The sequence below is a fragment of the Hemiscyllium ocellatum genome, chromosome 37, assembly GCF_020745735.1.
Source record: "Hemiscyllium ocellatum isolate sHemOce1 chromosome 37, sHemOce1.pat.X.cur, whole genome shotgun sequence".
Taxonomy (NCBI): domain Eukaryota; kingdom Metazoa; phylum Chordata; class Chondrichthyes; order Orectolobiformes; family Hemiscylliidae; genus Hemiscyllium; species Hemiscyllium ocellatum.
Genome location: NC_083437.1, coordinates 15,838,348 through 15,910,436, shown reverse-complemented (window position 1 = coordinate 15,910,436; position 72,089 = coordinate 15,838,348).

The window sequence follows — 72,089 nt, the reverse complement described above, 5'->3', positions numbered from 1 at the left end:
CAGTCTCTGGATTCATTTAAGAAAGAGTTGGATAGAGCTCTCAAAGATAGTGGAATCAAGGGTTATGGTGATAAGGCAGGAAGCGGATACTGATTAGGAATGATCAGCCATGATCATATTGAATGGTGGTGCAGGCTCGAAGGGCTGAATGGCCTACTCCTGCACCTATTGTCTATTGTCTATTGTCCATTGCCCCTCGATTAAGTTAGCTCCTTGCAAGCTATCAATTCTTTCAATCAGGCCAAAAAACTTAATGAGATTATGCTTAAATTTTCTAGATTCAATGCAAGCCTTTTGTCTGAAGCACATCCTTTTAATAGAACTCTTCTTATCCTGCCATTATTTTGGAATAATCTCTTTTTAATAGAAGGGATTTTCACTCAGGGAACCTCGATGGGAAATTGACTGCTTTTATAGCCTCTCCCTTCTACAAATGCTGCACATCACACATTCGTACCTGTCAGCATCCAAATCTTTTTGAGTGTATACAAGTCACTAATGATAGGGTTGGGGGGGCGGGGTGCGGGGGTGCTGCTTGCCATAGAGAGGGGCAGTGCTGGCTCATATCCAAAAGCAGAAAGCAGCACCAGGAAGAATTGACGCAAATTTAATGGGAGCAGGGTTGGTCGTTTTACCACCCAATGCTCAGGCTTCTAACCCCAACGAGAGGGTGCGAGGGGCACAGTTGTAGTTTGTTTGTTGTTGTCTGAGATTGAATGAATTCTTCAAGTATGCTGTTCTCATCTTCCTGAAGAGGGAAAAGCATGTCCACTTCAAATTCAGACAGGTAGCAATGAGCAGATGGATGTCAGCCTCAGGCAAAATGAACAAACAATGTTTAGGACTCCATGAGTACAACACATTATCCATTTAAAATAGGACTCAATGGCTCAGAGTGATGTTATGCCACCTCACACCTAGTCAAAAGGACTGAGCTTTAATTCCTGGTCTTTGCTGTGACAGCAGCAGAGATGGTTCAGGACATACAGTCATAGAGTCGTAGACTCATAAAGCATGGAAACAGACCCTTCGGTCCAACCAATCCATGCTGAATATAATCCCAAACTAAACTAATCCTGCCTGCCTGCTCCTGGCCCATATCTGTCCAAACCTTTCCTATTCACATATCCAGGATCCAAGGAGCAAGAGAATCGACGTTTCAGATATGAAGGGCTTATGCCCGAAACTTCAATTCTCCTGCTCCTTGGATGCTGCCTGACCTGCTGCGCTTTTCCAGCAACACATTTTTCAGCTCTGATCTCCAGCATCTGCAGTCCTCACTTTCTCCTATTCACATATCCATCCAAATAGTTTCAAACATTGTAATTTTACCTGCATCCACAACTTTCTCAGGAAGTTCATTCCACACACGAACCACTCTCTGTGTAAAAGATTTACCGCTCATGTCTTTTTCAAATCTCTCTCCTCTCACCTTAAAAACGTATTCCCCATCCGAGGGAAAAGACAATGACTATCAATTCTATCTATATCCTTCGCTATTTTATAAACTTCTATCAGGTCGCCTCTCAACCTCCTACGGTCCAGTGGAAAAAGTCCCAGCCTACCCCGTGTTTCTTTATAACTCAAACCTGGCAGCATCCTGGCAACGTCCTGGTAAACCTCTTCGGAATCCCCTCCATCTTTGTAATATCCTTCTTGTAACTGGGTGACCAGAACTGGAGAACACCAGAAGAGCCCTCAGCAATGTCCTGTACAACCTCAACATAACGTCCCAACTCCAATACTCAAAGGACTGAGCAATGAAGGTAAGTGTGCCAAACACCTTCTTAACCACCCTGTCTATATGTAACGCAAACTTTATGATGTGAAAGGGCTTTGTGTTCACATATATAGCACAAACAACGGCAGTGTAGGTTACAGCAAGATGACAAATCAATTGGTATACTTTACTATTGTGCCGGCACCACTGCTATTTTCTATTTCCCATTCCTGCACTATCCTTACTCAGCTCAAGACAATATTAAAAAGAACAGGCCAGCTAATGCATTACATCGTCTGGCTGCTGCCAAATAGTGTGACACTTGAGAGGGTGTGAAAAAGATTTTGGTATCATTTGCAAACTTACTAACTGTACCTCTTATGCTCGCATCCAAATCATTTTTGTAAATGACAAAACGTTGAGGGGCCAACACCGATCCTTGTGGCACTCCACTGGTCACTGGCTGGTACTGGAGGGCTTGCACTATTGGGAGAGGCTGAATAGGCTGGGGCTTTTTTTTTTATCTCTGGAGCCCAGGAGGCTGAAGGGTCACCTTATAGAGGTATGTAAAATCATGGCAGGCATAGATAAGGTAAATAAGAGAAAGTGAGGACTGCAGAGCTGAAAAATGTGTTGCTGGAAAAGCTCAGCAGTCAGGCCGCATCCAAGGAGCAGGAGAATCGACGTTTCGGGCATAAGCCCTTCTTCAGGAATGAGCTCATTCCTGAAGAAGGGCTTATGCCCGATACGCCGATTGTCCTGCTCCTTGGATGGATAGGGTGAATAGCCAAGATCATTTTCCCAGGGCAGGGGAGTCCAAAACTAGAGGCCATAGGTTTAACTTGAGAGAGGAAATAGTTAAAAGGGATCTAAGGGGTAATTTTTTCATTCAGGGAATGATGCATGCATGGAACAAGCTTCCAGAGGAAGTGATGGAGGCTGATACAATTACAATGTTTAAAAGACATCTGGATGAGTACATGAGTAGGAAAGGTTTAGAGTGATATGGGCCAAATGCTGGCAAATGGGCCAATGTCAGATTGAGATGTCTGGTCAACATGAAAGCGTTGGACTGTAAGCTCGGTTTCCCTGTTGTATGACTCTATGACTCTTTCCTACTCTAGACTAGCACTTGAACTCTGTACAGTGTGCAGTCTGCCTGGTGCTGTGAGATCAGTTGTTGCGCTGGAATAAGTTCCTTCCAGATTTGAGTGGCCTAATGGCATCCTTTCCAGCAATTGAATGAATGAGGAGAGGCTACAGTAGAGTGGAACAACCTGCTAGAAGGAGGAGGCCATGGATGGGCACAGAATCAAATGGGAGGTCATTTTCATCAAGGTTCTTCAGGGTAACTCTCTCACCTCATCTTCAGTGAAAACCAATGCTTAACATTCTTTTGCATCACCAAGAAAGATGATGACTGAATTATGGTGAGCACTACAATTACAGTTACAAAACAACACAAGGACTGCATTGACTGTGGCTCTCAAAAGTTGGCCATGGCTCTGAATACTTCTAACTCTGACATTTTCCAGCCTGCTGCTGGACATATAAGCAACATCGCACAGTTGTACTTCGGGAAACAGCTTCATTCCATTCCTTCTTACTGAAGACTTAATTAAACAAAACAAACGTAAGTGTTTATACAAGTGGCAGAAAACCCTATGCTATTAAAAGCACACAACTCCTTGCTATATGGATATCCAGGCAGTTGGTGGCTGGGGAGTTTGCTGTCACCAGTCCTTCTTTCAAGATATTTTCTAATCAATCTCTTCAGAGATGTTATTACCCACTTCTGGAGTAGGCAAGATTTTAAGGTGGGCCTTCCAGCTCAAAGGTAGGGACACTACCACTGTGCCACAACAGTCCCTCGGTCTTCTGTAAATACTGAGTTCAAGGGACTGTACAATTGTCAGTTGTAAACTAGATTAAATTAGATTAGATTTTATTGTTCTGTGTACCTGAGTGCAAGAATAGGGGAGTACAGTGGAGAGTGTACAGAGGGAAAAATGGTGGGAGCTGGGAGACGTGGGTTTGAGTCCCACCTGGTGTGTCATAACAGCCCTGGACAGGTTAATTAACAAATTCGTTAGGCAGAATTACAAGTAACAGGAACCTTCACCATCTCATGTAACCATCAGAACCTCATTCCTGAGTGTTTCTCTAACCAAAGACTATATGACATCAGCTGGCTGGAGCGAATGCAACTTTAACATTAACTCTTTTAGAATGACTGACTTTTACAACTTCCACACAAACTCAGCTGCTTATATAGACCGAATGGTCTTCCACACCTTCATAAAGAAGAGTGCCTTGGCAGCCGATGTGACTCATTTATTCTGTGCTAGTCCCCTCATGAGCCACAACAACAAGTAAACACTCAGCTTAGCGGCAAGAGAGCTACTGCCTCGGTCCAGGGTGTATATGTGTCTCTCCAGTTAGAAAGCACTGTACATCTGTACTGCAAGCCCCCCGTGAGAGTGATGCTTCCTCAATGAAACACACCCCTCTCTGTGTTCCTCCCCGCTGCCGGTTACACCACTCTAGCAGGTTCCTGTGGGTCTCAGATGGGCAGTTGTCAAGTTTGGTCATTTTACACTCCATTTTGTACAATGTAATCATTCTGAAGGAAAATTCCCCTGTCACAAAATTGCTGCTGAGAAGCTGAGGGGCAGAAGAATGAGGAAGGGGGCAGAGATAAAGGAGTGGGAAAAGGAAGGAAGGAGACATTCGAAGCCTGCCTTTCAGTCCCAGCTCTAAGTGTCAGGTGGCTTATGCAGATGCCATTAAATTCACTCACCTCTCCCCTTTCACCTCAGTCTCACGCTCCTTGCCTTATCCCCATCGCTGAACACCTTGAAGTATCTTCTTTGCAACAGCACAGACCTAAAAAACCCAATTGAAAATACAACCTACTTTGATCAATTTATTCAGTAAGTCATACTCAGTGGGGTTTTTGCCTGCCCCAATTCTCTTCTTCACTGGATGCTGGAAATTTGCTGGCCTCTAAATCAGGAGACTGAAGGTAGCCCTGGAGGGGAAACTCAAGAAGCTTAAAGCATTTAGGGTTCACCATTCCCCATTCGGCGGTCTGACTGGCTGACAGGCATCAGCTAGGCCTCTAGCCAAGTGGCAAGGCAGGCAGCAGGAATGTACTCACCCTGAGGGACAGCAGCAGCTTTGTGTTCCATGAAGCTGCTGATTTCTTGTTGGGACTCCCTGCAAGCCTCTTTTGACTGTATGTTATTCAGGGTCTAAGCTAATGACGTCAGTCTGACCTGTGGGCGGCACGGTGGCACAGTGGTTAGCACTGCTGTCTCACAGCACCTGAGACCCGGGTTCAATTCCCGACTCAGGCGACTGACTGTGTGGAGTTTGCACGTTCTCCCCGTGTCTTCGTGGGTTTCCTCCGGGTGTTCCGGTTTCCTCCCACAGTCCAAAGATGTGCGGGCCAGGTGAATTGGCCATGTTAAATTGCTCGTAGTGTTAGGTAAGGGGTAAATGTACGGGTATGGGTGGGTTGCGCTTTGGCGGATCGGTGTGGATTTGTTGGGCCGAAGGGCCTGTTTCCACACTATAAGTAATCTAATCTCACGCTGATGCACTCAGATCGATGGAAGCAGTGACTAAAGGGCATCATGGTGGCTTCTAATGGTGTGCTGATGGTGGTCATCACCATCTTGGAAAGGATGGACATGTGCAAGATTGATTCTGTCAGGCTATGCTGCCTGATGGTGTGAGTAGACTTTCTGGCAAACATTTGCAGTGATTTGGCCATTTGGATACCTGAAGCCATCAATCTCCTTCTGTAACCAGCATTGTTGAAGTCCTGATGTGGCCCCTCTAGAGCATAATCAGTGGGTCATCTCATCCTTCAGTGCACTAGAACCCTTTCCACCCTTTTCTCTGGCCTTGGGTCCTGCACATTTGTTCCCAGTGTCTCACTGGTTGCAGATCTTCCTTTCCCTGAAATACACCCAGTGACTGTCTCTGAGGGGGTTGCTACGAGGTTCAAATCAAGAGATAGTCTTCTCCCTCTTCCTCCACTGAATGGTACTCTTCCAGTTCCTGGGTCCCTTAAATGTAAAGGGGAGAGTGTTGGGTTGTGGGAGAGGTAGGAGAAAGGAGGAAGCGATGTTTGTATCATCATGTTGGAAACTCCCCCCCTTAAAACTGTGTGCCTTTAATATTCATATTCAGTTTTTCCTGAGTGGCATGAGATCCCAATTGACTGTGTGGCTGTCGTAACTCGCCTTCCACAAGCAGATATGTAATGCTTCTCAGGTGCCACAGTCCTATTACGAGTGAGTGTTTTTTTTTAAAAAGGCTTTGGTCTTAGAAGGAATGAAAATAATCTTCAAATGGAGGTGGTCAAAGGGACAACAATCATCTGGCATCATGAGTCGTTTGTCCAATAGCCATCAGCCAAAAGGATTCAGACAATTGATTAACACAGTATAAGTTGCCTGCCCTAGAAGTAAGGTACCATTAACAAGTGCTCAGCACAGAGTGTGATCCTTAGGCTGGTACAATTTCACCATTTAGAAGGCATCTGGGTGGGTACATGAATAGGAAGGATTTAGAGGGATATGGACCAAGTGCTAGCAAATGGGACTAGATTAATTTAGGATATCTGGTTGGCATGGCCAGACTTAAGGGTCTGTTTCCATGCTGTACATCTCTCTGACTCTATAAAACCCAGGGTTCCCCAACACACTCCGCACTGAGAGCCTGTTTGGCCTCTGCTGTCATCTCCAATTGTCATACTTGTATACTTTATCAAACTAACTAGGGTACCACACCTAAACTGCTGCTTCTTAACACACTGAGAAAACTATCTGAAACTTGCTGCAAATCTGTGATCACAAACTTCCATATACGGCACTTGTCACCTCGTGTGTTAGGAGATGTTCTGGGATATGGAAGAAGTGGAAAGTGAGGAGGAGAATTAGGTATATAGACAACCTCATCCTCACCCACTCCAGTGGCAACAATGGCCACTGTTTTAGCAACATCCTCTCTCACAATGGCCCTAATCTATCTCCTTCAAGGGTATTAAAATGCACAGGCATGTTGTTCTTCCTTTAGTTCTGCTTGTGGTTAAATCTCACTTTCGAAATATCAGACAGGGGAAGATGCCAGTGAATGTCCTACAAAATGGCTGGACGATGTGACTGCCATGGTTGAGTAGTTGCCAGTGTGTACAAGCTTTAGATGCAAAACTGGCAAGCACCATTAAATGTGTGTGAGAGGGAGTAAATTGGAGGATTGAGCACTGATTGGTAGAGATTGCTGGGGACTGGGTGATGGGGCTGTGGTGAATTGAGCAGAGCATGGGGCTATTTATCATGGGATGAACCATTTGAAACTGAGCTCAGCCATCTGATCATGTCAGATCATTAAGATCCTTCCTGCACTGAATCAATCTTCCTGGCCTCTGGTACTTGGCCTCCCTCTGCTGTGACTTTTTGCTGCTGTCATGTGTATCAGGGAGGCCTCCTACCCCCTGGGAATGATTCTACTTCTCTCTTCATCTTGTTCCAGAGTTTTGAGAGCATTTGGAGGAAACCCTGGTGCTCATCCCTTCTACTTTCTGGCCAGTCCTTAAAGTATCAGACTCTCTTTGAGACAGCGCTTCCTGCAAGCAGAGCACTCTCCCTCTAAAGGGGTGACACAGTGATTGTAATGGGGTCAGCCAGCTAGATCTCATAGAATATGAGTTCCCTGATTGGGGCTGTTAATCTGGTCCATCAGGAAGTCCTGGCTCACTCTAGGAGCCAGCTCTGAGTTAGCTGCACCAGTGTCATGTACTGGGCATGTGTGAATACAGGGCGACTTGGTGACGGGATACCGGCCTCAGTGGAGTTATTTCAGGTGCAGGCTCCACTTCAGAAACACAAGCATCCCTGCCAATGTGTGCAGCCAATTAGAAGCATGGGTAGGAATAGGCTGAACACAGCGGATGAGCAGACAGTACAACTGGAAGCTACATAACTGTGATATAAAGGGTTGCTGTCTGAAATGAATTGCTTACCTTGGGCTCAGCACTCATTTTCTGGCCTTATCCATATTACCTTTACCCTCAGGAGATGAAGGAAATTCATAGAAACATAGAAACACAGAAAATAGGTGCAGGGGTAGGCGTTCAAGACTGCACCATCACTCAATATGGTCATGGCTGACCACACAATCTCGGTAACCCATTCCCACCCTCTCCCCATATCCCTTGATCCCTTTAGCCAGAAAAGCCACATCCAGCTCCCTCTTGAACATATCTAACGAAATGGCCCCAACAGCTTTCTGTGGGAGAGAATCCCCCAGGTTCACAACTCTCTGAGTGAAGAAAATCTTCCTCACCTCAGTCCTGAATGGCTTACCCCTTAATCTTCGACCATGATCCCCTTATTCTGGATTTTCCCAACATCAGGAGCTTCCTTCCCACATCTCGCCTGTCCAATCCCACCAGGATTTTATATTCTATGAGATACCCCCCTCATACTTCTAAAACCCAGCCAATCTATTCTTTCTTCGTAAGCTGTTCCTGTCGTCCCTGGAGTCAGTCTGCTGAAGCTCCACTGGACTCCCTCAATAGTAAGAATGCCTTTCCTCAGACTAGGAGACCAAAACTATACACAATTCAGATCACCAGTTTAGATCAAGTAAAACTAAATCTCCTGAAAAGAGGCATCTCTTCAATCAGCCCGCCCCCACTCAACCATCCTCAGCTGCAAGCCAATCTTGGCCTCAGCACATTAAATTTTAAGTCCCCTGTGATTGGAGTTATTTATCTGTGACAATCCAGAGCAGGGTTTGCTGTAACACAATATATGTTCTGCACTTAACTGCTTGTGCTTGCTTGGAATGATTTCCCTTCCCATTAAACTCTATTGAGTATCAGGTCATTTAAATGACTGTACTTGAGTAAAACTCCTGCCTCAGTCTTTTTGATGCTCTGTCATTAGTTTTTGGTCAGTTTCGGTGCCTAGACATCAGAAACTAATCTTGTTTCTGAATTTCTTCAGAATGACTTTTTATTAATTGTTGAATCCACATCTAGTATGTCAGTGTTGCAACATTTGGATACAGTTAAGCCTCACAGTGTGTATCTGAAGGAGTAAACAGAGCCATAAAATAAATACATACTTGGATAGCACATGGCTATTCTAAATAGACAGAGGATTCCATAAACAAACATACACGTGTTTAGATTATTGCGATAATATTTAATATATTTGGTGTGGACCAGTGAGCCCCAAGTATGGGCAAAAGTGCATTTATTATTTTATTCTCAGTTTTCTCTGCATTCCTGCAAGTGTTGGCCCAAGTTGCAAAGGTGCCAAATGCAGACTGAGATCTCTCCTGAGTCACCACTTTCTCATGCTGATCAACATCAGCTAGCGTCACAATTGACACAGTAACTCTCCTGTTGGCACTTTACAGCAGGAGGCACTGATTAATACCCAGGAGAAGGATTTCACCCTCACTGGGTGGCATAGTGGCTCAGTGGTTAGCACTGCTGCCTCACAACACCATGGTCCCAAGTTCGATTCCAGTCTCGGGCAACTGTCTGTGTGGAGTTTGCACATTCTCCCCATGTCTGCATAGGTTTCCTCCGGGTGCTCCGGTTTCTTCCCACATTCCAAAGATGTGCAGGTCAGGTGAATTGGCTATGCTAAATTGCCCTGACGGAGGTGGGGGTGGAGTGGGTTACTCTTCGGAGGGTTGGTATGGACTTGTTGGGCTGAAGCCCCTAATTCCTGTCTGGCCTTCCTATCCACAATGGGCAGAGTGGTTAATCGTACCTATCTGAACTTCCATGCAAGTTATGGTTACCTGAATAAGAACAAAATACTGTGGATGCTGGAAAGCTGAAACAAATTCAGAGAATGCTGGACAAACTCAGCAGGTCTGGCAGCATCTGTTGGAGAAATAATCTTCTGGAAAGGAGTAATACTGGACCTGAACCGTTAACACTGTATCTCTCTCCACACAGATGCTGTCAGGCTTGCTGAGTTTCTCCAGCATTCTCAGGTTTTGTTTCGGGTTGTAGGTTGGATCCTCAGCTCATGTTCTGACATCAGTCAGGCTGTGATATGATCAGCACAATCAGCCTTAGATCAGTGAAACGTAAACAGGCCCGGATTCAGGGCTGCTGATCATCATCTGATGACCTTTGTTCTGAAAGGGCAGAACTATGAATGTGACAATGCAGTATAGCGCTGTTCTGTGATACACTACACAGTTGAATAGCTTGCTAACATCTGTGCCCAGGCAAGCTGAGAGGGCAACAATTTACCCATTAGCCCACACCCCTGCAGAGAAAGAGGGTGAGATTGGGCAGGTTATAAAATGCAAGGTTACAGTCAATGTTGCTGCACATGTAGCATTGGAGGTCCAAAGCAGAATGGGGGCTGCTTACACACCAGTCATCTGACCTGTGTCCCCATCAGGCGAGGCTACCTAGAGTGAGTGCAGGAGCTCTGGTTAAACAAGGCATCAAAAAAAGCATCAACTTACGCCGAGCAATCATCACTCAGTTGCCACGAAGGAGTCTGCACACATTATCTAATTTATCGATATGGCACATGGGCCTTCCTGAGCTGTACTTGAGCAGTTTCTTGATTTTTCAACGTGTTTGTCTTCTCATACATGCAACTGGAAATCATTTTTTGGGCCAACTTCCAGTGTCTGGGGCCAGCCTGGCTTCCCTGGCCAAGTTTAATTTCTTTCTAATTATAAGGGTCATTTAGCGTAATCGTAGGTGCCCTGGAGACTCATATTCCCAGACTCACTTGTTCAAACTGCTCGCTAACTTCGGCCAGTTCTGAGTCTTCCAGCTCGTGTTATTTCAGCTAAAGTCTTCACACTGGAGTAAAAGGCAGCCACTTAAGGTTTGGCATCGAATGGGGCTCTGAGTTAGTGACGGAAAGGCTGCACTCGGCATCTCCAAAACAATTACTGTCTTAATGGGCTCTCCAAAGTAAATCTGATTGAGTGCTAACCCTGATACAATAGCAGTTCCGCAGCCTGATGTGTCTCACATAAACCAGGCAGGAAGCCTCCTGTCAATCTCAAGTGATTAACGCCGAGGCCTGCAGTTTGCTGCCAATCCTCTAGAGGAATGTCCGGTCCAACCCCCATCTCCCTTGACCACTGTCGTGAAGTTGGTTCTCTGCTGGGGATCTGACTGTGGAGATTTGGAACTCGATTCCCTCACTGTAACCTCAGTTCAAACAGCAGGAAGCATGTTCTCATCATCTTGGATGTCATGAGTTACAGTGTGAGGAAAAATGCAGCAGTAAGAGGTAGAATTTTGCTCTGGTGAGTGAGATAGAATGAGTACACGCTACTGGAAAGAAGATAGATAGTGGCGCTTACACTGACTGAGTGGGAAGGGACATTGACTTCCTTCCTACATCACTGGGCATTCCTTCAGACTGGGGAGCCTGGCACTGAACTAGGAGACACCCTCACACCAGGCTGATATGGTCTGGTATGGTGGTCCTGGGGAAGAGTATGTTGCCTTCCTGTTCTACGCCCTCCAGCAGGACCTCCAGCTCAGTTCCTGAAAAGCAGGGCAGCAATCTCCCCTTATTTACCACACTTGGGGCAAATATCAAGAACTACACAGGGCAGCTGCAGACTCAGAGCACTTGATCAGCTGTACAACAGCCTTTCAAAGATGGCACTAGTGCCAGAGATGCCAAACTAACCTTGGATATCCCAACAGTGGTGAGTTCTTCCAGGGTTGGCAAGAGGTAGGATGGGCGAGAGGAGTGCCACAACAGCGAGTAGATGCGTTTAGTAAGAGATAGTTAGAGATCTTGTTAATCCTCAAGGCAAGAACCACTTCATGAAACTTGATCATAATAACACTCAGTGACACGTGGGGTTGAGCCCAGAGAGCAGTGATATTGTGCAGAATATTGAAAGGGCTGTGAAACCGTATGATTCCTTCAGAGTGTAATGACAATGCACACAAAACACGCAGCGACCAGAGAAACAATGCAGAGCAATAAATATTATTGATGGAGCAAAGAGAATTATAGAATTACAGTGCGGGAAACAGGCCATTTGGCCCAACAAGTCGACACTGACCCTTCAAACTGTATCCCAACCAGACCCATTCCCCTGACTAATTCACCGAGCCTACCCATCCCCAAACGCTATGGGCAATTCACCTGACCTGCACATCTTTGAATTGTGAGAGGAAACCAGAACATCTGGAGACACAGGGAGGATGTGCAAATCCCACACAGTCAGCTGAGGCTGGAATCAAACCGGGGTCCCTGGTGCAGTGAGGCAGCAGTGCCACCGTGCCACCCATGAGTCACTAGAACCTATGAGTCACTTTGCAATGATTGTTGTCTTTTACTCTTTGATAAAATAAAACAAAATCCCTCCGGGAGAGGTTGGATTGGTTGGAGCTTTTTTTTCCCAGGAGCATCAGGACTGAGGGGTGACTTTATAGAGGTTTATAAAATTATGAAGGGCATGGATAGGGTGAATAGCTAAAGCCTTTTTCCTAAGGTGAGGGAGTCCAAAACTAGAGGGCATAGATTTACGGTGAGAGGGGAAAGATTAAAAGGGACCCGAGGGGCAACTTTTTCATGCAGTGAGTGGTGCATGGATTGAATGAGCTACCAGAGGAAGTGGTGGAGGCTGGTACAATTACAACATTTAAAAGGCATTTGGATGGGTATATGAATAGGAAGGGTTTAGAGGGATATGGGCCTAGTGCTGGCAAATGGGACTAGATTAATTTTAGGATATCTGATTTGCGCAGTTGAGTTGGACTGAAGGATTTGTTTCCATGCTGTATAACTCTACGCCTCTAGTCTAAGACAAAAGAAGTTACACAAAACCAAAGGGCAGTAGGTAGCCGTAGGTCATTACGATCTTAAATCAAATGAGCTAAAGGACAGTATATTTTCAACACTTCCAGAAAATGAATGACATAGCCGTACTTGTAATCAAAACCCACCGTAGATGAAGACGTTCTAACAAATCCTATAATTAGCATTAAAATAACAAATATCATTATCCAGAAATAGCTGTTGCCCTTTGTCAGTGGACAAAAGTTCAACAGTCTCCTTTCATGTGGGATTAAACTCTGGGTAATAAGGGGTGGCGTTGTGACCCTGCAGGTGGTCCTTTCCACTGGAATGTGTGACCATGATGTGTATCCCCTCCCAAAATTAATGCTTCACATGGGAGGATGGTTCTTAACAACAGCACTGACCACTTGCACTGGGAGCCCTTAATTAGTTCAATGACATGCACATTTCCCACAGTGTATTACATCATTTCTAAGTGCCCTTCCTGGTGCATTTATCTATTTGAAGGAAACAATAGGAAAGCTTTTAGGAAAATAGGGGAGAGACATGGCTGCAGGTGAAATGAGATCTGTTAATGGATTATTTTTGTGAATTTCCCACATGCAAGAAGTGTTTTAGTATTGCAGAACAGAGCACTTTTGTTTGTGCTGCCAACATCACCAATAGGCCCTTCAAGTCAAATTTGGATGCTGTTCATATTCAGAGCATAGCTCCCAGTACTCCACCCCACCACAGAACTTGGCTTCCATCTCAAGAGAGTGCTGCCAACTGCAACCAGTCTGATATTTCCAGTGGTCACTAGTGTTGCATGAACCTTCCAGGTGAGTTTCTCAATTTAGTGCCAGGTTATTGTCAGTTTATGCAAGTTTTGAAGCGTAGCTTAAACATGCTAGCTTGAGTCTCGTCTCGGATTTGGCACCTTACAGACTCAGCTTTGACCTGCATTTCTTCATTGAGCCCCACCCTTTGCCCGAGGTATGTTGAGCCTCCAGTTAAACTCACCACCACCATTATCTCTCTCTCTTTCTCTCTAGGTCTTTCTGGGACTATCGTGACATCCACTCTCACAGAGGTTTGTGGGTTCACACTGAATCCAATAGAGTCGAGCAGACAATTCAGGCTGACACTCCATTGAGCCTGCTCTGCCATTCAAAACATCAAGATTGTGGCCATAGTTCCACTGTCCTGGCTGTCCCCCCTTTAACCTCTGACAGTCTTGTCGATCAAAAATCTATCTAGCTCAGTTCCATTGACTTGAAGTCAACATTGCAAGGGAAGGAGTCATGACTTTCTGACCATTTTGCAAGGTTGGCTACCATGAAATTCTACCTCATGCCTTAAGTCCAATCCTCTCTTGATTTTGAGGTTGTACAATTGCTAGGAGATCCCTCAATCCGATCCAGACCTTTTTATGTTTCCGAGATGAAGCTTCTGTCACAAGCAAATGCAGGACGACAATTGCACTAGCAACCAACCGTGGTGCCATTGTCAGCTTTATACAGCAATCAATGTGAGTGTTGCTTGAGCTGACTCCATTTCTCCCTTGCATCACAGATCTAAGATCAATATACTTTCTCTCTGTAACCACCCAGCATCCCCCCCGCCCCCAAAACCTTTCAGCACAGAATGGATGCCGAATCTGCAAATCTTGCTGAGCTTTACAGATCATGTGACTTGTAATTGGAAGGATCCCGGTTTACTTACACTTACAAATTAAACCAAACTGGAGTGGCCAGGGCCAATGGCAGAATCAGTTATGCGTCCAACTCAACAACGTGTTACCCAAAGTTGGAAAAATCACCATGTTAATAAAAATATAAAGCTCAGCCATAACCACCTGCCTCTCAAACAGTATGAGTACAGAATGGACAGCAATTATTATTGAGTTTAAGGTCTTAGTAAGGCTGGATAATGATGTAGTAGTACACACTAGTACTGGACTCTTAGTCTATAATTGGATAATTGATGGTTCTAGTTTAACTGACTACATTACAGACAAGTCCTGCTATTCTTGGAAGTTAAGTTGGTCAAGGAGTTCAAGTGTCAGTGGGGAAATCATTAAGAGACAGTGATCATGTATTGTAAGGTTTATGATAACAGTACAAAAGGACAGAAGGAAATCCAAAGGGTTAACTGGATAAGAGCAAACTCCAACTGGGCAAGAATGGAGCTGACCTGTGTAGACTAGAGCCAAAGATTGGCTGGTGAAACTGTAAGAGAAAAATGGGCTACCTTCAAAAATGAAATTATTCACGTCCATTCGATTATATTGCCTTAAAAGAAAAAGATGAGGAAAAAAATCCAGAGCACCTTGAATGAAAAAGGAGATAAAAATGAAGATAAAGAAGAAAAAATATGCTTGTGACAGGTATCAGGTAGAAAAACAATTGCGATCCATGCTGAATACCAAACGTTCAGCAAGTTAGAGTAAGGGAAAAGACATTAAAGCAGCAAGGAAGCGTTATGAGAAAAGACTGGCAGCTAACATAATGGAGAAGCTCAAACTTTTCAGTCAACTCATAAATAGTTAAAAAGGTGAGTAAAGGAGCAAGGAATAGGGCCAATTAGGGACTAAAAATGGGATTCAACATGGATGTGGGGTATAGCTGAGGTGCTAAATTAATACTTCAGTACCTGCTTTTACCAAATATTTAACTGACAAGCTGGAGTTTTATTTTGGAAGAAAAATCAAAGATAAATGATGAGGGTAATGCTGTTGATGTTATATACGTGTGGACTTCCAATGACATTCAATATAGTGCCACATTACAGACTTATGGGCAAGGTTATAGCTCATGGAATACAAGGGACAGTAGCAGCATGGATCAGCATGGATACAAAATTGGCTAAGTGAGAGGAGATAGAGTTTTCAGGTTTCTAGTGGAGTTTCCCAAGGCATGGAAATGGGATCCTTGCTTTTCCTGCTATGTATTAATAATCTAGATATTGGTGTGCAAGGGACAATTTCAAAGATTGCAAATGATGCAAAACTTGGGAGCATTGTAAACTATGAGAAGGTCATTGTCATCTGTAGAAAATTTCAAAGGGATATAGATAAGTTGGTTGAGTAGACAAATAGGTGACAAATGAAGTTCATTGCAGAGAACTGTGAGGTGGTTCATTCCAGTAGAACAACGATGAAGAGACGGGTATAATATGATGGATATAATTCTGAAAAGGGTCCAGGAATAGAGGGAGCTGGATGCACATGCATGTCGCCCATTAAAGGTGGCAGAATAAGTGGCAGGATCAATTGATGAAGGGTACAGTATTCATGACTTTATTAAGAAGGATATGGAGTACAAGAGCAATGTTATGCTGGATGTGTTTAAGTCACTGATTTAACCTCAGTATCATTCTCAGTTCTGGGCACAATATTTTGGGAAGGATCTAACTATTTCAGGTTGATTGTAGAAGAGGTTTATAAGAATGACTCCAGTAATGAGAAACTTCAGTTATGCATATACATTGGAGAAACTGTGATTTTTAAAATTCATTCATGGGATGTGCACATCGCTGGCTGGGCCAGCACTCATTGTGCCAAGGGCAGTTAAGAGTCCATAAGACCATAAGACCATTAGACACAGGAGTGGAAGTAAGGCCATTCAGCCCATCGAGTCCACTCCACCATTCAATCATGGCTGATGGGCATTTCAACTTCACTTACCCGCATTCCCCCTGTAGCCCTTAATTCCTTGTGACAGCAAGAATTTATCAATCTCTGCCTTGAAGACCTTTAGTGTCCCAGCCTCCACTACACTTTGCGGCAATGAATTCCACAGGCCCACCACTCTCTGGCTGAAGAAATGTCTCCACATTTCTGTTCTGGATTTACCCCCTCTAATTCTAAGGCTCCTCGCCTAACGGAAACAATTTCCTAGCGTCCCCTCTTTCCAAGCCATGTACTATCTTGTAAGTTTCTATAAGATCTCCCCTTAATCTTCTAAACTCCAATGAATACAATCCCAGGATCCTCAGCTGTTCCTCGTATGTTAGACCTACCATTCCAGGGATCATCCATGTGAATCTCCACTGGACACGCTCCAGTGCCAGTATGTGCTTCCTGAGGTGTGGGGACCAAAACTGGACACAGTACTCCAAATGGGGCCTAACCAGAGCTTTATAAAGTCTCAGTAGCACAACGGTGCTTTTATATTCCAACCCTCTTGAGATAGATGACAACGTTGCATTCGCTTTCTTAATCACGGACTCAACCCGTGTGTTTACCTTTAGAGAATCCTCGACTAGCACTCCCAGATCCCTTTGTACTTTGGTTTTACGAATTTTCTCATCGTTTAGAAAGTAGTCCATGCTTGTATTCTTTTTTTCAAAGTGCAAGACCTCACATTTGCTCACGTTGAATTCCATCAGCCATTTCCTGGACCACTCTCCCAAACTGTCTAGATCCTTCTGCAGCCTCCCCACTTCCTCAGTACTATCTACAATGCTCCCAGTCCCTTCATCCAGATCATTAATATATAACGTGAACAGCTGCGGCCCTAACACTGAACCCTGCAGGACACTACTTGTCACCATATGCCATTTCGAAAAAGAATATTTTATCCCAACTCTCTGCCTTCTGTCAGACAGCCAATCCTCAATCCATACCAGTAGCTCACCTCGAATATCATGGGCCCTCACCTTGCTCAGCATCCTCCTGTGTGGCACCTTATCAAAGGCCTTTTGGAAGTCTAGATAGACCACATCCACTGGGTTTCTCTGGTCTAACTTACTTGTCACCTCTTCAAAGAATTCCAACAGGTTTGTCAGGCACGATCTACCCTTACTAAATCCATGTTGACTTGTTCTAATCAGACTCTGCTCTTTCAAGAATTTAGAAACCTCATCCTTAATGATGGATTCTAGAATTTTACCAACAATCGAGGTTAGGCTAATTGGTCTATAATTTTCCATCTTTTGTCTTGATCCTTTCTTGAACAAGGGGGTTGCAACAGCGATCTTCCAATCATCCAGGACTTTCCCTGACTCCAGTGACTTTTGAAAGATCTCAACCAATGCCTCCGCTATTTCCTCAGTCACCTCCCTCAGAGCTCTAGGACGTAGCCCATCGGGGCCAGGAGATTTATCAATTTTAAGACCTTTTAGCTTTTCTAGCACTTTCTCTTTTGTAATGGCAACCATACTCAACTCAGCCCCCTGACTCCCTTTAATTGTTGGGATATTACTCATGTCTTCCACTGTGAAGACTGACGCAAAGTACTTATTAAATTCTCCAGCTATTTCCTTATCTCCCATCACTAGGCTTCTAGCATCAGTTTGAAGTGGCCCAATGTCTACTTTTGCCTGTCGTTTGTTTCTTATGTATAGAAATAAACTTTTACTATCATTTCTAATATTACTGCCTAGCCTACCTTCATATTTGATCCTCTCCTTCCTTATTTCTCTCTTTGTTATCCTCTGTTTGCTTTTGTAGCCTTCCCAATCTTCTGATTTCCCACTGCTCTTGGCCACTTTATAGGATCTCTCTTTTTCTTTAAAACATTTCCTGACTTCCTTTGTCAGACATGGCTGTCTAATCCCTCCCCGGATAATCTTTCTTTTCTTGGGGATGAACCTCTGTACAGTGTCCTCAATTATACCCACAAACATGTGCCATTTTTGCTCTACTGTCTTCCCCGCTAGGCTCTGCTTCCAGTCGATTTTCGTCAGCTCCTCTCTCATGCCCTCATAATTACCTTTATTTAACTGTAACACCATTACATCCGATTTTGCATTCTCTCTTTCAAACTGCAGACTGAACTCTACCATATTATGATCGCTGCTTCCTAACTGTTCCCTTACTTCAAGATCTTTTATAAAGTCTGGTTCATTACAAAGCACTAGGTCGAGAATAGCCTGCTCCCTTGTGGGCTCCATGACAAGCTGTTCCTAAAAGCCATCCTGCAAGCATTCCATGAATTCCCTTTTTTTGGATCCACTGGCAACATTATTTACCCAGTCCACCTGCATATTGAAGTCTCCCATGATCACCGTGACCTTGCCTTTCTGACATGCCTTCTCTATTTCTCGGTACATGTTGCACCCCTGGTCCTGACCACTGTTAGGAGGTCTGTACACAACTCCAATTATGGGTTTTTTTGTCTTTGTGGTTCCTCAATTCCACCCACACAGACTCCACATCCACATTGCGTCACATGTATCCAGAACAGGTAAAGATGGCAAACTGCCTGAAGGACCACTCATTGTGCTACTGCAGAAACACAGAGAAAGTGATATGGCCTAGATCTCTGTTACCATTTCCTTTTCGTTGTTAAGCTTTTGAATAAAGGACCAGCAGCCCCAAAGGCTTCAATAATTGCTTTGCCATCTTTGAATGATTCCTCAGATTTTCAGAAGATGGCAAACATAAAATGATGCTTCAGAACAGGCTTTACCTTTTGGTGCTGATCGAGGGAAAAAGAAATGACAGTTGAGCTTTTAAAACCAGGCTTCATGAAGGCAACTTTCCGTACCCGAAGCATGCTGTTCAAGGGAAAGCAATCTTTGAATTTACTATGCATCACTCTGTGGTATTGTTCCAAATTCCGTATACTTTAAGAACATATAAGACAAATACTCCTGTATTTTACGGTTGTGAATAGAAGTTAATTTTCCATCCTTCCTGGAAGTTGGAGATTTTTCCCTTTGTTTTTAGGTGGTCCTGGGTCATTACTCATCATTATTGCTTCGCCTCTCATGGTGAAGATAGATTTCTGGAGCTGAGCCTCTGGAACGTCCATAATAATGCTGGCTGCTTTCAAGTGTGGAGACTTGAGCGATCACTTCTGTGGTTGTGAGTTGTTCTCAGGCCCCTGCTCTATTAGATAAGGAGCTGAATTTTTAAACTCAGGACCACAGAGAACGGGCGGAGGAGGGGGATTAGAACTGAGTTGCTCTTGCAACAATTCTACATGGACATGATGGAGTGAATAGTTTCCTAAACTTCCAATACTGTGATATACTGGTTCCAAGTTCATTGCCTATTGATTTGTTTGCAATGCCATCAGAAAACATACTTTACCCTGCAATAGTAGCCCGTCTAGACCAAAGAAAAATGCAATGCAACAAGTTGGGGTAGCCTGTAAAGCTACCTGTGTGGCTTCCTGAAGACAATGTAACAAGCAGTACAGTGATTGGCATGGGCACAGCAAGGGAACACAACAGAAGTGAGACTCTGCAATGGACCATTCAATTGTGATCTAAGTCCTGGAGACAATGGGCTGAGGGCATTTGAATTTGATTAATAAATCTGGAATATATAACTATCTTTGAGGCTCCAGTGTACAAGTCACTCTCTTCACACAGCCCATCGGCACTGCTCAATCCCTGAGGAAGCAATTCCAGCTGTAATGAAATGAAGAGATGTTGGAGATCTGGAATAAATGGAAATTGCTGGTGAATTGCTCTGTTAGCAGTCTTTCACGTGGCTGTAAGGTGTTATGGCTGTTTTGTTACTGGGCTGGTGAAACCAGAGGCATGTACAAAATATCCAGAGTCATAAGTTCAAATCACACTTTAGCATCTGGAGAAATTAAGGATCAAGTTATCTTGCACCTCAGAGATAGGGGTGAATTTGTGATTCCATCTCGACACACTAAAACTGGTGGCAGGGTAGACAGTGAAGAAGGTTTTCTATGATGAGAAAGGGATCTTGATCAAGTGGGTCAATGGGCTGAAAAGTGGCAGATGGATTCAATCTGGATAAATGTGAGCTACTGCATTTTGGTGCAACAAACAAGGGTGTGGGGCTTATATAAGAGACTTGGGTAGTGTTGTAGAACAGAGGGATTTGGGGTGCAGGCACATAATTTTCCAAAGTTTTCATCATATATAGACAGGGTGGTTAAAAATGCATTTAGCATGCTTGCCTTCATCGCTCAGTCCTTTAAGTATAGGAGTTGGGAAGTCATCTTGAGGTTGTATAGGACATTGGTGAGGCCTCTTCTAGATTACTGTGTCCCGTTCTGGTCACCCTGTTATAGGAAGGATATTATCAAACTGGAGAGAGTTCAGAAGAGATTTGCAGGACGTTGCCTGGTATGGAATGTTTGAGTTATAAAGAAAGGCTAGATAGGCTGGGACTTTTTTCACTGGAGCATTGGAGGTTGATAGATGATCTGATAGAAGTTTATAAAATAATGGGAGGTATAGACAGAGTTAATGGTAGTTGTCTTTTCCCGGGGATGGGAGATTTCAAGACTAGGGGGCACATTTTTAAAGCGAGAGGAGAGAGATTTAAAAAACAATGAGAGGCAAATTTTTGACATAGACGATGGTTCGCATATGGCATGAACTTCTTGAGGAAGTGGTGGATGTGGGTGCAATTATAGTGTTTAAAAAATATTTGGACGGATGCATGAATAGGAAAAGTTTGGAGGGATATGGGCCAGGAGCAGGCAGGTGGGACTAGTTTAGCTTGAGATAATGGACTGCTTGGGCCAAAGGGTCAGATTCCATGCTGTTTGACTCTATGATTCCATTACGAGTACACTGGAATTCCACCTTAAATCCTTTTCATAAGGGTTTAAGCCTCACCAGAGCAGCTGAGGGAATTTAAATTTAAGGGACACAGTGGTGATACCTCTATCTCTGAGTCAGAAGGCCCAGGTTCAGATTCAAAAAGTGTGGTGCTGGAAGAACACAGCAGGTCAGGCAGCATCCGAGGAGCAGGAGAGTAGACATAAGCTCTTCATCAGGAATGCGGGGGTTAGCTGGGAATGCGATAGGTAGGTGAAGGTTGGGAGGGTGATGGTGATAGGTCGGGGTAGAGGATGGAGCAGATAGGTGGGAAGGGAGATGGACAGGTAGGACAGTTCAAAGAGGGTAGTGCAGAGTTAGAGGGTTGGATAGGGGATAAGATGGGGGAAGGGAGATGAGGAAACTGGTGAAATCAACATTGATCCCCTGTGGTTGGAGGGTCCCAAGGTGGAAGATGAGACATTCTTCCCCCAGTCATCGGGTGGCTAGAATTTGGCAGTGGAGGAGGTCCAGGGCACTCATGACCTTGGCAGAGTGGGAGGGGGAGTTGAAGTGTTTGGCCATAGGATGGTGGGGCTGTTTAGTGTGTTTGTCCTAGAGATGTTCTCTGAAACATTTCACAAGTTGGCATCCTGTCTCCTCCATGTAGAGGAGATCACATCAAGTGCAATAGACACAGTCGATGACGTGTGTGGGGGTACAGGTAAATCTCTGTCAATGTGGAAGGATCGTCCCACCTCCCACCTCAACTCTATTCAAGGCCCCAAAGGATCCTTCCATATCCAACAGAGATTTTCCTGCATCTCCACACACCTCATCTACTGTGTCCATTGTTCTCAATGTGGTCTCTTCTACATTGGGAGACAGGATGCCAACTTGAAGGGATGGGGGTGTTACGTTATTGATTAAGGAGAATGTCACAGGTGTGCGAAGAGAAGACATTTTGGAGGGCTCACCAGCAAGGCCACATGGGAAGAAGTTAGGAATAAGAAAGGTGCAATCATTATGATGAGGTTATAGTATTTGTCTCTCAACAGCAAGCAGAAGATAGAGGAATAGATGCGTAAGCAGATTGGGAAAGATCTGAAAATATCAGGGTTGTTTCCGAGAGTGATTTAACGTCCCCAATATTGATTGGGATTCCCTTAACGCCAGGGGCTTAGACAGGACAGAATTTGTTTGGTGCATTCAGAAGGGTTTCTTGAAATAGCATGTAGATAGTCCAACTAGGGACTATTGGGAAATGAGCCTGACCAAGCCATTGAAGTTTCAGAGGGGGAGCATTTTGGGAACAGTGGTCAAAATTCTTTAAGTTTTAAAATGGTTATGGATCATGTTAAGACTGGATCTCGGTTGAAAGTGCTCAGCTGGGACAAGGCTAATGATAACAATATTCAGCAGGAACTAGAGAAATTAGTTGGGGAAACTGTTTGAGTGCAAATCCACATCTGGCATATGGGAATATTTTAAAGGTCAGTTGATCGGAGTTCAGGACCAACATGTTTCTGTGAGGATGAAAAATAAGGATGGAAAGATTTGGGAACCCTGAATGACAAGAGATATTGAAAGGCTAGACAAAAAGGAAGCATATGTAAGTTTTAGGAAACTAAAATCAAGCAAGATCCTTGAGGAGTATAAAGGAAACAGAATATAACTGAAACAAGAAATTAGGAGGGTGATAAGGGACCACGAAATGACTTTGGCAGGTAGACTTAAGGAGAATTTCAAGGAATTCTATACATATTTTAGGAGCAAGAGGGTAAGGAGGGAAAGGGTAGGTCAACTCAAGGCCAAAGGAGCCAGAGGAAGTGGGTAAGGTCCTTAATTAGGACTTCACATCAGTATTCCTCAAACAGAGGAACATAAATGATGGTAAGATTAGAAAAAGGTATATTGATATTCTGGGAGAGATCAGTGTTAAGAAGGAGGAGATGATGAGTATCCTGAAAAACATTAAAGTCAATAAGTTACCAGTACTTGATGTGATCTATTCCAGGATACTGAAGGAGGCAAGGTAAGAGATTGTTGTGGCCTTCACAGAGATTTTGGATCCTTTGTAGCCACAGGTCAATTCCTAGACACAGGAGAATAGGCAATGTTGTTGCTTTGTTTGACTAAGGCAACAGGAATAATCCAGAAAATTATAGGACAATGAGCCCCACAATCAGTGGAGAAGATTATGAGAGACAGGATTTACTCGCATTTGGAGATGAATGAACAGATTAGGAATAGTTAAATGGCTTTATTTGGGTTGGAGGTCTTGTCTCACAAACTTCATTTACCTTTTTGAGGAAGTAACAGAGATGATTGATGAGGGTATGGCAGTGGATATTGTCTATGAGGCTTTTACTAAAGCATTTGACAAGGTCCAGGAGATTAAGTCACATAGGATCCATGGTAAATTGGATATAAAACTGGCTTTGACATAGAAGATAGAGAGTAGTTGTGAATGGGTGTTTTTTTGAATGGAAGTCTGTAACCAGTGGTGTTCCACAAGGATTAGTGATGGGATCTCTGTTGTTTGTAATGTACATAAATGATTTGGTTGAAAATGTAGGTGGTCAGATTAGCAATCTTGCAGATGACACAAAAAGTGGAAACATTGTGGAAGAAGGTTGTCAAAGGATACAACAGGAAATAGACAGTTGGAGATTGGGCAAAGAAATGGCAGATGGAGTGTAATCCAGACAGGTTTGAGGTGCTATATCTTGGGAGGTCAGATACAAAACAAAGCATACAGTAAATTACAGGACCCACAGGAACATTGCTTTACAGAGGAATCTTGGGTTGCAAATCCATAGCCTTCTAAAAGTGACAACATAAGTTACTAATGTGGTAAAAGAAGGTATACAGCATGCTTGCCTTCATTGGTCAGGGCATGAAGTGTAAAAGCTGGCAAGTCATTTTATAGCATTATAAAATGTGGGTGGCACGATGGCACAGTGGTTAGCACTGCTGCCTCACAGCGCCAGAGACCCTGGTTCAATTCCTGCCTCAGGTGACTGACTGTGTGGAGTTTGCACATTCTCCCTGTGTCTGTGTGGGTTTCCTCTGGGTGCTCCGGTTTCCTCTCACAGTCCAAAAATGTGGCGGTTAGGTGAATTGGCCATGCTAAATTGCCCAGAGTGTTAGGTGAAGGGGTAAATGTAGGGGAATGGGTCTGGGTGGGTTGTGCTTTGGCGGGTCGGTGTGGAGTTGTTGGGCCGAAGTAATCTGAAAAATATAAAACTTCAGTTCTGTCACATTTAAAATATTGTGTTCCGTTCTGGTCAGCATGTCATTGGAAGGATGTGGAGACTTTGGAGAGGATACAAAATAGGTTTAGCAGGATGTCGGCTGGTTTGGAGTGTACTAGCTATAAGGAGAGATTTGGCAAACTTGGGTTATTTTTGCTAGAGCGTCAGAGGCTGAGGGAGCGACCTGGCGGAGATACAGTAAATTATGAGATGCACGGATAGAGTGGATTGTCAGAGTCTTTCTCTCAGGGTGGAAAAGTCAAACAATAGGGGGCATAGGATTAGATTAGTTACAGTGTGGAAACAGGCCCCTCAGCCCAACAAGTCAACACCCACCCAGACCCATTCCCCTACATTTACCCCTTCACCTAACACTACGGGCAATTTAGCATGGCCAATTCACCTAACCTGCACATTTTTGGACTGTGGGAGGAAATCTGAGCACCTGGCGGAAACCCACGCAGACACGGGGAGAATGTGCAAACTCCACACAGTCAGTCACCTGAGGCAGGAAATGAACTCGGGTCTCTGGTGCTGTGAGGCAGCAGTGCTAACCACCGTGCCATCGTTGTGTGAGGTAAGACTTTTACACAAAGGGTGTGATAGATACCTGGAATGTGTTGCCAGGGGAGATAGTAGAAGCAGATACAATAGCGACATTTAAGAGGCATTTAGGCAGACACATGAACAAGCAGAGAATAGAGGGATATGATTCATGTAAAGACAGATTGGCATTGTGGTTGGCACAGAGATGGTGGGCCGATGAGCCTGTTCCTGGGCTGTTCTGTTCTTTGCTCTGTGTGATGTCAAACCAACAATGCAGTTGACTCTCAACAGTCCTCTGAATTGCCCAAACAAGCCATTCAGTTTGAGGACAATTTGGGATGTGAGGTCCAAACATCCCATGGAAGAATAAAGGGGTTTAAAAAAAGGCATTTAAAAAGTGCAGGCCACCTCTTCTGAAGTTAAGTTTGTCGTGATAAGAACATCACCAGAGAGTTATGTCAACTCCAGAGCCAGTCAATGTATAAAGTTTCAATAAGTGGGCGGCACGGTGGCACAGTGGTTAGCACTGCTGCCTCACAGCGCCTGTAGACCCGGGTTCAATTCCCGACTCAGGCGACTGACTGTGTGGAGTTTGCACGTTCTCCCCGTGTCTGCGTGGGTTTCCTCCGGGTGCTCCGGTTTCCTCCCACAGTCCAAAGATGTGCGGGTCAGGTGAATTGGCCAAGCTAAATTGCCCGTAGTGTTAGGTAAGGGGTAAATGTAGGGGTATGGGTGGGTTGCGCTTCGGCGCGTCGGTGTGGACTTGTTGGGCCGAAGGGCCTGTTTCCACACTGTAAGTCTAAGTCTAAGTGTGTAAATGAGGAGGCTCTGGGAAAGTTAGTTGTCGTTGTGGATGAAGAATTGGATGATGTGGCAGAAGCTGCCAATGGAACCTGAGCTCAACATCAGAAAAACAGGAAACAAAATACAACTTGCAGACATGTTAGTCATTAACTTCATGTGCATTTTTCATTCAGTAACAGTTCGAGCACTCTGTTTGGAGATTAATCAGAGTTAGTCTCTTGCATTTCAAAGACCTGCAGAATCTAATTCTCCCAGCAATTACAATTTGTTGTAACACTCAGCGATGCCTCCGCTCTGCCTGCTGTTGAATTGACATCTAGCACAAGGTTCCATTTAAAGTTTAATTGAAAAGCATCGTCAGTGACACAGCTGTTTCCTGACAGATGCTGTATTGTCCGTGAGACGATGGAAGCATTTCTCCGGTGTTGCCATGCACTCTCCTCTGTGCGTTAACCTGACGTGCTTGCAAGAACAGTAACCATGGGTACGGCATACTGAACTCTCCAAGCAATCCATTGTGCAGCCAAGTTGCCCATGATTCAACAGAACCACTGAGGTGAGGATAACTCGAAAAAGATTTCAGGTTTGAAATAAAACCAGAGAAACGCTGGCTTCACAGAGCATCCATCAAAAGAAAAGTCGAGCTAATGCTTCAGGTGGGACTCATCTGTATTGCCCACACTGGCTCGATGAGTTTAAAAAAAAGCTCTGTGATATCTAAACGTGGAAAGGCCGAAATTCAAACATTGATCTGTGCTACATGGTCCCAGTCAATGCCTGTACTAACACAACTATAGCTCTCAGATTCTCTCAGCCTGGGAAGCAGGAATATTCGCCAGGCCTTACTAGCAACCGCCAGAATTGGTCACAACAGTTGGAGGCTATTTGGCCCATTATCTCTGCTCAGCTCTCAAATAGAGTCAGTTCCATTCCTCTGACAACTCCCCAAAGCATTTTAACATTTTCCTATTACAAATCTTCATTCATTCTCCTGTTTGTAACTTTAATTGATTCCACTCCCATCACTTTCTCAAGGGGTACTCTAATTCCTAATAACACTTGACTATGAAAATAATCTCTTTATCTCTTCTTTCTTCTGCTTTGACCTTAAGCTTTCAGAGTCATGCATCATATAATTTCTCTGAATATTTCAATCTTTGACACCTATTTCATCTCTTAACCTTTCCTGTTTCTCTGAAAATAGTCAGGCATTCCTTTTTCCCCTGTATGATTACCATCTTTCTGCTTAAAAGAGGAGAGGGAGCTCCACTCTGTATCTAATCCCAAGCTGTCCCTGTTCTGGGAGTGTTTGATGGAGACAATATAGAGTGAGCTCTACTCTATTTAACCCCATGCAGTACCTATCCTGGGAATGTTTGATGGAGACAGTGTTGAGAAATGTCTACTCTATATCTAACTGCATGCTGTCCCTGTTCTGGGAGCGTTTGATCGAGGTAGTGGAGTGTGAGCTCTACTCTGTTTAACCCCGTGCAGTACCTATCATGGGAGTGTTTGATGGAGACAGTGTTGAGAGATGTCTACTCTATATCTAACTGCATGCTGTCCCTGTTCTGGGAGTGTTTGATCGAGGTAGTGGAGTGTGAGCTCTACTCTGTTTAACCCCGTGCAGAAATATCATGGGAGTGTTTGGTGGAGACAGTGTAGAGTGAGCTTTACTCTGTTTAACACCATGCAGTATCTATCCTGGGAATGTTTCCTAGGGACAGTGTTGAAAGAGCTCTACTCTCTGTTTAACCATGTGCGGTCCCTGACCTGGGAGTGGTTGTTCAGGATAGTATTGAGAGAGCTCAACTTTATATCTAACCATGTGCTGTACCTGTTTTGGGAATGATTCATGGGGACAGTTTTGAGAGAGCTCAACTCTGTTTCTAACCACGTACTGTCCCTGTGCTGGGAGCGTTTGATGGGACAGTGTTGAGGAAACTTTACGTTCAGTTTAAAAGAGGAGAGGGAGTTTTACTTTCCATTTAAAAGAGTAGAATCTACAAACAACGGGCTATGGAAGTGCAGTGGTAGTGTCCCTGTATCTGTATTCAAGTGCCACAGTTGCTGAGGTGTGTCATAACATGTCGGAACAAGTTGATTTAAAAATAACCAGCATCGACAAACAACAGTAATAATGACTTGCAGCTATATAACATTCTTCAGACAGCGTCAGGAGTGGAAACATACAAAAATTGAACCTGAGTCAAAAAATGAGACTTTACAAGACAAACATTGGCACTTTTAAAGTGTGTTTTAATGGAGGAGGGATGGAGGCAGAACAGTGGAGAGATTTGAGGGATGAGGGCAGAGCAGTAGATGTGATCTATATGGACTTCAGTAAGATGTTCGACAAGATTCCCCATGGGAGACTGATTGGCAAGGTTAGATCTCATGGACTAATGGGATAACTAGCCATTTGGGTACAGAACTGGCTCAAAGGTAGAAGACAGAGGGTGGTGGTAGAGGGTTGTTTTTCAGACTGGAGGCCTGTGACCAGTGGAGATCCACAAGGATCGGTGCTAGGCCCTCTACTTTTTGTCATTTACATAAATGATTTGGATGCGAGCATAAGAGGTACAGTTCATAAGTTTGCAGATGACACCAAAATTGGAGGTGTAGTGGACAGCAAAGAGGGTTACCTCAGATTACAACAGGATCTTGATCAGATGGGCCAATGGGCTGAGAAGTGGCAGATGGAGTTTAATTCAGATAAATGCGAGGTGCTGCATTTTGGGAAAGCAAATCTTAGCAGGCCTTATACATTTAATGGTAAGGTCCTAGGGAGTGTTGCTGAACAAAGAGACCTTGGAGTGCAGGTTCATAGCTCCTTGAAAGTGGAGTCACAGGTAGATAGGATAGTGAAAAAGGTGTTTGGTATGCTTTCCTTTATTGGTCAGAGTACTGAGAACAGGAGTTGGGAGGTCATGTTGTGGCTGTATAGGACACTGGTTAGGCCACTGTTGAAATATTACGTGCAATTCTGGTCTCCTTCTTATCGGAAAGATGTTATGAAACTTGAAAGGGTTCAGAAATGAATTACAAGGATGTTGCCAGGGTTGGAGGATTTGAGCTATAGAGAGAGCTGAACAGGCTAGGGCTGTTTTCCCTGTAGCATCGGAGGCTGAGGGTTGACCTTATCGAGGTTTATGAAATTATGAGGGGCATGGATAGGGTAAATAGACAAAGTCTTTTCCCTGGGATCGGGGAGTCCAGAACTAGAGGGCATTGGTTTAGGGTGAGAGGGGAAAGACATAAAAGAGACTTATGGGGCAACTTTATCACGCAGAGGGTGGTACAAGTATGGAATGAGGTGCCAGAGGATGTGGTGGAGGCTGGCACAATTGCAACATTTAAGGGGCATTTGGATGGGTATATGAATAGGAAGGGTTTGGAGGAATATGGGCCAGGTGCTGGCAGGTGGGACTAGATTGGGTTGGGATATCTGGACATGATGGACGGGTTGGACAGACGAATCTGTTTCCATACTGTACATCCCTATGACTCTATGACTCTATATCTGGACTGAAAGTCAGAGATTTGGGTCTAGATGATGGAAGGTGCTGTGGTCAGAGGTGCAATGAAGGAAATGGGGGATGTGCAAGAGGTTGGAATTGGCAATTGGAGAGCAAATACCCTCCTAACACACCTTTCCTTGCTCAGGCATTAGAAAGGAGTGATTGGGAGGCTGTTAACCAGCTCAGGAATCAGTGTCATCAGGGAAATATTGAGGCAGACTGGGAGCAAAGAAACTTGCAATGAACTATCATGGCACTCAATATCCACTTGATCTATAGGATCAGTAACAAGCAGTTTACTTCCCCATCAAATAATCACATTGGGCCGTGATTGGTGAGACTGCAAATGGGGGAACTAATGAAGTGCAGTAATACTGCAGATGTGCTGTTGGATCAGCGGCTTAGGCGATGAGCTCAAACCTGCATATTTAAAGGTGCAGTATGAATTCCATAAATTAAAACTACCAGCAGGAAGTAGGGAGGAAAGCTTTGAATTCATGCATAAACCAAACAGGCTCATAAATGCTCTTCAGGACCATCTATGCCATCATAGAAACTAGGAGGAGGCCATTTCGCCATTCTAGCCTTCTCCACCATTCATCATGATTACGGCTGGTCATCCAATGCAGTACTGTGTTCCTGCTTTCTCCCCGTACGCTTTGATCGCTTTATTCCAAGATCTTTATCAATCTCTTCCCTGAAAACATTCAATCATAGAATCCCAAACAGGCCATTTGGGCCAACACGTCCACACTGAAGAATAACCCTACCCTACCCTATTGCTCTACATTTACCTCATACTAATGCACCTAACCTGCACGTCCCTGAACACTATGGGTAATTTAGGATGGCCAATTCACCTAATCTGTATATCTTTGGACTGTGGAAGGAAACTCACACAGACACGGGGAGAATGTGCAAACTCCACACAGACAGTCACCCAAGGCTGGAATCGAACCTGGGCCTCTGGCGCTGTGAGGCAGCAGTGTTAACCACTGAGCCACCGTGCCGCCAGTTTTGGCCTTAACTACTTTCAACGGTGCAGAATTCCACAGGCTCACCACTGTCTGGGTGAAGACGTTTCTCCTCATCTCAGTCCTAAATGGCCTATCCCGTATCCTTAAACTGTGACCCCAGTTCTGGACTCCCTGGTCATCAGGAATGTCCTTTCTGTCTTTGCCTTGACTATTCCTGTTAGAATTTTATAGGGAACTGTGAGATTCTCCCTCATTCCTCTAAACTCCAGTGAATATAACCCTAATCAATCCAGTTTCTAATCATACATCAATCCTGCCATTTCAGTAAAAATGGTGTCATTACATCTCCCCTTTCCCAATCTATCGCCAGTCATAGAGTACAAGACTAACCTGCCTTTCTGTCTTGCTATAAAATTAATAACCTCATATTTAGCAACTTTCTGCTTTATCTGCCATGCATTTGCACACTCACTCAGCTTATCCAACTTATAATGTAGCATCTCTGCATCCACCCACCTTTGTGATATCTGTGTGCTTAAGATGTCACGTTTAATTCTTTTACTCAAATCACCAATACATACTGTGAAGAGCTGGGGTCCAAGCACTGATCCCTGTGGTGCCCCGTTAGTGACTGCCTGCAATTGTTTATTCCTACTCCTGTTTCCTGTCTCCCAACCAGTTCAGTACACCTCCCCCAATCCCATGTGCTTTAATTTTTCATGCTGCTCTCTTCATGTGGAATCTTATTAAATGCCTTCTGAAAGTAAACTACATCCTCTTATCACCTCTATTTGTTAAATCATCAAAAAATTCCAATAGATTTGTCAATCATGATTTCCCATTCATAAATACGTGCTGACTCTGTCTGGTCCTGTCACTTTATCCAAGTGCACTGCTATTAAAGCTTTTATAATTGACTCCTGAATTTACTATACTACCAATGTCAGGCTAACCAGTTGATAATTTCCTGCTTTTTTCCTCCCTGTTTATGTTTTAAATGGTATGGATTCAAGAGCTACATAAGAACTGTTCCAGTGTGTTTAGAATCTTGGATGATTTTCCCCAATGCATCCATTATTTTCAGAGCTACGTCCTGGAGTGTAGATTATCAGGCCCTGGGTAATTATCAGGCCTTTAATCCCACCAATTTACCCAACACTATTTCCTTATTAAAACTAATTTTCTTCAGTTCCTCCCTCTCACTACACCCTGTATTTCCCAACATCTTTTGGAATGATATTGGAATCCTCCTTTTTTGAAGACAAATTTCTGACTCTAAGGAATCTATATTTTTCTTAACCTTTTTTTTTCCTTTTCATGTACCTATAAAAGTTTTATACTCAATTTGAAAATATACCACAAACTTATTCTTGTACTCTATTTTTCTCCTCGTAATCAATCCCTTTGTATGCCCCTTCCTTTGCTCTAATATTATCCCTAATTTCGCTTATTAGCCGTGGTAGAGCCATTTTTCCCATTTTATTTCTGAGGCAGACATAAATGACAATTCTTGCAATTCATTCTTTAAATATTTGTTTGCCATTGCCTGCTCATCATCATTTTTTTAAACATAGTTCCCCAATTTATCATAGCTAACTTATGCCTCATACCATCATAGTTCCTTCTATTTACGTTAAGGACCCTATGGCACTCTCCATTTTAATGAAGAGTTGATATTATGGTCACTATTCCCCAAGGAGACTTGCAAATCTAGATTATTCTAGATCCGTGGGTGGCATGGACCTCACAGTGCCAGAGACCCAGGTTCGATTCGAGTCGCGGGTAACTTTCTGTGTGGAGTTTGCACATTCTTCCTGCATCTGGGTAGGTTTCCTCCAGGTGCTCTGATTTCCTTCCACAATCCAGAGATGTGCAGATCAGGTGAATTGGCCATGATAAATTGCCTGTAGTGTTAGGTGCATTAGTCAGGGGTAAATATAGGATAGGGGAATGGATCTCCATTTCTGGATGAAGGGACTGGGGCATTCTAGCGAAGTTTGCCGATGATACGAAGTTAGGTGGACAGGCAGGTAGTTCTGAGGAAGTGGGGAGGCTGCAGAAGGATCTAGACAGTTTGGGAGAGTGGTCCAGGAAATGGCTGATGGAATTCAATGTGAGCAAATGCGAGGTCTTGCACTTTGGAAAAAAGAATACAAGCATTGACTACTTTCTAAACGGTGAGAAAATTCGTAAAGCCAAAGTACAAAGGGATCTGGGAGTGGTAGTCGAGGATTCTCTAAAGGTAAACATGCAGGTTGAGTCCGTAATTAAGAAAGCGAATGCAATGTTGTCATTTATCTCAAGAGGGTTGGAATATAAAAGCACCGTTGTGCTACTGAGACTTTATAAAGCTCTGGTTAGTCTCCATTTGTGTCCAGTTTTGGTCCCCACACCTCAGGAAGGACATACTGGCACTGGAACGTGTCCAGCGGAGATTCACATGGATGATCCCTGGAATGGTTGGTCTAGCATTCGTGGAGTGGCTGAGAATCCTGGGATTGTATTCATTGGAGTTTAGAAGATTAAGGAGAGACTTAATAGAAACTTACAAGATAATACATGGCTTGGGAAGGGTGAACGCTAGGAAATTGTTTCCGTTAGGTGAGGAGACTAGGACCCATGGACACAGCCTTAAAATTAGAGGGGGTCAATTCAGAACAGAAATGCGGAGACATTTCTTCAGCCAGAGAGTGGTGGGCCTATGGAATTCATTGCCGCAGAGTGTAGTGGAGGCCAGGACGCTAAATGTCTTCAAGGTAGAGATTGATAGATTCTTGATGTCACGAGGAATTAAGGGCTATGGGGAGAAGGCTGGTAAGTGGAGTTGAAATGCCCATCAGCCATGATTGAATGGTGGGGTGGACTCGATGGGCCGAATGGCCTTACTTCCACTCCTATGTCTTATGGTCTTATGGGTGTGGGTGGGTTACACTTCAGAGGGTCAGTATGGACTTGTTAGGCCAAATAGCCTGTTTGCACACTGCAGGGAATCTAATCAAATCTAAACATCTAATCTATTCATTTCTCATTACATAGTGCCAAGTCAAAGATGATTTGTTCTCTCATTGGTTCTTCAATGTATTGATCCAGAAATCCTGTGCACAATCCAGGAATTCCTCCTCCATAATATCGTTACTGATTTGATTTGCCCAATCAATATGAAGATTAAAGTCACCCATAATTATGCCTGTACCTTTATTGCTCGCATATAGGTTGATTAATCTTTCCCCAACATTACCACTATAGTTTAGGGATAATAGTACAATTACTATTTTCATTTTCTGCCCCTTGGTAGTTCTGCGTTTTACCCATACCGAGTTCACATTGTCAGAGCTAATATCTTTCCTCCCTCTTGTGTTACTCTCTCCCTCACCAGCAATGCCACTGGACCTCCTTTTCCTTCTTACCTGTCCTTCCTAAAAATTACATACCCTAAGATATTCAGCTTTCATTCCTGATCACTCTGCAGCCACGTCTCCATAATCCCAACTATACAATTCCATTTATATCCATTTGTGCAACGAATTCATCCATTTTATTGTGAATGCTTTATGTACTAAGACACAAGGCTTGTCATTTAACATCCTTAGTCCCATTTGCAATATTTTGTATTGCGGCCCTGGTTGATTCCTGCCCTCGAATTCTCTGCCTGTTACTTTACTTGGCTCGCATTCTGATTTTTGTCACTGCCCATCTTTCCCTCGGTTCTGTCTGCCTGAATGGGTCCCAAATCTAGCCTATGTGTGACTCCAGCCCCGCTCATAAGTGGTCAACTATCCAACTCAACCCAATGTCAGAGTAACTGTGGATTAGTACCAAACACAAACTTACTTGCATCCGACGAAGATTTGGTTAGATATGCCAAAGCCGAAGAAAAAGTCTGCAAGGTGCAGGAAATCTGAACTGAGAGCTGGAAATTCTCAGCAGATCAGACAGCATTTTGTAAAGGAAACAGTTAGTATTTCAGGCTAATGACCTTGCAGTAGAATTGGATGATGTTAGTGATGAAGACCAACAGTCTCCATTTTGAGCACAGTGTCCAGCCACAAATATCACTTTTGTTTTGATTCAAGTCTGTGCTCAAAAAAATTTGCATCTTATTGTGAGAAAACAAAGCAGAGCCATTTGGAGTTTCCTCCTGGGGAGACACTTTGATGTCCCAGTTGGTAAATGTTCACATTGACCAAATTAAAAGGGGTGCCTGCCACCTGACTGATGATACAGGGTCATAGCCCAGGATTAGCTTTAGTGTAGGAGACGAGGCTTCGCACAGACACTAAACTTAAAGCAGAAATTGAGTTCCAAAATCCAACATGGAAATTGTTGTTCCTCATGATATTGGTCCCTACTGGGATTGTACTTAGTTTATCGAACTGGTAGTGCATTCTGCACCTCGAGTCAGGCTGCTTTTCTTCTGCTAGATTACACGGCTGCCATAACCCTCTCTTGTCAGATCGTCCTCTGCACCAGAGTGCTAAACCACCACTTCTGTGGAAACAACTCTTTTTTTCTATACTTTTCTCACTATCACCTCTTTTGCTTTCTATCATTATCACTCCTGCTGTCCACTCTAACATAAACCTTTGTTCTTATCCTCTCCTTCCACATTCTCCTTGACTCTAGACTTGCTCAGAGTGAAGGTATGGTCCCAGGTTCAGCTCAGCGTTGTGGTCTCAGTCCAGTCTTGTGGTGGCTTCTGCCTAGTTTATCAGTATACCATGAACCCAGGAGTCCCTAATTGAACAGTGATAAACTTTCACTTCTTTATTCTTCTTAGTTATGACTTCTGTCATTACTTTAGGCACCATGGTATGCCAACCATAAAACTTTTCAATGTATGCTTTTTTCTAAAAACACGTATGACAATATATTGCTATTCTATTCTCCACTCGTACATACATCGTCAGCTATAATGGCCTGGGGTTTCCATAGTTACCCTGACTCTCCTACACAACTTGCCCAAAGCTGGGTGAACCGGCACTAAGAGTCATGAAATTTTGAACACGACTTTACATTAAGTTGAGTTTCCACAACCTTTTGCACTAGTTCACAAACCAACTGCTGAAATCTGACCCCAGCCCAAAAAAGAGCCACTCCCCCGCCCCACACCCCCCACCACAGAATCAAATTAAACAGGGGTGGGGGTGGGGGAGCCAGTTCCCACTAGTTATACTCATTTCCAAACTTTCAAGGAAGCGATCAAAATTAAGTTCTTTTGACACGTGGTATCTTTTCTATAATTTATTAAGAAACTGACTGCTGTCCACAAATTTATTTCGTAAATGATTCCACACTTTCAGAAAAAAAGTATCTTTTGTATTACTAAAATTTGGGTTGCTCAGAGGTGTGGGATTAAAAACTCTGATCAAAAACACTTTTCTGTTGTCATTTTCTACCGTGCTAATAAAGCTGTCCCAGGTTACAACGCTTGAAGGTTTGAATTTATACTCCTAAGTTTAGGACTTGTGCACAGCCTCTTTATTGCACCGATATTAAACACAGCCAAAAGTCCCGTATTGAACATCAAGTGCCAACTGACTTTTTCCCGGCAATGGCAACATTTGCAAAAAGCTAATTGAGGTCTCAGAGGGTTGAAGTTGTCCATTAAGCCTAGCATTCACCACCCCCACACCCAACCCCTGCCCTTCTCTCAATTAAAAAAAAATTCAGTGCTGCCTAATTTATGGCACTGAGCATTTTGTAGGAAATCACCAGAGGATGAATATGTTAAGGAAACGTTGTCAGTTTCAAGGGCTTTTTTTTTCAACAAATCCTCAGCTCATCGCGTTGAATCACATTCTCCATCCATCAAACAAACCACTACAATTAACAGGAAGATGAATGCCATGGAATTCTTCATTGAAAGAACCATGGCAGGGGTCCACCTAGTCAATTCTTCTCTAGAAACCCTGCACCACTGACGAGAACCAGAAATTCCTCAGCTCCCTTCTCACTGACAAGTGGAAAAGACTGTTTCTCCCCCTTCTTACAAGCTGTAACTGGCTTCGCATGGAGAGGTTGGAGGTTGTCTGAGCTCTGTCTACATGACAAGGAGTAGAGCCATGCAGATGGATGTTTTAAATTATGGGAGCGGGGGAGGATGGGAAACGGTTTGGTGCATTGAAACAAGATGACATGACGGGGAGCCCCAATGTTTCAAGAAAACCACCAGCAGTCTAGGTTTACATAACCCGGTACCTGAGTGAGAAGCACAAGTCTCCAAAGCCGAGGTCTAATAAATCTGTTGCTGCACAGTCTCAGGTAAGCTCTCTGCCTGTTGGCCATGCGGGGATGATTAAGTGGAAATGAATGCAAAATGGGAATGAAACGTATTGTGTTTATTTTTCCTTTTGATTTTCCCTGGTACTCACCTCAAAATTCCAGCCAATGATTCAAGAGGCAATGGTTTGGCCTGGCTAAAGTGACCAGTCCACATGTTAGGAGACCAGCGAGATTAGACAATTAGACTGTGTGGTAATCCATAGCAGAAATGTATATGTCAACCACCCTCCTTCCCATTCAAGCACACAGAATCCTGGTCTCTGAGGTGGAGACCCCTGTGGGGCAGCACGGTGGCTCAGTGGTTAGCACTGCTTCCTCATAGCGCCAGAGACCCGCGTTTGATTCCATCCTTGGGTGACTGTTTGTACATTCTCCCGTGTCTGCATGGGTTTCCTCCGGGTGATCCAGTTTCATTCCACAATCCAAAGATGTGCAGGTTTGGGCGAATTGGCCATGTTAAATTGCCCATAGTGTTCAGGAATGTGTAGGTTAGGTGCATTAGTCAGGGGGAACTGTCGAGTAATAGGGGAATGGGTCTGACTGTTCAGAGGGTCAATATGGACTTGATGGGCTGAATGGCCTGTTTCTACAATGTAGGAATTCTAATTCAGGTATGGAATGCAATCCAGACCATCTCAGGTCAGTGACGTTCTCTAGATATTTTCTCAGCACTAGCCTACTGTTAGTTTTAGAGGGGACAGCAGATTGCTTCTTTCAGCTATTGCAGAGATCTTGTTCAAGAGGCGCTCTGCCTCAGGGCTAGCATTCTCTTACATGTGGGAAGGAAAATGATCACAGTTAACAAGATGGCAGCCTGGAGGCAAACTCCTAGCAGCAGAGCTGGAGCAGCAGGGCCTGGCATTTGAGTCAGACCTTCCGGGGAGCTTCTCTGTGTCTGTCAGCAGCCACAGGCCATGCTTCGGACAGGGTGTCCCACCTCCCAGACCCAACTGCCCCAGCAAAAGTGGTGGACCAGCCGCCTTCAACTTTAACAAAAGAACAGAGGGAGGGCAATCTCAATTTGCAGACAGCCTCTCTTTCTTCTCTCTCTCTCTCTCTCTCTCTCTCTGTGTGTGTGTATGGCAACCTGGGACTCCTACTGGTCCTCCCAGTTTCAAGAGCATTTACACATTTGGAGGACAAGCAAGCCCTGCAATGTGAAAATGAAAATAGCAATGAGCAACCAGTTCCCACACATAGCGGACATCTGACGTACAATTGTATCTGATAGCGGGGTTCAGAGAGTAAGCCGTACCTCAGTTGGCTGCACAAAGCACCCTTCTCAAAATTAGATTGTCCTGAAGACCATTCCTGTATCCTCTGCCCTCCCTAATCTTGATCTCCCCCAGTCTTGGTTTCTGACAGTAAGACATTCAATTCTCTTTGCTTCATTCATCTGCATACTGAGGTACTTTCTCACAGGTGCTCATTTGTGGAGACTCAATGCATGTAGGTATGAGTTATTGCAGGTCACTAATCACACAGGGAGCTATTATACATGGGTCAAAGTCTCCTCATCACAGCATGGGCTGGGCAAGAGGAGAGGGAAAGAATTCTCCAAAGATGAGGAAGTGGTGGAGGCTCATACAATTGCAACGGTTAAAAGGCATTTGGATTGGTATATGAATAGGAAGGGTTTAGAGGGACATGGGCCAAGTGCTGGCAGGTGGGACTAGTTTGGGTTGGGACATCTGGTCAGCATGGAAGGGTTGGACCGAAAAGTCTGTTTCCATGTTGTATTTCTCCATGACTCTACGAATCTATGACAGTTTGGAAACAAGGAGGCCATCTTTAAAAAGCATTGGGAGGGAAAGCATGAGGAAAAAAAGTGATGTTGAGAAGGAGGTCACATTTCTGGATCTAATTATATTTATTTTTCTGCTTCCATCGAGCATTCTGTTCAGGAACATCATGGACAGTTGTGCTGTCCTAAGCGTCACTGAGTTTTTTAATCTTGATCATTGTTCCATGTCAACCAGACTTTCTAAAGCAGGATCTTTTCTAAATTAAGGTATTTCTCAACTTAATAATAACCAACAAAACTGTATAAGCAATCTGGATTTTCATGCTCAGTGCTATGGGTTATAGAATTGGAATGTTAATTCTTAACATCAAAGTATGCAAACATTTCAAAAGAGAGCACTTTCTTTGAATGTTCTTTTCATCCAGTTTATTTTCCTGTGTAAGTTCTCCCCTTGTTTCCCGTTTTTCTCTTGTGCTGTTTCTTTATTTTCCTTCTCAAATGCCTCGCAAACTGAGGGAGTGAGTGAATCGCCACTTTCCAGCCTGCTTTACGCCTGAACCAAAGACCGGGTTGACCCTCCTCCTTTCCAGTTTTCCAGGGTTGCTCCAGTTTTTGCCTCTGCCTGAAGATTGCATTCTCCCCCAGATGTGTACTCCTATCAGTAATTCTCACCACTTCTCTTGCTTTGCCTTGAAGAGGAAAATAAGGGGTCATTATGGCAGTGGAGATATCCCAGCACTCACTCTCAGAGTGAAAGCACCCTATCAAAGCTACGAACCCTATCATCTTAGTAAGGGATGGTCATTGCTGCTATGCCTGCTGGGATAACCCAGCTTCCTGTGGCTGCCATTGAATTTTTCACACTCCTCACTGACAGTGAGTAAGAGCTCACCATTCTGTGAAGAAAAATATGACATATGGGGGCATGTATATTCCAACCTAAACCCAATTTGCATCAGCCACATGTATGTCGACACGCATCAACACACACTCAAAAAAAACTTAACAGACATACTGACAGCTTTCTAAATACCATTGTCACTTTGCCTCTGATCAGTCATAGTGAGTTAGACACAGCAGAGCCACTCAATTCTGCTTCAATGACATTCCCCAACCCCAGCAATGTCAATATATAAATACCATTTCCCACACTGATTCAGCTTTTCATCTGAGGGAGGGGAAAAGCTAAGGTTCCAATTCTAGTCACCCCACTGGAAATATATGTCTCAAGGTTGACTGATAACAGCAACAGCTGTAATTGGAGATGCCACCCATAGTCAAATTTCACAGCTCTAATGATCAGCCCACTCATGGAGAGTTTCCAGTTGATTCAAGTGACACAGGACAGCCAATGGCAGTCAAGGTGGAGTCCCTCAATCAGAGTAAATGTTTCCATAATAGGAGAGGAGTGAAGTGAAGACAAACAGAGGGAGATGTTTTATTTCTGATTTGAATCTTGAGTCATCCAAAGGACAGGGTCATATAATGCCTAAACCTTGGCCTTTTATTTTCCACTCAGGAGGTGAAATCTTCCTCTTCCTGCTGATTGTTGGAGTTCCCATTCTGTTGACCTCAATCTAGTTTTTCAAAGAGGTGCACTCACTGAACTGGGTCTCTCCCGATATTTTAACACCCCAAGTCAACATTGACACCAAGGGAAGCCACGTGGCCCTCTGGCTGGGGAATTGGAAAAGGAGACAACAAGCTGAGAACCTTCTGAGGTGAGGCACAATCCTAAGATGACAGGGAGCTTCACTCTGCATCCTGTCTGGCCAGGAAGTGTTCCATTGCCAAGAATGAACATCCATTATCCAGCCCCGAATTCACAAAGAGCTTAGGACAGTACAGTCCCCAGTCACCAGCACCGTCCTATATATAAACAAGCTCTGGGCCAACACCTGGGATGTTATCACTGACATCTTGAGCAATGGCTGTGCTGAATGTACAAACTATAATTGCATGTATCACTTATGAACAAAGACAGATACAAATCAGGACTGACAATTGGCACTGAGCGGGTTAAAGCTAAGATGCGATAAGCTGAAAGGTAAACAATCCATTTTGTCTGGGCCGTACCGGCTGTTGACTATTAAAACCAGATGAGCAAGGCCTGAAACATTGCTCTGTGGAAGCAGCATGCGACACTTTAATAAGTTACATGTCAGGATGAGTGATAGGCTGGACCACCGTCAGCTTGGAGCCTAGTCTACGAGCCTCAGTGTCTATTTATTAAACCCCAGCCTCCGCATCCAAACTCCAATAAATTTCATGCCACTAAAAGCCAGAGCTCTTGCTGATGTGTTGGCAGCGATCACTAACCCTCCTCTTCCAACACCTTAATAAATCTTGAGGCTTTCCAGATACAGTCGGGATAGTCACTGCAGTATCCCAGCAGGGAGCATACAGGCGAGGGTGTGTTGTTACTAAACGTAAGCGTAGTTAGAGTGACACCACATTGCTGACGGTGGGAGGGGGAGGGGGGTAGCTGAAGGGAGAGGGTGGGCTCTGGTATGTGCAGTCAAAGTTATCCAGAACCCATGTGCAATCTTAAATCCCCCATCCCTTACAATACACCACAGGCTTGGCATTGTGCTCAGAACATATTAATTACACATTGCCGATGTCTTGTCAAACCAATATTCACTTGACTGATGACATGGATAAGGCCGGATGGTGGAGAGTATGCTACAAAGTCATAATCACCTCAGCCGTCTGGATGATACCAAGAAGATCATGAGTGAGATTTGTATCATCTTCCCAGCCAGTTCAATAGCCTCCTCCCTAGGGCGATATAGCACGCACTCTCTCCCATCAATTATATAACATCCCCATTCCCAGTTTTCCGGTCATACTATTATTCATTTATGTTGTACAAGTTAACCCTTATCCACATTTCATTTTTCACTGTTATATTCTGAAGGTCTATCGGAAAGTCCAGAGATACTTGCTAAGTCTGACCAATAAATATGCTAGTGCTTTTACCTCCTTTAGTTTTATCTTCAGATTACCTCCCCAACGACACACATATCTAAGTCCCATTCATGGTTAAATTGGGCCAAGTCCAAAGATGTGCAGGTTAGGTGAATTGGCCATGCTAAACTGCCCGTAATGTTAGGTGAAGGGGTAAAATGTAGGGGAATGGGTGGGTTGCGCTTCAGCGGGTCAGTGTGGACTTGTTGGGCCGAAGGGCCTGTTTCCATACTGTAAGTAATCTAATCTAATCTAATCTAATGCCATCTCATGCCTACATCTTTGTGACTTAGGTGGCAACAGCCACCACTGGACTCACTGACAACCACACAGCCTTGACCCTGTGGTGTTCCACTTTGAAGATTCGGGGTTGGGGACAGGTGATGATTTTGGGGTTTAAAGGAAAACTAATGGAAAACAATTGGTCTGAATTTGTTAGTCAGACAACTGGACGCCTCCTAGCAGAGCGCTTTAGGGAACATCTCCGGGATACCCGTACCAATCAACCACACCGCCCCGTGGCCCAACATTTCAACTCCCCCTCCCACTCTGCCGAGGACATGGAGGTCCTAAGCCTCCTTCACTGCCGCTCCCTCACCACCAGACGCCTGGAGGAAGAACGCCTCATCTTCCACCTCGGAACACTTCAACCTCAGGGCATCAATGTGGACTTCAACAGTTTCCTCATTTCCCCTTCCCCCACCTCACCCTAGTCCCAAACTTCCAGCTCAGCACTGTCCCCATGACTTATCCGGACTTGTCCTACCTGCCTAACTCCTTTTTACACCTATCCACTCCACCCTCTCCCCCCTGACCTATCATCTTCATCCCCTCCCCTATTCACCCATTGTACTCTATGCTACTCTCTCCCCATCCCCACCCTCCCCTAGTTTATCTCTCCACGCTTCAGGCTCACTGCCTTTATTCCTGATGAAGGGGTTTTGCCCGAAACGTCGATTTCGCTGCTCCTTGGATGCTGCCTGAACTGCTGTGCTTTTCCAGCACCACTGATCCAGACAACCATTTATGCTAAAGAGCTGCCAACAACAGTATGGAATTTCAGAAACCATAGCATTTTTAAAGAGGAAGCATTGAACAACATAAAGCTGCAATTGAAGGTGCAAGAAGAAAGCCAACTGGAGAGCAATGTTTCTACTGAGGGGGAAGGGTCAAGAGGCCAACTTGACAGTCTTATATTTGTTTGTACATATACATGGTTTTGAAATTGTTTGAGAATTCAGTTATAGAGTCTTAGAGTCATTCAGCATGGATTCAGCCTCTTCGGCCCAACTCGTCCATGCCAAAAAAGTTTCCCAAAATAATCTAGTCCATTTGCCTGCTTTTGCCCTCTATCCCTCAAACTCTTGCTGTTCGTGTATCTGTCCAAATGTCTTTTAAATGTTGTGACTAATTCTGTATCTATCACTTCCTCTGGCAGTTCATTCCACATACAAACCCCCTTCTTTATGCAAATGTTGCTCCTCGAGTCTCTTCAAAATTTTTCTCCTCTCACCTTGAACATGTGCCCTCTAGTTTTGAACTCTCCTACCCTGCGGAAAAGACCTTTGCTATTCACCTTATGTATACCCTTCGTGATCTCATAAACCTCTATACGGCCACCTGTCAACCTCCTAAGCTCCAGTGAAAAAAGTCCCAGATTATTCAGCTTCTCCTTATAACTCAAACCCTCCAGCCCCGACAACATCCTGGTAAATCCTTTCTGCACCCCCTCCAATTTAATAATATCCTTCCTATAGCAAGGCAGCTAGAATTGTACTCCAAACGTGGCCTCACAAACATCCTGTACATCTGTGACATGACATCCCAACTCTGTAACTCAATGGTCTGAACAATGGAGGCAAGCGTGCCAAATGCCTTCTTAACCACCCTGTCTACCTGTGATGCAACTTTCAAAGAATGATGGACCTGAACCCCTCCTCAGTTCAGTTACTTTCAAAACAAGGCCTTATTATTTTCAACAAAAGCCTGTCAAGCAACAGTGACACCAGAGGAGATGGCTTGCATTTTTTGACGTAGGAACGTTGTAATGAGCCCAACCACTTCGGGTTGTTGCTTCTTGCATGACTTGACCAAACCAGTTGGACACAGCAAGTAATCACTACCAAACCCATTTCATTCCACATGCTGTTCTAATCACCATTGCATCATCTCACACTTTCATGGCCAGTCTGACAGCTTTTCCTGATTAATTAATTGAAGCAATACTGCCTCATTGGTTGGGCCAGCCCAAATTTATCCCTGGCGTCCTTGGAACGCTGATATAAAAACGAGTCAGTGAGTCTCTATTCCGTCTCATTGAAACTGATCTATGAAATTAATCCCAACCTAAATCCATTCTATAACACGTTAGTGGCAACACATTTGGATTATGGGTGCCCAGTTGTAGATCCTGTAAGGAACCAGAGAAATTGAATTCGAAGATTTCAATCAATTAACTGAGAAGAGCCTCTGATGGTACAAATTCAATGCTCACAAAAGTTAATCGATAGTCCGAGCCACATTCTTAAGGAGGCACAGGGATAGCAGAAGGGAGCAAGGAGTTAAACCCCCTCCTTGCTTTTAAGTGTTGACATCTGGCATGAGCTGCCACCTAGTGAGCTGGTCATTGGCTTCATTAAAGAATCACAAAGGGAGGGGGACCTGTTCTTAATTCAGAAAGAAGTGCTTCAGGGAAATGAAGAATAACAAACAAACCGTAGCCAAACCTAATACTCAGAAGAGTATGGATAATGGAGAAAGCCAACAGTCTCACAATCAACAGCCTTCAATAACATAAACAGGGTATGAGCAAAGGCTTGGTGCCTGGTATGGACCCCTCTTCCATCTTTTGTTCTTTCTCCTTTCATTTTATGAACAGGGACATTGCTGGAGAGCCCAACACCTATGACCCATCCCAACTCCTTCTTGTGAAGTTGGTGGGGAGTCAGTTATGACGATCCAAGACATACTTGGCATCTGACCCACTCTGTCTGAGGAGGGTCAAAACGTCAGCACTATGGACGCGAAGAAGCAGCTGATGGCTGCTATGAAGGCAGTCAGTCAGATTGGTGTCCTAGCAAGACCTTTGAAAATGGACTCACCAGCCTTCTTCATCGGAACCCAGCCTTTACTTTAATAGAACTGAAAGATTTGCAGATGCTGGGAATCTGGAACAAAAAACAAAAATTGCTGGAAAATATCAGCAGATCCAGCAGCATCTATTGGGAGAAATCAGAGTTAATGTTTCGGGTCCAGTGACCCTTTCTCAATTCTGAAATCAGCTGGCAGTTTGTGCCAAGGGAGATTTTTCACGTGAGCTGTGAATCCCCACAATGTCTAAGTGGTTTGCACCCTTGACTCTGTCAACCTCATGAAAACAACCACTTTCTGTTACCTTCCTTATGAGGGTTGGGAGATTGTTGTATTATTGTGAACAATTTACTGCACCCTGCAGGTTCTGGGTCATGACATGTGAAAATTTGATTGAGAACAGATTTTAAAGATTTCAGTTTTATCAGGAACATGAGCAGCGAATGGGATTTTAACATGCTGGAGAATGGCTACCTGTGAAATAAAAGTTTCCAAGTACTTCACTGATGTGGTCAGAAGTCACACGACACCAGGTTATAGTCCAACAGGTTTATTCGAAATAACAAGCTTTTGGAGCACTGCCTCTTTTTCAGGTCGTCTGATGAAGGGGCAACACTTCGAAAGCTTGTGATTTCAGACAAACCAGTTGGACAATAATCTGGTATCGTGTGACTTCTGATCTTGTTCACCGCGTCTAACACCGGCACCTCCACATCATTTTCGCCGATGGGTTTTAACTTTTCAGAGAGAACTCGATTTGTCTGTTTTTCCTGTTAATATGGTGTAGGTTCACAGACTGAGGCAGAAATGGAACTGGGGAATAAACACTAATTGCATCTCAAGCCACAGAGTAAAGCGCAATCTAATTTTGCGTTGGAACAAATCCAGAGTTAATGTTTTCAAGTAGTAAACGTAAGGGCAAGATTGTTAACCCTCAACACAGGTTTCTTCTGTTGTGAGGTGTTTAAACAATACAAAATACTCTTGGGAAGTCCCCTACATTCTCAACTTCTCCCCTCACCTCAGGTGTGGTGACCCTCAGGTTAAACCACCACCAGTCATCTCTCTCTAATGACAGAGCAGCATTATGCTCCTTTGGGACTATGGCAGCTTTATATTTTACTTTAATAGAGAACACCTTTGTCTCAATCCTAGCCTGAAGCATCAGCTCAGACCATGGGCCACAGAGAGAAATCTGCTCTGGCTTCTTTATCAGACACATAACAGGACCCAACTGTTCTTCCAGCTGCTGCTCTCTGTGTTCTAAGGGAGATTGCCTGTCCCTGAATTGGCTCAGAGTTTATCGGGCAGCCTTGACTTCAAGCTAAACGTGGGGAGTTGACGTTTCAGGTTTCAGAATGCAACGATGAAAGGCCCCACCCTGAAATGTCGACTCCCTAACTCCTCTGATGCTGCTTGACCTGCTGTGTTTTTTCCAGCATGTTCAGTCTACATCAAGCTAAACAAGACAATAAACTCTTGCTTCTCTTCAGGCAGTATTCATAGATGGGTCTTTTCCTGGTAGGCAGCATATGATGAATGGAGTCCTGTGGCACGCAGCTTTTTACAGCTTAAATCAACAACTGAAATAAACAAAGTACAAAGAACAGCACAGGGACAGGCCCTTTGGCCCATCAGGCCTGCACTGACTCATGGCACCACTCTAAACTAAACACCTTTGCCTCGACATAGTCAGTATCCCGCCACTCCCTGCTTATTCATATATCTGTCCAGATGCCTCCACCTGATGAAGGAGCAGCATTTCAAAAGCTTGTGATTTTGTATAAACCTGGACTGTAACCTGGTGTCGTGTGACTTCTGACCTTGTCCACCCCAGTCCAAAAAGCTCCACAAGATGTCTCTCGAACATTGCTTTTGTACTTGCTTCTGCCACATCCTCTAGCAGCATTTCCTTTAAACAAACCCCCTTTTCCCTTAAACTGTGTCGCCTAGTCATTGACATTTCTACCCCGGGAAAAAGTCTCTGATTATCCATTCTACCCATGCCTCTTGTGATTTTATAAACATGTATCAGGTCACCCCTCATCCTCCAATATTCAAGTGAAAACAAACCAAGTTTTTCCAATCTCTCCTCAAAGCTAATACCTTCCAAACCAGGCAACATCCTGGTCAACCTTTACTGTACACTTTCTAAAGTGTCCACCTACTTCTGGCAGTTTATTCAATATACCAAACTAATTAATGTTCTATGTAGCTGCAACATGACTTGCTACCTTTTCTACTCCATGCTCAAAAACGAAAGCTAGCATGCCATATGCCTTCTTAACCTCCTTATCCACTTGTGTTGCCAATTTAAGGGAATTGTGGACCTGTTCACCTGGATCCCTCTATATGTTGATGCTTCCAAGGGTTCTGTTATTTATTGTGTACTTTCCTCCTGCATTATACCTTCCAAAATGCATCATCTCTCATTTCTCTAGCTTAAGTTCCATTTGCCATTTCTCCACTCAAATCTCCAGCCTATCTATATCCTGCTGGATCTTCTGACAATCCTCCTCACTATCACATCTCCCTCAATCGTTGTGTTATCCACAAACTTACTAATCAAACCACTTACATTTTCCTCCAAATTATTTATGTATTAAAAACAATAAGGGTTCCAGCACTGATCCCTGTGGAACACCACTAGTCACATAGATCCAGCCAGAAAAACATCCTTCTACTGTCTGTCTTCCATGACTATGCCAGTTCTCTATCCATCTTACCAGTTCACCACAGATCCCACGTGTCTTCACCTTTTGTATCAACCTCCATGAGGTACTTTGTCAAAGACCTTGCTAAAGTACATATGGATGACATCTACTGCCCTGCCCTCATCTTCCTCAAACAACTCAATCAAGTTTATGAGACATAATCTCCCCCACACAAAATCATTCTGCATGTTACTTATAAGTACATATTTTTCCATATGTGAGTAAATTCTGTCTTCTTCTCCAATAATTTCACAACCACTGACATAAGCCTCACTGTAATTTCCCAGAATATCCCTTCTTAAACAAAGGAACAACATTGGTTATTATCCATTCCTCTGTGATTAAAGAAGATACAAAGATATCATGCAACGCCCAAGCAACTTCCTCCCTTAGCTCCCTCAGTTTTCTGGAATAGATCCCATCAGGTCCTGGGTGCTTGTCTACCTTAATGCTTTTCAAAACATCCAACACTACCTCCTTTTTTATATTGACATTCCCTGGAATATCAGCACACCCCTCTCTGGACTCACCATCCAACAGGGCCTTCTCCTTTGTGAATACTAATGGAAAAGAATTAAAACACTCTGGATAAATTTATAGATGACCTAAAGGTAGTTGGAAAGTATGTTGTGTAGAGGACATAAGGTGGTTGTAGACAGTCAAGGTGAGTAAATGAGCAAAACTCTGGCAGATGGAGTATAAGAAAGGAACACATAAATATATTCATTTTGAAAGGAAAATATAAAAAGAGTAATTAAATGGAGAATGACTGGAGAATCCCAAGGTGCTGTTCTAGTGCATGACTAACAAGAAGTTGTATGCATATTCAACAAGTAATTCTGAAGATTAATGGAAACCTGTCCTTTATTATGAGAGGAATTGAGCATATAAGTAAAGATTGTTTGCTTCAGTTATACAGGGGATTAATAAGACCACATCTCAAATACTGTATGCAATTTTAGTCTTCTTATATCTGGAAGATTGTAACATAATTGGATGACATTTTGAGGGTGGTTCAGAGAGTAAACAGAAGCCTAGAATGGGTAAATTGTCTTTTGAGGAAAGGTTGGATACACTGGGTTGTTTTGAAGAATGAGGGGTCACAGTTCAAATGTAAAACATCCTGAAGAGTCCCAATGAGGTGGGCATGAGAAGGATGCTTATCTTTTGCCTTGTGGTTACATCAGAACTAGGGGATACTGTTTACAAATCAGGGCACGTCAATTTGGGATCCAGCAGAGGATTTTTTTCTCTCAGAGGGTTGTGAGACTTTAGCAGTCTACCTCAGATGTGAAGGTGGAGTCTTGAATATTTCAAAGGCAGGGTAGATAATACTTGTTAATCAATAAAATGAAAGGTTATTAAGGTAGATGGGAGTGTGACAGATGGGAGTGTGGTAGATGGGAGGGTGGTAGATGGGAGGGTGGTATGGGAGTGTGGTAGATGGTATGTGGTAGATGGGAATATGGTACATGGGAGCGAGGTAGATCGAAATGCGGTAAATGGGAGTGTGGTGGATGGGAATGTGGTAGATGGGAGTGTGGTAGATGGGAGTGTGATAGATGGGAGTGTGGTAGATGGGAGTGTGGTAGATGGGAGTGTGATAGATGGGAGTGTGGTAGATGGGAGCGCGGTAGATGGGAGTGCGGTAGATGGGAGTGCAGTAGATGGGAGTGTGGTAGATGGGAATGTGGTAGATGGGAATGTGGTAGATGGGAGTGTGGTAGATGGGAGTGTGGTAGATGGGAGTGCGGTAGATGGGAGTGCAGTCGATAGGAATGCTGTAGATGGGAGTGTGGTAGATGGGAATGTGGTAGATGGGAATGTGGTAGATGGGAGTGTGGTAGATGGGAGCGAGGTAGATGGGAGTGTGATAGATGGGAGTGTGGTAGATGGGAGTGTGGTAGATGGGAGTGTGGTAGATGGGAGCGAGGTAGATGGGAATGTGATAGATGGGAGTGTGATAGATGGGAGTGTGATAGATGGGAGTGTGGTAGATGGGAGTGTGGTAGATGGGAGCGCGGTAGATGGGAGTGTGGTAGATGGGAGCGCAGTGGATGGGATTGCGGTAGATGGGAGTGCGATAGATGGGAGTGTGATAGATGGGAGCGAGGTAGATGGGAGTGTGATAGATGGGAGTGTGGTAGATGGGAGTGTGGTTGATGGGAGTGTGGTAGATGGGAGTGTGGTAGATGGGAGCAAGGTAGATGGGAGTGTGATAGATGGGAGTGTGATAGATGGGAGTGTGATAGATGGGAGTGTGGTAGATGGGAGCGAGGTAGATGGGAGTGTGGTAGATGGGAGTGTGATAGGTGGGAGCGCGGTAGATGGGAGCACGGTAGATGGGAGTGCGGTAGATGGGAGAGTGGTTGATGGAAGTGTGGTTAATGGGAATATGGCAGATGGGAGTGCGGTAGATGGGAGTGAGGTTGATGGAAGTGTGGTTAATGGGAGTATGGTAGATGGGAATGTGGTAGATGGGAGTGTGGTAGATGGGAGTGTGGTTGATGGGAGCGTGATAGATGGGAATGTGATAGATGGGAGTGTGGTAGATGAGAGTGCGGTAGATGGGAGTGTGGTGGATGGGTATGTGGTAGATGGGTGTGTGGTAGATGGGAGTGCAGTAGGTGGGAGTGCGGTAGATGGGAGTGCGGTAGATGGGAGCGTGGTCGATGGGAGAGTGAAAGGTGAGAGTGTGGTAGATGGGAATATGGTCGATGGGAGTGTGGTAGATGGGAGTGTAGTAGATGTGAGTGTGGCAGATGGAAGTGCGGTAGGTGGGAGTGCGGTAGATGGGAGTGTGGTAGATGGGAGTGTGGTAGATGGGAATGTGGTAGATGGGAGTGTGGTAAATGGGAGTGTGATAGATGGGAATGTGGTAGATGGGAATGCGGTAGATGGGAATGTGGTAGATGGGAGTGTGGTAAATGGGAGTGTGATAGATGGGAATGTGGTAGATGGGATTGCGGTAGATGGGAATATGGTAGATTGGACTGCGGTAGATGCGAGTGCGGTAGATGGGAATGTGGTAGATGGGAGAGTATTAGACGGGAGTGTGGTAGATAGCATTGCGGTAGATGGGAGTGTGGTAGATGGGAGTGCAGTAGATGGGAGTGTGGGAGATGGGAATGTGGTAGATGGGTGTGTGGTAGATGAGAGAGTGGTAGATGGGAGTGCGGTAGTTAGGAGTGCCTAGATGGGAGTGTGGTGGATGGGTATGTGGTAGGTGGGTGTGTGGTAGATGGGAGTGCGGTAGATGGGAGTACGGTAGATGGAAGTATGGTAGATGGGTGTGTGTTAGATGGGTGTGTGGTCGATGGGTGTGTGGTAGATGGGAATGTGTTAGATGGGAGGGCAGTAGATGGGAATGTGGTAGATGGGAGTTTGGTAGATGGGAGTGCGGCAGATGGGAATGTTGTAAATGGGAGTGCAGTAGATGGGAGTGTTGTAGATAGGAGAATGGTAGATGGGAATGCGGTAGATGGGAGTGCGGTAGATGGGAGTGCGGTAGATGGGAGTGCGGTAGATGGGAGAGTGGTAGATGGGAGTGCGGTACATGGGAGTGCAGTAGATGGAAGTGTGGTAGATGGGAGTGTGGGAGATGGGAATGTGGTAGATGGGTGTGTGGTAGATGGGTGTGTGGTAGATGGGAGTGTGGTACATGGGAGTGCGGTAGATGGGAGTGCAGTAGATGGAAGTGTGGTAGATGGGAGTGCGGTAGATGGGAATGTGGTAGTTGGGTGTGCGGTAGATGGGAATGCGGTAGATGGGAGTGCAGTAGATGGGAGTGTGGGAGATGGGAATGTGGTAGATGGGTGTGTGGTAGATGGGTGTGTGGTGGATGGGTATGTGGTAGGTGGGTGTGTGGTAGATGGGAGTGCGGTAGATGGGAGTGCGGTAGATGGGAGTACGGTAGATGGGAGTATGGTAGATGGGTGTGTGTTAGATGGGAGAGTGGAAGGTGAGAGTGTGGAAGTTGGGAATATGGTAGATGGGAGTTTGGTAGATAGGAGTGTGGTAGATGGGAATGTGGTAGATGGGAGGGCAGTAGATGGGAATGTTGTAGATGGGAGTTTGGTAGATGGGAGTGCGGCAGATGGGAATGTTGTAAATGGGAGTGCAGTAGATGGGAGTGTTGTAGATAGGAGAATGGTAGATGGGAATGCGGTAGATGGGAGTGCGGTAGATGGGAGTGCGGTAGATGGGAGTGTGGTAGATGGGAGTGTGGTAGATGGGAGTGCGGTAGATGGGAGTGCAGTAGATGGAAGTGTGGTAGATGGGAGTGTGGGAGATGGGAATGTGGTAGATGGGTGTGTGGTAGATGGGAATGTGGTAGTTGGGTGTGCGGTAGATGGGAATGCGGTAGATGGGTGTGTGGTAGATGGGTGTGTGATAGATTGGAGTTTGGTAGATGGGAGTGCGGCAGATGGGAATGTTGTAAATGGGAGTGCAGTAGATGGGAGTGTTGTAGATAGGAGAATGGTAGATGGGAATGCGGTAGATGGGAGTGCGGTAGATGGGAGTGTGGTAGATGGGAATGTGGTAGTTGGGTGTGCGGTAGATGGGAATGCGGTAGATGGGAGTGCAGTAGATGGGAGTGTGGGAGATGGGAATGTGGTAGATGGGTGTGTGGTAGATGGGTGTGTGGTAGATGGGAGTGTGGTAGATGGGAGTGCGGTAGATGGGAGTATGGTAGATGGGTGTGTGTTAGATGGGTGTGTGGTCGATGGGTGTGTTGTAGATGGGAGAGTGGTAGTTGGGAATATGGTAGATTGGAGTTTGGTAGATAGGAGTGTGGTAGATGGGAATGTGGTAGATGGGAGTTTGGTAGAAGTGAGTGCGGTAGATGGGAATGTTGTAAATGGGAGTGCAGTAGATGGGAGTGTGGTAGATAGGAGAATGGTAGATGGGAATGCGGTAGATGGGAGAGTGGTAGATGGGAATGTGGTAGATGGGAGTGCAGTAGATGGGAGTGTGGTAGATGGGAGTGCGGTAGATGGGAATATGGTAGATGGGAATGTGGTAGATGGGAGTGTGGTAGATGGGAGTGTGGTAGATGGGAGAGTGGAAGATGTAGTGTGGTAAATGGGAATATGGTATAGGGGAGTGTGGTAGATGGTAGTGTGGTAGATGGGAGTGTTGTAGATAGGAATGCTGTAAATGGGAGTGCGGTAGATGGGAGAGTGAAAGATGGGAGTGTGGTAGATGGTAATATGGTAGATGGGAGGGTGGTAGATGGGAGAATGGTAGGTGGGAGTGTGGTAGATGGGAGTGCGGTAGATGGGAGTTTGGTAGATTGGGAGTGCGGTAGATGGGAATGTTGTAAATGGGAGTGCAGTAGATGGGAATGTGATAGATTGGAGTTTGGTAGATGGGAGTGCGGTAGATGGGAATGTTGTAAATGGGAGTGCAGTAGATGGGAATGTGGTAGATGGGAGTGTGGTAAATGGGAATGTGGTAGATGGGTGTGCGGTTGATGGGAATGTGGTAGATGGGTGTGAGGTTGATGGGAATGCGGTAGATGGGAGTGCGGTAGATGGGAATGTGGTAGATAGGAATGTGGTAGATGGGAGTGTGGTGGATGGGAGTGTGGTAGATAGGAGTGCGGTAGATGGGAATGTGGTAGATGGAGTGTGGTAGGTGGAGTGCGGTAGATGGGAATGTTGTAAATGGGAGTGCGGCATATGGGAATGTGGTAGATGGGAGTGTGGTAGATGGTAGTGTGGTAGATGGGAATGTGGTAGATGGGTGTGCGGTAGATGGGAGTGTGGTAGATGGGAGTGCGGTAGATGGGAATATGGTAGATGGGAATGTGGTAGATGGGAGTGTGGTAGATGGGAGTGTGGTAGATGGGAGTGTGATAGATGGGAGTGCGGTAGATGGGAGTGTGGTAGATGGGAGTGCGGTAGATGGGAATATGGTAGATGGGAATGTGGTAGATGGAGTGCGATAGATGGAAATGTGGTAGATGGGAATGTGGTGTATGGGAATGTGGTAGATGGGAGTGTGGTAGATGGGAGTGTGGTAGATGGGAGTGCGGTAGATGGGAATATGGTAGATGGGAATGTGGTAGATGGAGTGCGATAGATGGAAATGTGGTAGATGGGAATGTGGTGTATGGGAATGTGGTAGATGGGAGTGTGGTAGATGGGAGAGTGGAAGATGTAGTGTGGTAGATGGGAGTGTGGTAGATGGGAGTGTGGTAGATAGGAATGCTGTAAATGGGAGTGTGGTAGATGGGAGAGTGAAAGATGGGAGTGTGGTAGATGGGAATATGGTAGATGGGAGTTTGGTAGATGGGAGTGCGGTAGATGGGAATGTTGTAAATGGGAGTGCAGTAGATGGGGATATGGTAGATGGGAGTTTGGTAGATGGGAATGCGGTAGATGGGAGTGTGGTAGATGGGAATGTGGTAGATGGGTGTGCGGTTGATGGGAATGTGGTAGATGCGTGTGCGGTAGATGGGAGTGTGGTAGATGGGAGAATGTTAGATGAGAATGCGGTAGATGGGAGTGTGGTAGATGGGAGAGTGAAAGATGGGAGTGTGGTAGATGGGAGTTTGGTAGATGGGAGTTTGGTAGATGGGAGTGCAGTAGATGGGAATGTGGTAGATGGGAGTGTGGGGGATGGGAATGTGGTAGATGGGCGTGCGGTAGATGGGAGTGTGGCAGATGGGAGAATGTTAGATGAGAATGCGCTAGATGGGAGTGCGGTAGATGGGAGTGTGGTAGATAGGAATGCTGTAAATGGGAGTGTGGTAGATGGGAGAGTGAAAGATGGGAGTGTGCTAGATGGGAGTTTGGTAGATGGGAGTATGGTAGATGGGAGAGTGGTAGATGTGAGTGCAGTAGATGGGAGTGTGGTAGATGGGAGTGCGGTAGATGGGAATGTGGTAGTTGGGTGTGCGGTAGATGGGAATGCGGTAGATGGGAGTGCAGTAGATGGGAGTGTGGGAGATGGGAATGTGGTAGATGGGTGTGTGGTAGATGGGAGTATGGTAGATGGGTGTGTGTTAGATGGGTGTGTGGTCGATGGGTGTGTGGTAGATGGGAGAGTGGAGGTGAGAGAGTGGTAGATGGGAATATGGTAGATGGGAGTGTGGTAGATGGGAGTGTGGTAGATGGGAGTGTGGTAGTTGGGAATATGGTAGATTGGAGTTTGGTAGATAGGAGTGTGGTAGATGGGAATGTGGTAGATGGGAGTGCAGTAAATGGGAATGTGGTAGATGGGAGTGCGGTAGATGGGAATATGGTAGATGGGAATGTGGTAGATGGGAGTGTGGTAGAGGTGAGTGCGGTAGATGGGAATGTTGTAAATGGGAGTGCAGTAGATGGGAGTGTGGTAGATAGGAGAATGGTAGATGGGAATGCGGTAGATGGGAGAGTGGTAGATGGGAATGTGGTAGATGGGAGTGCAGTAGATGGGAGTGTGGTAGATGGGAGTGCGGTAGATGGGAATATGGTAGATGGGAATGTGGTAGATGGGAGTGTGGTAGATGGGAGTGTGGTAGATGGGAGAGTGGAAGATGTAGTGTGGTAGATGGGAATATGGTATAGGGGAGTGTGGTAGATGGTAGTGTGGTATTTGGGAGTGTTGTAGATAGGAATGCTGTAAATGGGAGTGTGGTAGATGGGAGAGTGAAAGATGGGAGTGTGGTAGATGGTAATATGGTAGATGGGAGGGTGGTAGATGGGAGTGCGGTAGATGGGAGTTTGGTAGATGGGAGTGCGGTAGATGGGAATGTTGTAAATGGGAGTGCAGTAGATGGGGATGTGGTAGATGGGAGTGTGGTAAATGGGAATGTGGTAGATGGGTGTGCGGTTGATGGGAATGTGGTAGATGGGTGAGTGGTTGATGGGAATGCGGTAGATGGGAGTGCAGTAGATGGGAATGTGGTAGACAGGAATGTGGTAGATGGGAGTGTGGTGGATGGGAGTGTGGTAGATAGGAGTGCGGTAGATGGGAATGTGGTAGATGCAGTGTGGTAGGTGGAGTGCGGTAGATAGGAGTTTGGTAGATGGGAGTGCGGTAGATGGGAATGTTGTAAATGGGAATGCAGTAGATGGGAATGTGGTAGATGGGAGTTTGGTAGTTGGGAGTGCGGTAGATGGGAATGTTGTAAATGGGAGAGCGGCATATGGGAACGTGGTAGATGGGAGTGTGGTAGATGGTAGTGTGGTAGATGGGAATGTGGTAAATGGGTGTGCGGTAGATGGGAATGTGGTAGATGGGAGTGTGGTAGATGGGAGTGTGGTAGATGGGAGTGCGGTAGATGGGAATATGGTAGATGGGAATGTGGTAGATGGAGTGCGATAGATGGAAATGTGGTAGATGGGAATGTGGTGTATGGGAATGTGGTAGATGGGAGTGTGGTAGATGGGAGAGTGTAAGATGTAGTGTGGTAGATGGGAGTGTGGTAGATGGGAGTGTGGTAGATGGGAATATGGTAGATGGGAGTGCAGTAGATGGGAGTGCAGTAGATGGGAGTGTGGTAGATGGGAATGTGGTAGATGGGAGTGTGGTAGATAGGAATGCTGTAAATGGGAGTGTGGTAGATGGGAGAGTGAAAGATGTGAGTGTGGTAGATGGGAATATGGTAGATGGGAGTTTGATAGATGGGAGTGCGGTAGATGGGAATGTTGTAAATGGGAGTGCAGTAGATGGGGATGTGGTAGATGGGAGTTTGGTAGATGGGAATGCGGTAGATGGGAGTGTGGTAGATGGGAATGTGGTAGATGGGTGTGCGGTTGATGGGAATGTGGTAGATGCGTGTGCCGTAGATGGGAGTGTGGCAGATGGGAGAATGTTAGATGAGAATGCGCTAGATGGGAGTGCGGTAGATGGGAGTGTGGTAGATAGGAATGCTGTAAATGGGAGTGTGGTAGATGGGAGAGTGAAAGATGGGAGTGTGCTAGATGGGAGTTTGGGAGATGGGAGTATGGTAGATGGGAGTGTGGAAGATGGGAATGCGGTAGATGGGAGTGTGGTAGATGGGAGTGCGGTAGATGGGAATGTGGTAGTTGGGTGTGCGGTAGATGGGAATGCGGTAGATGGGAGTGCAGTAGATGGGAGTGTGGGAGATGGGAATGTGGTAGATGGGTGTGTGGTAGATGGGAGTATGGTAGATGGGTGTGTGTTAGATGGGTGTGTGGTCGATGGGTGTGTGGTAGATGGGAGAGTGGAGGTGAGAGAGTGGTAGATGGGAATATGGTAGACGGGAGTGTGGTAGATGGGAGTGTGGTAGATGGGAGTGTGGTAGTTGGGAATATGGTAGATTGGAGTTTGGTAGATAGGAGTGTGGTAGATGGGAAGGTGGTAGATGGGAGTGCAGTAAATGGGAATGTGGTAGATGGGAGTGTGGTAGAGGTGAGTGCGGTAGATGGGAATGTTGTAAATGGGAGTGCAGTAGATGGGAGTGCGGTAGATAGGAGAATGGTAGATGGGAATGCGGTAGATGGGAGAGTGGTAGATGGGAATGTGGTAGATGGGAGTGCAGTAGATGGGAGTGTGGTAGATGGGAGTGCGGTAGATGGGAATATGGTAGATGGGAATGTGGTAGATGGGAGTGTGGTAGATGGGAGTGTGGTAGATGGGAGAGTGGAAGATGTAGTGTGGTAGATGGTAATATGGTAGATGGTAGTGTGGTAGATGGGAGTGCGGTAGATGGGAGTTTGGTAGATGGGAGTGCAGTAGATGGGAATGTTGTAAATGGGAGTGCAGTAGATGGGGATGTGTTAGATGGGAGTTTGGTAGATTGGAGTGCGATAGATGGGAATGTTGTAAATGGGAGTGCAGTAGATGGGAATGTGGTAGATGGGAGTGTGGTAAATGGGAATGTGGTAGATGGGTGTGCGGTTGATGGGAACGTGGTAGATGGGTGAGCGGTTGATGGGAATGCGGTAGATGGGAGTGCAGTAGATGGGAATGTGGTAGATAGGAATGTGGTAGATGGGAGTGTGGTGGATGGGAGTGTGGTAGATAGGAGTGCGGTAGATGGGAATGTGGTAGATGGAGTGTGGTAGGTGGAGTGCGGTAGATAGGAATGTTGTAAATGGGAATGCAGTAGATGGGAATGTGGTAGATGGGAGTTTGGTAGATGGTAGTGTGGTAGATGGGAATGTGGTAGATGGGTGTGCGGTAGATGGGAGTGTGGTAGATGGGAGTGCGGTAGATGGGAATATGGTAGATGGGAATGTGGTAGATGGGAATGTGGTAGATGGGAGTGTGGTAAATGGGAATGTGGTAGATGGGTGTGCGGTTGATGGGAATGTGGTAGATGGGTGTGCGGTTGATGGGAATGCGGTAGATGGGAGTGCAGTAGATGGGAATGTGGTAGATAGGAATGTGGTAGATGGGAGTGTGGTGGATGGGAGTGTGGTAGGCGGAGTGCGGTAGATAGGAATGTTGTAAATGGGAATGCAGTAGATGGGAATGTGGTAGATGGGAGTTTGGTAGTTGGGAGTGCGGTAGATGGGAATGTTGTAAATGGGAGAGCGGCATATGGGAATGTGGTAGATGGGAGTGTGGTAGATGGTAGTGTGGTAGATGGGAATGTGGTAGATGGGTGTGCGGTAGATGGGAATATGGTAGATGGGAATGTGGTAGATGGGAGTGTGGTAGATGGGAGTGTGGTAGATGGGAGTGCGGTAGATGGGAATATGGTAGATGGGAATGTGGTAGATGGAGTGCGATAGATGGGAGTGTGGTAGATAGGAGAATGGTAGATGGGAATGCGGTAGATGGGAGAGTGGTAGATGGGAGTGTGGTAGATGGGAATGTGGTAGTTGGGTGTGCGGTAGATGGGAATGCGGTAGATGGGAGTGCAGTAGATGGGAGTGTGGGAGATGGGAATGTGGTAGATGGGTGTGTGGTAGATGGGTGTGTGGTAGATGGGAGTGTGGTAGATGGGAGTGCGGTAGATGGGAGTATGGTAGATGGGTGTGTGTTAGATGGGTGTGTGGTCGATGGGTGTGTTGTAGATGGGAGAGTGGTAGTTGGGAATATGGTAGATTGGAGTTTGGTAGATAGGAGTGTGGTAGATGGGAATGTGGTAGATGGGAGTTTGGTAGAAGTGAGTGCGGTAGATGGGAATGTTGTAAATGGGAGTGCAGTAGATGGGAGTGTGGTAGATAGGAGAATGGTAGATGGGAATGCGGTAGATGGGAGAGTGGTAGATGGGAATGTGGTAGATGGGAGTGCAGTAGATGGGAGTGTGGTAGATGGGAGTGCGGTAGATGGGAATATGGTAGATGGGAATGTGGTAGATGGGAGTGTGGTAGATGGGAGTGTGGTAGATGGGAGAGTGGAAGATGTAGTGTGGTAGATGGGAATATGGTATAGGGTAGTGTGGTAGATGGTAGTGTGGTAGATGGGAGTGTTGTAGATAGGAATGCTGTAAATGGGAGTGCGGTAGATGGGAGAGTGAAAGATGGGAGTGTGGTAGATGGTAATATGGTAGATGGGAGGGTGGTAGATGGGAGAATGGTAGGTGGGAGTGTGGTAGATGGGAGTGCGGTAGATGGGAGTTTGGTAGATTGGGAGTGCGGTAGATGGGAATGTTGTAAATGGGAGTGCAGTAGATGGGAATGTGATAGATTGGAGTTTGGTAGATGGGAGTGCGGTAGATGGGAATGTTGTAAATGGGAGTGCAGTAGATGGGAATGTGGTAGATGGGAGTGTGGTAAATGGGAATGTGGTAGATGGGTGTGCGGTTGATGGGAATGTGGTAGATGGGTGTGAGGTTGATGGGAATGCGGTAGATGGGAGTGCGGTAGATGGGAATGTGGTAGATAGGAATGTGGTAGATGGGAGTGTGGTGGATGGGAGTGTGGTAGATAGGAGTGCGGTAGATGGGAATGTGGTAGATGGAGTGTGGTAGGTGGAGTGCGGTAGATGGGAATGTTGTAAATGGGAGTGCGGCATATGGGAATGTGGTAGATGGGAGTGTGGTAGATGGTAGTGTGGTAGATGGGAATGTGGTAGATGGGTGTGCGGTAGATGGGAGTGTGGTAGATGGGAGTGCGGTAGATGGGAATATGGTAGATGGGAATGTGGTAGATGGGAGTGTGGTAGATGGGAGTGTGATAGATGGGAGTGCGGTAGATGGGAGTGTGGTAGATGGGAGTGCGGTAGATGGGAATATGGTAGATGGGAATGTGGTAGATGGAGTGCGATAGATGGAAATGTGGTAGATGGGAATGTGGTGTATGGGAATGTGGTAGATGGGAGTGTGGTAGATGGGAGTGTGGTAGATGGGAGTGCGGTAGATGGGAATATGGTAGATGGGAATGTGGTAGATGGAGTGCGATAGATGGAAATGTGGTAGATGGGAATGTGGTGTATGGGAATGTGGTAGATGGGAGTGTGGTAGATGGGAGAGTGGAAGATGTAGTGTGGTAGATGGGAGTGTGGTAGATGGGAGTGTGGTAGATAGGAATGCTGTAAATGGGAGTGTGGTAGATGGGAGAGTGAAAGATGGGAGTGTGGTAGATGGGAATATGGTAGATGGGAGTTTGGTAGATGGGAGTGCGGTAGATGGGAATGTTGTAAATGGGAGTGCAGTAGATGGGGAAATGGTAGATGGGAGTTTGGTAGATGGGAATGCGGTAGATGGGAGTGTGGTAGATGGGAATGTGGTAGATGGGTGTGCGGTTGATGGGAATGTGGTAGATGCGTGTGCGGTAGATGGGAGTGTGGTAGATGGGAGAATGTTAGATGAGAATGCGGTAGATGGGAGTGTGGTAGATGGGAGAGTGAAAGATGGGAGTGTGGTAGATGGGAGTTTGGTAGATGGGAATGTGGTAGATGGGAGTTTGGTAGATGGGAGTGCAGTAGATGGGAATGTGGTAGATGGGAGTGTGGGGGATGGGAATGTGGTAGATGGGCGTGCGGTAGATGGGAGTGTGGCAGATGGGAGAATGTTAGATGAGAATGCGCTAGATGGGAGTGCGGTAGATGGGAGTGTGGTAGATAGGAATGCTGTAAATGGGAGTGTGGTAGATGGGAGAGTGAAAGATGGGAGTGTGCTAGATGGGAGTTTGGTAGATGGGAGTATGGTAGATGGGAGAGTGGTAGATGTGAGTGCAGTAGATGGGAGTGTGGTAGATGGGAGTGCGGTAGATGGGAGTGTGGTAGTTGGGTGTGCGGTAGATGGGAATGCGGTAGATGGGAGTGCAGTAGATGGGAGTGTGGGAGATGGGAATGTGGTAGATGGGTGTGTGGTAGATGGGAGTATGGTAGATGGGTGTGTGTTAGATGGGTGTGTGGTCGATGGGTGTGTGGTAGATGGGAGAGTGGAGGTGAGAGAGTGGTAGATGGGAATAAGGTAGATGGGAGTGTGGTAGATGGGAGTGTGGTAGATGGGAGTGTGGTAGTTGGGAATATGGTAGATTGGAGTTTGGTAGATAGGAGTGTGGTAGATGGGAATGTGGTAGATGGGAGTGCAGTAAATGGGAATGTGGTAGATGGGAGTGCGGTAGATGGGAATATGGTAGATGGGAATGTGGTAGATGGGAGTGTGGTAGAGGTGAGTGCGGTAGATGGGAATGTTGTAAATGGGAGTGCAGTAGATGGGAGTGTGGTAGATAGGAGAATGGTAGATGGGAATGCGGTAGATGGGAGAGTGGTAGATGGGAATGTGGTAGATGGGAGTGCAGTAGATGGGAGTGTGGTAGATGGGAGTGCGGTAGATGGGAATATGGTAGATGGGAATGTGGTAGATGGGAGTGTGGTAGATGGGAGTGTGGTAGATGGGAGAGTGGAAGATGTAGTGTGGTAGATGGGAATATGGTATAGGGGAGTGTGGTAGATGGTAGTGTGGTATTTGGGAGTGTTGTAGATAGGAATGCTGTAAATGGGAGTGTGGTAGATGGGAGAGTGAAAGATGGGAGTGTGGTAGATGGTAATATGGTAGATGGGAGGGTGGTAGATGGGAGTGCGGTAGATGGGAGTTTGGTAGATGGGAGTGCGGTAGATGGGAATGTTGTAAATGGGAGTGCAGTAGATGGGGATGTGGTAGATGGGAGTGTGGTAAATGGGAATGTGGTAGATGGGTGTGCGGTTGATGGGAATGTGGTAGATGGGTGAGTGGTTGATGGGAATGCGGTAGATGGGAGTGCAGTAGATGGGAATGTGGTAGATAGGAATGTGGTAGATGGGAGTGTGGTGGATGGGAGTGTGGTAGATAGGAGTGCGGTAGATTGGAATGTGGTAGATGCAGTGTGGTAGGTGGAGTGCGGTAGATAGGAGTTTGGTAGATGGGATTGCGGTAGATGGGAATGTTGTAAATGGGAATGCAGTAGATGGGAATGTGGTAGATGGGAGTTTGGTAGTTGGGAGTGCGGTAGATGGGAATGTTGTAAATGGGAGAGCGGCATATGGGAATGTGGTAGATGGGAGTGTGGTAGATGGTAGTGTGGTAGATGGGAATGTGGTAGATGGGTGTGCGGTAGATGGGAGTGTGGTAGATGGGAGTGCGGTAGATGGGAATATGGTAGATGGGAATGTGGTAGATGGGAATGTGGTAGATGGGAGTGTGGTAAATGGGAATGTGGTAGATGGGTGTGCGGTTGATGGGAATGCGGTAGATGGGAGTGCAGTAGATGGGAATGTGATAGATAGGAATGTGGTAGATGGGGGTGTGGTGGATGGGAGTGTGGTAGATAGGAGTGCGGTAGATGGGAATGTGGTAGATGGAGTGTGGTAGGCGGAGTGCGGTAGATAGGAATGTTGTAAATGGGAATGCAGTAGATGGGAATGTGGTAGATGGGAGTTTGGTAGTTGTGAGTGCGGTAGATGGGAATGTTGTAAATGGGAGAGCGGCATATGGGAACGTGGTAGATGGGAGTGTGGTAGATGGTAGTGTGGTAGATGGGAATGTGGTAAATGGGTGTGCGGTAGATGGGAATGTGGTAGATGGGAGTGTGGTAGATGGGGGTGTGGTAGATGGGAGTGCGGTAGATGGGAATATGGTAGATGGGAATGTGGTAGATGGAGTGCGATAGATGGAAATGTGGTAGATGGGAATGTGGTAGATGGGAGTGTGGTAGATGGGAGAGTGTAAGATGTAGTGTGGTAGATGGGAGTGTGGTAGATGGGAGTGTGGTAGATGGGAATATGGTAGATGGGAGTGCAGTAGATGGGAGTGCAGTAGATGGGAGTGTGGTAGATGGGAATGCGCTAGATGGGAGTGTGGTAGATAGGAATGCTGTAAATGGGAGTGTGGTAGATGGGAGAGTGAAAGATGTGAGTGTGGTAGATGGGAATATGGTAGATGGGAGTTTGATAGATGGGAGTGCGGTAGATGGGAATGTTGTAAATGGGAGTGCAGTAGATGGGGATGTGGTAGATGGGAGTTTGGTAGATGGGAATGCGGTAGATGGGAGTGTGGTAGATGGGAATGTGGTAGATGGGTGTGCGGTTGATGGGAATGTGGTAGATGCGTGTGCCGTAGATGGGAGTGTGGCAGATGGGAGAATGTTAGATGAGAATGCGCTAGATGGGAGTGCGGTAGATGGGAGTGTGGTAGATAGGAATGCTGTAAATGGGAGTGTGGTAGATGGGAGAGTGAAAGATGGGAGTGTGCTAGATGGGGGTTTGGGAGATGGGAGTATGGTAGATGGGAGTGTGGAAGATGGGAGTGCGGTAGATTGGAGTGTGGTAGATGGGAGTGCGGTAGATGGGAATGTGGTAGTTGGGTGTGCGGTAGATGGGAATGCGGTAGATGGGAGTGCAGTAGATGGGAGTGTGGGAGATGGGAATGTGGTAGATGGGTGTGTGGTAGATGGGAGTATGGTAGATGGGTGTGTGTTAGATGGGTGTGTGGTCGATGGGTGTGTGGTAGATGGGAGAGTGGAGGTGAGAGAGTGGTAGATGGGAATATGGTAGACAGGAGTGTGGTAGATGGGAGTGTGGTAGTTGGGAATATGGTAGATTGGAGTTTGGTAGATAGGAGTGTGGTAGATGGGAAGGTGGTAGATGGGAGTGCAGTAAATGGGAATGTGGTAGATGGGAGTTTGGTAGAGGTGAGTGCGGTAGATGGGAATGTTGTAAATGGGAGTGCAGTAGATGGGAGTGTGGTAGATAGGAGAATGGTAGATGGGAATGCGGTAGATGGGAGAGTGGTAGATGGGAATGTGGTAGATGGGAGTGCAGTAGATGGGAGTGTGGTAGATGGGAGTGCGGTAGATGGGAATATGGTAGATGGGAATGTGGTAGATGGGAGTGTAGTAGATGGGAGTGTGGTAGATGGGAGAGTGGAAGATGTAGTGTGGTAGATGGTAATATGGTAGATGGGAGGGTGGTAGATGGGAGTGCGGTAGATGGGAGTTTGGTAGATGGGAGTGCAGTAGATGGGAATGTTGTAAATGGGAGTGCAGTAGATGGGGATGTGTTAGATGGGAGTTTGGTAGATTGGAGTGCGATAGATGGGAATGTTGTAAATGGGAGTGCAGTAGATGGGAATGTGGTAGATGGGAGTGTGGTAAATGGGAATGTGGTAGATGGGTGTGCGGTTGATGGGAACGTGGTAGATGGGTGAGCGGTTGATGGGAATGCGGTAGATGGGAGTGCAGTAGATGGGAATGTGGTAGATAGGAATGTGGTAGATGGGAGTGTGGTGGATGGGAGTGTGGTAGATAGGAGTGCGGTAGATGGGAATGTGGTAGATGGAGTGTGGTAGGTGGAGTGCGGTAGATAGGAATGTTGTAAATGGGAATGCAGTAGATGGGAATGTGGTAGATGGGAGTTTGGTAGATGGTAGTGTGGTAGATGGGAGTGCGGTAGATGGGAATATGGTAGATGGGATTGTGGTAGATGGGAATATTGTATAGGGGAGTGTGGTAGATGGTAGTGTGGTAGATGGGAGTGTTGTAGATAGGAATGCTGTAAATTGGAGTGTGGTAGATGGGAGAGTGAAAGATGGGAGTGTGGTAGATGGTAATATGGTAGATGGGAGGGTGGTAGATGGGAGTGCGGTAGATGGGAGTTTGGTAGATGGGAGTGCGGTAGATGGGAATGTTGTAAATGGGAGTGCAGTAGATGGGGATGTGTTAGATGGGAGTTTGGTAGATTGGAGTGCGATAGATGGGAATGTTGTAAATGGGAGTGCAGTAGATGGGAATGTGGTAGATGGGAGTGTGGTAAATGGGAATGTGGTAGATGGGTGTGCGGTTGATGGGAATGAGGTAGATGGGTGAGTGGTTGATGGGAATGCGGTAGATGGGAGTGCAGTAGATGGGAATGTGGTAGACAGGAATGTGGTGGATGGGAGTGTGGTAGATAGGAGTGCGGTAGATGGGAATGTGGTAGATGCAGTGTGGTAGGTGGAGTGCGGTAGATAGGAATGTTGTAAATGGGAATGCAGTAGATGGGAATGTGGTAGATGGGAGTTTGGTAGTTGGGAGTGCGGTAGATGGGAATGTTGTCAATGGGAGAGCGGCATATGGGAACGTGGTAGATGGGAGTGTGGTAGATGGTAGTGTGGTAGATGGGAATGTGGTAGATGGGTGTGCGGTAGATGGGAGTGTGGTAGATGGGAGTGCGGTAGATGGGAATATGGTAGATGGGAATGTGGTAGATGGGAATGTGGTAGATGGGAGTCTGGTAAATGGGAATGTGGTAGATGGGTGTGCGGTTGATGGGAATGCGGTAGATGGGAGTGCAGTAGATGGGAATTTGGTAGATAGGAATGTGGTAGATGGGAGTGTGGTGGATGGGAGTGTGGTAGATAGGAGTGCGGTAGATGGGAATGTGGTAGATGGAGTGTGGTAGGCGGAGTGCGGTAGATAGGAATGTTGTAAATGGGAATGCAGTAGATGGGAATGTGGTAGATGGGAGTTTGGTAGTTGGGAGTGCGGTAGATGGGAATGTTGTAAATGGGAGAGCGGCATATGGGAATGTGGTAGATGGGAGTGTGGTAGATGGTAGTGTGGTAGATGGGAATGTGGTAGATGGGTGTGCGGTAGATGGGAATGTGGTAGATGGGAGTGTGGTAGATGGGAGTGTGGTAGATGGGAGTGCGGTAGATGGGAATATGGTAGATGGGAATGTGGTAGATGGAGTGCGATAGATGGAAATGTGGTAGATGGGAATGTGGTGTATGGGAATGTGGTAGATGGGAGTGTGGTAGATGGGAGAGTGTAAGATGTAGTGTGGTAGATGGGAGTGTGGTAGATGGGAATATGGTAGATGGGAGTGCAGTAGATGGGAGTGCAGTAGATGGGAGTGTGGTAGATGGGAATGTGGTAGATGGGAGTGTGGTAGATAGGAATGCTGTAAATGGGAGTGTGGTAGATGGGTGTGCGGTTGATGGGAATGTGGTAGATGCGTGTGCGGTAGATGGGAGTGTGGTAGATGGGAGAATGTTAGATGAGAATGCGGTAGATGGGAGTGTGGTAGACGGGAGAGTGAAAGATGGGAGTGTGGTAGATGGGAATATGGTAGATGGGAGTTTGGTAGATGGGAGTGCGGTAGATGGGAATGTTGTAAATGGGAGTGCAGTAGATGGGGATGTGGTAGATGGGAGTTTGGTAGATGGGAATGCGGTAGATGGGAGTGTGGTAGATGGGAATGTGTTAGATGGGTGTGCGGTTGATGGGAATGTGGCAGATGCGTGTGCGGTAGATGGGAGTGTGGTAGATGGGAGAATGTTAGATGAGAATGCGGTAGATGGGAGTGTGGTAGACGGGAGAGTGAAAGATGGGAGTGTGGTAGATGGGAGTTTGGTAGATGGGAATATGGTAGATGGGTGTGCGGTTGATGGGAATGTGGTAGATGGGTGTGCGGTAGATGGGAGTATGGTAGATGGGAGAATGTTAGATGAGAATGCGGTAGATGGGAGTGTGGTAGATGGGAGAGTGAAAGATGGGAGTGTGGTAGATGTGAGTTTGGTAGATGGGAGTTTGGTAGATGGGAGTGTGGTAGATGGGAGTGCAGTAGATGGGAATGTGGTAGATGGGAGTGTGGTAGATGGGAATGTGGTAGATGGGCGTGCGGTAGATGGGAGTGTGGCAGATGGAAGAATGTTAGATGAGAATGCGCTAGATGGGAGTGCGGTAGATGGGAGTGTGGTAGATAGGAATGCTGTAAATGGGAGTGTGGTAGATGGGAGAGTGAAAGATGGGAGTGTGCTAGATGGGAGTTTGGTAGATGGGAGTATGGTAGATGGGAGTGTGGTAGATGGGAGTGCGGTAGATGGGAGTGTGGTAGATGGGAGTGCGGTAGATGGGAATGTGGTAGTTGGGTGTGCGGTAGATGGGAATGCGGTAGATGGGAGTGCAGTAGATGGGAGTGTGGGAGATGGGAATGTGGTAGATGGGTGTGTGGTAGATGGGAGTATGGTAGATGGGTGTGTGTTAGATGGGTGTGTGGTTGATGGGTGTGTGGTAGATGGGAATATGGTAGATGGGAATGTGGTAGATGGGAGTGTGGTAGTTGGGAATATGGTAGATTGGAGTTTGGTAGATAGGAGTGTGGTAGATGGGAAGGTGGTAGATGGGAGTGCAGTAAATGGGAATGTGGTAGATGGGAGTTTGGTAGAGGTGAGTGCGGTAGATGGGAATGTTGTAAATGGGAGTGCAGTAGATGGGAGTGTGGTAGATAGGAGAATGGTAGAAGGAATGCGGTAGATGGGAGAGTGGTAGATGGGAATGTGGTAGATGGGAGTGCAGTAGATGGGAGTGTGGTAGATGGGAGTGCGGTAGATGGGAATATGGTAGATGGGAATGTGGTAGATGGGAGTGTGGTAGATGGGAGTGTGGTAGATGGGAGAGTGGAAGATGTAGTGTGGTAGATGGGAATATGGTATAGGGGAGTGTGGTAGATGGTAGTGTGGTAGATGGGAGTGTTGTAGATAGGAATGCTGTAAATGGGAGTGCGGTAGATGGGAGAGTGAAAGATGGGAGTGTGGTAGATGGTAATATGGTAGATGGGAGGGTGGTAGATGGGAGTGCGGTAGATGGGAGTTTGGTAGATGGGAGTGCGGTAGATGGGAATGTTGTAAATGGGAGAGCAGTAGATGGGGATGTGTTAGATGGGAGTTTGGTAGATTGGAGTGCGATAGATGGGAATGTTGTAAATGGGAGTGCAGTAGATGGGAATGTGGTAGATGGGAGTGTGGTAAATGGGAATGTGGTAGATGGGTGTGCGGTTGATGGGAACGTGGTAGGTGGGTGAGCGGTTGATGGGAATGTGGTAGATGGGAGTGCAGTAGATGGGAATGTGGTAGATAGGAATGTGGTAGATGGGAGTGTGGTGGATGGGAGTGTGGTAGATAGGAGTGCGGTAGATGGGAATGTTGTAAATGGGAATGCAGTAGATGGGAATGTGGTAGATGGGAGTTTGGTAGTTGGGAGTGCGGTAGATGGGAATGTTGTAAATGGGAATGCAGTAGATGGGAATGTGGTAGATGGGAGTTTGGTAGTTGGGAGTGCGGTAGATGGGAATGTTGTAAATGGGAGAGCGGCATATGGGAATGTGGTAGATGGGAGTGTGGTAGATGGTAGTGTGGTAGATGGGAATGTGGTAGATGGGTGTGCGGTAGATGGGAGTGTGGTAGATGGGAGTGCGGTAGATGGGAATATGGTAGATGGGAATGTGGTAGATGGGAATGTGGTAGATGGGAGTGTGGTAAATGGGAACGTGGTAGATGGGTGTGCGGTTGATGGGATTGTGGTAGATGGGTGTGCGGTTGATGGGAATGCGGTAGATGGGAGTGCAGTAGATGGGAATGTGGTAGATAGGAATGTGGTAGATGGGAGTGTGGTGGATGGGAGTGTGGTAGATAGGAGTGCGGTAGATGGGAATGTGGTAGATGGAGTGTGGTAGGCGGAGTGCGGTAGATAGGAATGTTGTAAATGGGAATGCAGTAGATGGGAATGTGGTAGATGGGAGTTTGGTAGTTGGGAGTGCGGTAGATGGGAATGTTGTAAATGGGAGAGCGGCATATGGGAATGTGGTAGATGGGAGTGTGGTAGATGGTAGTGTGGTAGATGGGAATGTGGTAGATGGGTGTGCGGTAGATGGGAATATGGTAGATGGGAATGTGGTAGATGGGAGTGTGGTAGATGGGGGTGTGGTAGATGGGAGTGCGGTAGATGGGAATATGGTAGATGGGAATGTGGTAGATGGAGTGCGATAGATGGAAATGTGGTAGATGGGAATGTGGTGTATGGGAATGTGGTAGATGGGAGTGTGGTAGATGGGAGAGTGGAAGATGTAGTGTGGTAGATGGGAGTGTGGTAGATGGGAGTGTGGTAGATGGGAATGCTGTAAATGGGAGTGTGGTAGATGGGAGAGTGAAAGATGGGAGTGTGGTAGATGGGAATATGGTAGATTGGAGTTTGGTAGATGGGAGTGCGGTAGATGGGAATGTTGTAAATGGGAGTGCAGTAGATGGGGATATGGTAGATGGGAGTTTGGTAGATGGGAATGCGGTAGATGGGAGTGTGGTAGATGGGAATGTGGTAGATGGGTGTGCGGTTGATGGGAATGTGGTAGATGCGTGTGCGGTAGATGGGAGTGTGGTAGATGGGAGAATGTTAGATGAGAATGCGGTAGATGGGAGTGTGGTAGATGGGAGAGTGAAAGATGGGAGTGTGGTAGATGGGAGTTTGGTAGATGGGAGTTTGGTAGATGGGAGTTTGGTAGATGGGAGTGCAGTAGATGGGAATGTGGTAGATGGGAGTGTGGGGGATGGGAATGTGGTAGATGGGCGTGCGGTAGATGGCAGTGTGGCAGATGGGAGAATGTTAGATGAGAATGCGCTAGATGGGAGTGCGGTAGATGGGAGTGTGGTAGATAGGAATGCTGTAAATGGGAGTGTGGTAGATGGGAGAGTGAAAGATGGGAGTGTGCTAGATGGGAGTGTGGTAGATGGGAGTGCGGTAGATGGGAATGTGGTAGTTGGGTGTGCGGTAGATGGGAATGCGGTAGATGGGAATGTGGTAGATGGGAGTGCAGTAAATGGGAATGTGGTAGATGGGAGTTTGGTAGAGGTGAGTGCGGTAGATGGGAATGTTGTAAATGGGAGTGCAGTAGATGGGAGTGTGGTAGATAGGAGAATGGTAGATGGGAATGCGGTAGATGGGAGAGTGGTAGATGGGAATGTGGTAGATGGGAGTGCAGTAGATGGGAGTGTGGTAGATGGGAGTGCGGTAGATGGGAATATGGTAGATGGGAATGTGGTAGATGGGAGTGTGGTAGATGGGAGTGTGGTAGATGGGAGAGTGGAAGATGTATTGTGGTAGATGGGAATATGGTATAGGGGAGTGTGGTAGATGGTAGTGTGGTAGATGGGAGTGTTGTAGATAGGAATGCTGTAAATGGGAGTGTGGTAGATGGGAGAGTGAAAGATGGGAGTGTGGTAGATGGTAATATGGTAGATGGGAGGGTGGTAGATGGGAGTGCGGTAGATGGGAGTTTGGTAGATGGGAGTGCGGTAGATGGGAATGTTGTAAATGGGAGTGCAGTAGATGGGAATGTGGTAGATGGGAGTGTGGTAAATGGGAATGTGGTAGATGGGTGTGCGGTTGTTGGGAATGTGGTAGATGGGTGAGCGGTTGATGGGAATGCGGTAGATGGGAGTGCAGTAGATGGGAATGTGGTAGATAGGAATGTGGTAGATGGGAGTGTGGTGGATGGGAGTGTGGTAGATAGGAGTGCGGTAGATGGGAATGTGGTAGATGGAGTGTGGTAGGCGGAGTGCGGTAGATAGGAATGTTGTAAATGGGAATGCAGTAGATGGGAATGTGGTAGATGGGAGTTTGGTAGATGGGAGTGCGGTAGATGGGAATGTGGTAGATGGGAGTGTGGTAGATGGGAGTGTGGTAGATGGGAGTGTGGTAAATGGGAATGTGGTAGATGGGTGTGCGGTTGATGGGAATGTGGTAGATGGGAGTGCAGTAGATGGGAATGTGGTAGATAGGAATGTGGTAGATGGGAGTGTGGTGGATGGGAGTGTGGTAGATAGGAGTGCGGTAGATGGGAATGTGGTAGATGGAGTATGGTAGATGGTAGTGTGGTAGATGGGAATGTGGTAGATGGGTGTGCGGTAGATGGGAATGTGGTAGATGGGAGTGTGGTAGATGGTAGTGTGGTAGATGGGAATGTGGTAGATGGGTGTGCGGTAGATGGGAATGTGGTAGATGGGAGTGTGGGAGATGGGAGTGTGGTAGATGGGAGTGCGGTAGATGGGAATATGGTAGATGGGAATGTGGTAGATGAAGTGCGATAGATGGAAATGTGGTAGATGGGAATGTGGTGTATGGGAATGTGGTAGATGGGAGTGTGGTAGATGGGAGAGTGTAAGATGTAGTGTGGTAGATGGGAGTGTGGTAGATGGGAGTGTGGTAGATGGGAATGTGGTAGATGGGAGTGCAGTAGATGGGAGTGCAGTAGATGGGAGTGTGGTAGATGGGAATGTGGTAGATGGGAGTGTGGTAGATAGGAATGCTGTAAATGGGAGTGTGGTAGATGGGTGTGCGGTTGATGGGAATGTGGTAGATGCGTGTGCGGTAGATGGGAGTGTGGTAGATGGGAGAATGTTAGATGAGAATGCGGTAGATGGGAGTGTGGTAGACGGGAGAGTGAAAGATGGGAGTGTGGTAGATGGGAATATGGTAGATGGGAGTTTGGTAGATGGGAGTGCGGTAGATGGGAATGTTGTAAATGGGAGTGCAGTAGATGGGGATGTGGTAGATGGGAGTTTGGTAGATGGGAATGCGGTAGATGGGAGTGTGGTCGATGGGAATGTGGTAGATGGGTGTGCGGTTGATGGGAATGTGGTAGATGCGTGTGCGGTAGATGGGAGTGTGGTAGATGGGAGAATGTTAGATGAGAATGCGGTAGATGGGAGTGTGGTAGACGGGAGAGTGAAAGATGGGAGTGTGGTAGATGGGAATATGGTAGATGGGAGTTTGGTAGATGGGAGTGCGGTAGATGGGAATGTTGTAAATGGGAGTGCAGTAGATGGGGATGTGGTAGATGGGAGTTTGGTAGATGGGAATGCGGTAGATGGGAGTGTGGTAGATGGGAATGTGTTAGATGGGTGTGCGGTTGATGGGAATGTGGTAGATGCGTGTGCGGTAGATGGGAGTGTGGTAGATGGGAGAATGTTAGATGAGAATGCGGTAGATGGGAGTGTGGTAGACGGGAGAGTGAAAGATGGGAGTGTGGTAGATGGGAGTTTGGTAGATGGGAATGTGGTAGATGGGTGTGCGGTTGATGGGAATGTGGTAGATGGGTGTGCGGTAGATGGGAGTATGGTAGATGGGAGAATGTTAGATGAGAATGCGGTAGATGGGAGTGTGGTAGATGGGAGAGTGAAAGATGGGAGTGTGGTAGATGGGAGTTTGGTAGATGGGAGTTTGGTAGATGGGAGTATGGTAGATGGGAGTGCAGTAGATGGGAATGTGGTAGATGGGAGTGTGGTAGATGGGAATGTGGTAGATGGGCGTGCGGTAGATGGGAGTGTGGCAGATGGGAGAATGTTAGATGAGAATGCGCTAGATGGGAGTGCGGTAGATGGGAGTGTGGTAGATAGGAATGCTGTAAATGGGAGTGTGGTAGATGGGAGAGTGAAAGATGGGAGTGTGCTAGATGGGAGTTTGGTAGATGGGAGTGTGGTAGATGGGAGTGCGGTAGATGGGAGTGTGGTAGATGGGAGTGCGGTAGATGGGAATGTGGTAGTTGGGTGTGCGGTAGATGGGAATGCGGTAGATGGGAGTGCAGTAGATGGGAGTGTGGGAGATGGGAATGTGGTAGATGGGTGTGTGGTAGATGGGAGTATGGTAGATGGGTGTGTGTTAGATGGGTGTGTGGTCGATGGGTGTGTGGTAGATGGGAGAGTGGAGGTGAGAGAGTGGTAGATGGGAATATGGTAGACGGGAGTGTGGTAGATGGGAGTGTGGTAGTTGGGAATATGGTAGATTGGAGTTTGGTAGATAGGAGTGTGGTAGATGGGAAGGTGGTAGATGGGAGTGCAGTAAATGGGAATGTGGTAGATGGGAGTTTGGTAGAGGTGAGTGCGGTAGATGGGAATGTTGTAAATGGGAGTGCAGTAGATGGGAGTGTGGTAGATAGGAGAATGGTAGATGGGAATGCGGTAGATGGGAGAGTGGTAGATGGGAATGTGGTAGATGGGAGTGCAGTAGATGGGAGTGTGGTAGATGGGA